Below are 72,089 nucleotides of genomic sequence, written 5' to 3'. Positions count from 1 at the left end.
GGCCCATGTGGTATGGCTCTGGGGATTATTTCTGCAGCATTAAAAAAAATAGGAGAGCCTTTCTCTCCATCCTGCACAGACTCATAGGCAAAGTTATCATTGTTGCCAAAGATTTGATATAATTTTTGCAAATTATTGCTCTGGTTTTGCACTCATTACTCTAATTGCTACTCAGGGTAATGAAGGATTGTATTTCCCTTGCTATAGTATGTGCATTGTATTACATTGAACTGGAGAATTCAGTCCCCTTTTGCCTCCTCTACCAAAACAGAATAATGGTGGACTCAGGGCCAAATCCATCACTGATATTATCTGCAACTAATAAATAATAGATACATGATAAGAGTAATCAGGTCTGTGTGGTAGACACCTGGTTCTGTAATGTGGCTTAGAATTCATGTTTGTTTTTACTTGGCTATACCTTCACTTCTAAGAAAATACTGTTGTTTAAATACTATTGTTTTTGTACCCCTAGTATGGGAATGGGAGCTCAGAGACCTATGTATATGTATACCTATGTATACCAGAGACCAATATATACCTCTCTCAAGGTAAGTCACTAACAGTTTTTCCATTCCTCAGTTTTTCCATCTGTAATACGATGACTAATTCAATCCTGGTAAATGTGAAAACCTCCCTAGTTCTATTTTAGCAGAGGATACCTTATGTTCTAAGGCTCTCTGTTTTCCCCTGAATGTTTGTGTGTGTGTGTGTGTGTGTGTGTGTGTGTGTGTGTGTTTATAAAATGTAGTAATAACTTCACTTACAGAAAGAAGCACAAACAGTTAAAAAGAAGGGAAGAAACCCTAAGTGGATCATAAGTCAGCTAGTATTTCAATTTCTTTGGTGTTTTATATTACAAGCCAATATTCTAGCTGTTCACTATTGTGAGTGAACATGTTTTGCCAGTGGTCACCAGGGCTGATTCAAATTTCATTTAAACCAGTGCAACACAGGAGTAATTCCACTGAAATCAGTAGCGTTACATTGGTGTCAAACTGGTGTAAGCGAGGTAGGAAGTCAACACGGTGAGAGAGGACCAACAGTGTCTGAGCAGTTGCTCTGGTCATTGACTTAAGTTCTGACTTTTCCTGTTTGATTTCTGCCAACTTTACCACATATATCACTGCAAGAGTGTCTAGTAAAGAATGCAGTTCAGTTTCTATGGATGCACTCTCCTTCTTCACAAGCCAAGAATACATCTACAATTTCAGTCGGAGTGTAACTTCCAGCTTGAGGAGATACATCTGTGTTATCTCTGTCTGAGATAGTGTGCTAAAACTAGAAACATATCTATGGTGGGCCGAGCAGCTGGCCACCCCAAGTAAAATCCCCTCCAAGGTGCTAAGTATGCGTGGGGGTGGCTAGCTGTTTATGCTGTGTGCACCACCACAGCTACACTTCTATTTTTAGTGCCTTAGCTCGATCAGAGTTAGTGCGGGTGTGTCTCTTTATGCTGGAAATTACACTCCCAGCTAGAAGTACAGATGTACCCAGAAAGGCCTGTCTATAACCTTGCATTTAAGAGGAGAGAGGCAAACTCTGGGTCAAATTCTGCTCTCTGCTACAATGGTATAAATCAAAGGTAACATAACTTAAGTTATCCATATTTACCATCCGGTAAGAGCAGAATCTGGCCCTTGACTTCACCCTGAACATTTTCAAAACTGTTCTTGACTTGCAAAGTGAAGGGCATACTAAAATTCTATTATAAAAGGAACCAACTGCAAACTGTCACTTAATACAAAAAATCCCTACAGAAATGTGATTCAGGTAACAACCAATACATAATAATGCTATTAATGAAAGTTTTCAAATGCACAGTTAATTTAGATTTAACAAGATAATTATCTATGATACACTGAATATCAACCAAACTCCAAGTTATGTAAGAGGGACTAATAGACAAGATAAATAGCCTGTTAAAGTAATTTTTTTAGCTTTAGTATGGGAGTTGTTCTATGTGAAGTAAATACTAACCTATCATCCTGAGCAGATAACGTTTTAATAAATAACTATCCACAGTAATAATGGTTTTACTATTTGTCACATTGTAGGTTTTACATAGTCAAGCTTATTACACTACCAAAGGCCCATATTCGTTATCTGCTGGGATCATGCAGACAAAATTTTTCCAGCATGGGAATTACATGGTTTTAATATTGTATGCAAATAATTCAGAGAGAGTGGGTGTGCACAGCAGCTACATTGAAGCCCTGGTCCTATTTTGAGTGTGTCGATTGCTCCTCCTTTCCACCTCTGTTCTTGCACACTTCATCTGCATCAGTCCTGGGTGCCTGAACTTCACCATTAGAATGTATTTGTACACTTAATTATCTTGCTAATTTTAAATCCACTGGGTACCTAAATTTAAAAGAGAGCCTCTATAATCATGCAAAAATTCCATCGATTACAGTGGGGGGTATGCCTGAGTGATGACTGAAGGAAAACATCGTCTCCAGTCCCTCTGCCCCTACCAAGCACTGAGCGGACTAATATTTACAGTATTGTAAATGCCTCTGTGGTAGACCAGGGATTATACTGAACTGCTAAAGGAAAGACAGCTCAGTTTACTAGTTCACTTGTAGCTCAGTTTTGTGGAAGCAAACCCTCTGTGTTTCCTGTCAAATTATTTTAATGAGATTAATATAATTCCTTCACTTCATATATCCATGATTTAAACAATTAAATACATGTATTCCCTCTATATTAGCCAAGCCAGAGGAAAAAAGAAAATGATGTGTTCCCTGAATATTACCAGGAAAAATTACTTGCCAGCTTCTCAGGGATGTATTTATATTAATACCAGCACCAGCCTATTGGTTTTCAGCTGCTGGATTATTGTGCTGTAGAACTGTTAGGTGGTTTAGGAATTCAGGGTTGATTCTCGTACCACTTGCACCACAGGGATAATTCCTTAGGGCTTTACTCAAAGACTTCAGGGCAGTGTAACTTCACTAATGTCAGAGTCCCCACTTACATGTAACCCCTGATGTTTTGGAATCTCCAGGAAGAAGGGTCCCAAAGCCCTGCCTGTGTCTGACACATGAAGGCGCTTTGTGGACCAGACAAAGAGCCTGACTGACATGGCAGGACAGCCAACTGCAGGCCCCACATAGCCTTTATGTGGCTAGGACAGCTCATCCATGGGACTGAGCTGGAACGTGGCACAGCATTCAGGGAAAGGGAGTGCATGCTGGAGAACCTGCTTTCAGTAACAGCCCCACCATTGCTCTTGCAAGAAAGGAAGGTGCAAAGTGAACCCAGGGGCTATTGGTCCTAAGGTGGGCTCGAGAGCCACTGAGGAGGAGGTATAAGGGGAGCAGGAATGCTAAGGGCCCTTGCATCTTTGTGCTAGTCACACATTCGACAACCCTCCTCAACCGAGGAGTCACGCATCCAAATGAACTACAGGTAGGCTGCAGACATCACTGCATGACTGGTGACTGATGAGCAAGTCACCCGATGCCTCCTCTCCCTACTTCCTCTGCCGGATCAGGGCCAGCAACAATCAGTTGGGCTGTGGCAGAAGCAGCAGCACAAAGTGAGGGGTCCAATATCTGCACCAGGCTTCTCCAGCAGCAAGACCTCAAACCCCTAGCATCCTCGACCCCCCCACGGCTCCCTGTCCTGCAGCAGCCCAGCCACTCGCTGTCCCACAGCACCCTCCTACCTCCAAAACTCCTAAGAGCGCCCAGCTTCCAGGAGCCCACTGCTTCCTAGCCCCTGCTGCACTCAGTGCCCTCCCACCACTGCCACACTACAGAAGGAATCTAACCTTCAGCAGTACCAACAGCTCCGGTAGTCACTCACCCAACCCCACCCCTTCCCATGCAGATTTCCACTGGACAGTCATAATCACCTGCCACAGCTGACAAGTTTTGTTCAGCTCCACCCCGCCATCACTATGCTTGGGGCAGTTTGTGTTGGCCGTAGCTTAATTTTATAGATATGTGCAAATTAGCTCATTAAATAGTTTGCATAAAATATCACACATGGAGCAGAAAAAAGTTGATGGCTATTGGAGATGGGAGAGCAGGGCTGCATACAAGAATACTTTTTATGTAGGCCAAGGGGCCAGCTCTGGTGGTGTAAAGTAACACCAGAAAACTGGTGTTACTAGTATGGAAGGATAACCAAGTGGTTACGGTGCTAACTTGGGAGACCCAGACGCCACACCTTGCTGCACCACAGACTTCCGTGTGACACTGGGCAAGTCACATCTCTTCTCTTTGCTTCACTTCTAATCTGTAAAATGGGGATAACATAGTTCCCTATCTCACAGGGGTGTTGTGAAGCTAAACATATGCGAAAGAGCCTGAGGTGCTCAAATACGATGGTAATTGGGTGTATTGGGGGGCATATTAGTCCCTAAAATCAGATAAATTTCTGAGCCCTATATAGTTCTGTCTGATTTTAGTAAGGTTGTGAAACACAAACAGATTTAATTGCTGCTGTGCTAAACTCAGAACCTTTTATCCATCCCTCCTCTACCCCCAACCCTGCACTTCTAGGGTGGGGGGTTAGGATGGATCAAATGGGTCCCAGCTCTGAACCACCCATCATTTTGCTTTCAAAGAACCACAGCTGCCTCTTTCCTATCACAGTCTTGGCTGGTGAAATTGAACGTATCTCTGTAGATGTCAGTGGAGCCAGGGCACTTACGCCAGCTGAGGATCTGACTGATCTTTAAGTACTTATTTACAATAACCTGCCACTCTATTGGGCAGCTTTCTACTCTTGACACACAAGCTGTGGAAATGCTGGAATGGGAAAATATTCAGATATGTGCATTGCATATGTTAAGGGCCTGATTCTCCTCTCACACTGATATTACACCGATGTAACTTCATTGATGTCAATAGGCTTCATCCTGATTTACACCAGTGGAAAAGAAGACTCAGGCCCTTACATACACACACACATTTCTATTGCTTCTCTGTTCAGATGTATAGTTTGGATGATAGATCTCAATGTATCGATTTAGCTATCATATAAGACATGGACTACATAATGGTGTATTGTGATACATAGGGTTTTTTTGTTTTGTTTTCTTTTTTTATTCATGAATTTAGGATGGCCTAGAATAAATGTGCCTATCCTATGGGAGACTGTACATTTAAGAGCATCTATCTTAAGCTCTCGCCACCACAACCTTAATACCACGCAACACCATCGTTAGCTGTAGTATAAGGTATATTAGTATAAGGGGGCCCTTTAAGGGAGGCTGTGGGTCAAGCTTGGCCTGAGCTTGGGTCAGCATGTAACAGAGGCATTCTGGGAGATGTAGTCTGGAAAGACAGATGGGAGGGGCAATTAAGGATCATGTGACATGAGGCAGCAGGACTATTTAAATCAAATGCATTGGCCAGGGTTGGGAGATCAGGTATAAGACATGCCTTGAAGAGGTCTGCTTATTAAGAGAGCTGGGAAAGGTAGCCTAAATGCAATAAAAAGGGCTTGTGAAGGAGCCTGGAGGTGGATTATAAGGAAGCAACTATAGGGAGAAGCAAAGAGTGGTTTGGGTATAAGACGGTTTGGTGATTACTGCAGAAAGGTAAAAATTCAGAGAAATAAGTTAGGTAGTAATGAGTAGCCCAGGGCATTGTGAAACAGAGTAATCTTGGGTGTAGGACAGACTGCTGCCACATTTTAGGGTTTCTGGGCCAGAGCCCAAAGAAGGAGAATTCTATAGGGTCATGAAGTGGTGGGGCGAGACCCTCCCCTCCCCCCCCCCCTCAAACAGACTCCTCAATGAGGAGGGAATGGTTTCACTCTGCAGCAAGTGTGAATGAAAGAAGACCATAAAGGATAAATTACTATTTCTGTGATCTGTGAAAGAACAGGGACACATTTTGTTTTGGACCCTTTGCTTCCCTAGAAGGGGGGCAATTTATAATTTTGGCTGGAGGGCCGACTTGCCCAGGTCTCAAATCACTCTATTGCTCAGCAGTTGGCCGTGTATCTGTGAGGGGAAGCTGAGGCCTAGGTTACCTGACACTAGACTGGGTAAGTGATCCTATTATTAGTATGTTTTGGGGAAATGTTAAGCAAATAAGTTTCTTTTCTGAATGGAAAACATAATTGTGTGAACTTTCACTCCCTTTCTAGTCCTAACATTTTCTTATAATAACTGCGCAGTCCTTATTTTTCTGCATATGATTCCTGTGGGGGCTGAGCTATAGAGAGCCATGGAGGCGCTGCCTGTCCCTGTTTGTTTGACATCTGCAGACTGTAATTGCCAAGTCAATTTTCTCCTCTTCTAATTTAGAATTTCCTCCATTAAAAGTATATGACAGGCAACAATTCTGCTGTTTATGTCACAAATGGTCTTTCCTTCTCAGTATCAATACCATGAGACAACAGGGTCACTGATTGAAAACAGGGCAGCCCATCTGACGTGTACTTGCAATAGAAGAATGACATCCTCCTGTTTTTGGATGAAATGTAATAATTGCTTTGGTTACAATGGGACCTTTGAGTCTGCTTTCTTTGTACAGGGATAATTAATTAAAATTCACTGGTTGTTACAAAACCTGCCATGCTTTAGTGAGTTTCCTGTGAACAAAATACCTGGAAACAAGCAGAGAACACCTGAGGGGAAAGATGGATAATGATGGGTTTCTGGGCACTGAATGATGCCCCTAACATCCAGAAACACAGGCTCAGAGCCAAAAGGCCTTGTAATCAATGTCAGTGGATTTGGGGACAAAGCAGGGAAAATGAATGGTTCACTGGACTGGCTACTTCTCATTACTTTGTGTGCATTATCTCACTCAGGTAATGGAATCTGTCTAATCCTTTAGAACGTGGGCACCTGATGCACTAGACAAATAGAGTCTATGTGGGGCAGAGGAAAGAGACAAATTTCATTGGGACCTTCCTGAATTAAATTTAATAGAATGGCACACTGCCATCGGAATGATCTTTTCTGGAATGCAAATAGGTCTATCCACTGCAGAAAAGATGTACATCATTCATTGTAGACTCTAATTAGGTTTTAATTTAATCAAACATTGGTACCAAAGCAGGCCTTGGAGAGAGATTCTGATATTAAAGCTTTTTTGGAAAATTCTAAATGGCTTTCTGAGGTAGTAAATCAACTCAATAAGCATTGCCTATCCAACATGCGTCTTAGTTCCGTCACAGTTGCAATAGAGCTTATTATAAAATTCAAACTTGGAATAAAGGACCCAATATAATGCAGCCCTTCTAAAAAAGGAAAAACATAAATGAGTCATTCAGTAAATCACGCTCTTAATCTCTGGGAAATATAGTAATTTCTTTTGAACTTTAAAATTAAAGGCCAACAGTGAAAATGGGCAGGTACTGTCAGGGATTGTGTGGAAGGAAAGGTATCTTTATTCATATTTGGGCCTGTCTGGAGGCAGAGGGTTATCAGTAAATGACTTTACAGCTCACAGGGGATATAATTTCATATTTGTTAACAATGGTTCTATCTAGTAGTGCTTTTGGGACTCTCAGCTAAAGAACTATCCACTCTAATACAAACTTCTCTTGCTGTCTGAGCTTCAGGTTGCACTCTGGATGAATTGGGAAGAGGAGAAAGCCCTGATGATATCTTTTTGGTTCAGGAGCATATGGACTAGTATTATAGGGTGACATTCATCCCTGTACAGGCACTCCTTAAGCTCTATTTTGCAGAACTAAGTGGTGGGCCTCTGCGCAGAGAGATTAATTTCATTCTTTTAATGGGAGTTAACAGATTTCCCTCTCCTGCCCACCCCCAAGACAGAGTGGTACTCATTGTTGAAGCATTTGACTGTCATTTCTAGAATATGAAAAAGATAAGACAAAAGAAACAGATTTGAGAGAGAGAAAATATTGTTTACTATAAAATATGTATGTTCTATAGCCTAAATTCCAGTAATAACAATGGATAGATGTTAAGCTTCTGCTTACACGTGAGTTCTTAGTCCAAAAATGGTTATAGTATTAATGTAATTTGAAACTTAACAGGTTTTTCCTTGTATCTGCTTGAAGTCTGTAATATTTTTTAAAATGGACATAATGATTGGATGAGGGGTATTATTTCAGGATGGAACGTGGCTGGTGTAGGTTTTTCTGGGAGTGTTGTTAGAACATTTGGTTCCTAGGGCTCTGATTGCTCAAGTGGGTGGGACATTGTTGTTTGTAATATTGTCCCTTGCCCTTGAGAAGGAATGCACATGGAAATAGAGGGAAAGCTCTTGTGAGCTTTGGAATTTCAGAATCTTGTTCCAAAAGTCCTTGGGGAAACTCCATGAATTACATTAAGTTGAACATTCTACAATAGGGACCTATGCAGAGGCTACAGGGTCTTTTTCCCTTACCTGGAGAGGCAGGGGTGGGAAGACTGCTCAGCTATCCTCCCACCTACTTCAAAAGTACCTGCTTCTGGGAAGAATGAGGATCAGGCTGCCTTCTCCTCTTTTTCTCCCCCAGAGTGTCAGCTCCCAGAGGCCAGGGTACTATTGGTACATCGGTGAGGGCAGAGGTTGGGAAGAAAAATGTAAAGAACCTTAATTAAAGCTGAGAAATCCACATTAGAAATGTGGAGTCATTCTAATTTTACATTTTCATCTAAGTTTGTTCGTCTATACTTAATGTGCACTCCAGAGCCCTGGAACTGTTAATAAATTGGGAACTTGTGAAGATAAATGACAAATTAGAGTAGGTGCGAATCCTGACTGAGCACTAAATAGAAACATCCAAAGCCGTTTGGCTTGTGAGGGGCCAAGAGAGCTTGGTAAAGAGAAAATGTTTTGCTCCACAGGAAGCTAGACTAAGAATAGACCTTGTCAATAATTAGAATTTTCATCCTGCATGAAATTTCAATATTTAAAAACGTATTTGACCTTCCAAATTGGGCCAAAAACTTGACACATCGAAACTGCTCACAGAGCAAAGTTCTGAAATGAAACCTTTTAGAAACGTTTCTTTAAACAGACTCAAAACATTTAATTTGAGCTTGGTTTGACACTAATCCATGCCTCCACGTGCTGCTGCATTGTCTGGTAGAAGTTGTACTTCTTGTGCCCCAATCTCTCCTATGCTCCCTATAGAGATTCTATCTCTCAGAAACTACATATGGTCAAACTTTGATACTGTCATAAGGCAATTGGCTTAGGGCTTGATCCAAAGCCCAATGAAGTCAATGGGAAGACTTGCATTAACTTCAGTGGGGCTTGGATTGGATACAGGTTCCTGTATGATTAAAGTCTGATCACCTATGATGGAGCCATGTTTTCTCCAATGTAGCTTGCTTCCAGCTTTACATTCCTTGACAACTGTTCCTTTAGGCTTGCTCTATTCTAGAGTCACGGTCATTGGCACAGGTCTAAACCAAGTTTACAATTCACTCAATTTAAACACATTAGCCTTCTGAAATAGATGGGAGCAAACGGTATTTAAAAAAATTTTAAAAAAAAAAAAAAAAAAAAAGGCTTTTTAGCCAAATTAGGAATACCACATTGGCTGATAAACCATAGTTAAACAACGCTATGTGGTTTGAAACCTCCCCGCCCACCTCCCCTCCCCTCTTCTCCCTGATAGAGAGAGACTGGTGGTGTTGGGGTATAGTGTTGCTTTTGGGTTTTTTGTGTTCTATAGAGAACTAATATGGGAAGTTAGGAGCATTCTCACCTCTTGTTGTAATGGCGGTAGAGAGAGAGAGCTCTAAAAATGGAAGTAAGTAAAACTTTAAAAGCAGGATTCTTGTGTGTGTACTTCATTCACATTCTGCCTTCTCTTGTTAAATTGTGGACTTTAAAAAATGACACATCTGACTATAGAACTCTCTCTCATTTCTTACATAGGAAGTATGTCTCAAACTTGCCTGGGCATATTTGTAACATCTATCATAACAGTGAAAAATAAACAAACAGCATTAACATTCCACAAAGACATTAGCATACCCTGTAGAAGATGTTCCTTTCAGAAACACTTTCTTTTTGTAACATTTTAGGGCATGTTTAATCCTTTCTAAAAGATCCAGAATATTGCATACAATCTCTTCTTGCTGGCAGCTATTCAGTTTTGTACTCTAATCCTTAAAAAACCCTGATCTATAAAAGGAGGCCATATTTACAAAGATACATTCCTTTATGTTAAGTGAATAAACCCCACTACAAATGAAGTCTACTGTAAAACTGCATCACTTTTTGTCTGACACTCATTTCGGGGCTTGGTCCTGAATTATTTTTCAATTTGAAATGTCCATTGACGTCCAAGAGTTTTGAGTTTGCAAGGAATGCAGGATTGGGCCTCAATCTATAGCAGTATGCGGTTTTGGACAAAAAGGTAGAGCTTTGCAAAACTCAGTGCATTCATTTTGCATACTGGGGGGAAAGGCATACTGGGTGGGCAGTGTTCAGAAGATGCCCAGTTGCTGTTTGTGCTGAATTATGCCTAGAGAAAGGAATTCACCCACAGGAGGTGTTAATTGAGCAACATATAAGGTATTGTGTTCATGTAAATACCATAAATGTAATTATATTAAACATTAGGAGACTACTCTTTTAGGATATTACTTCACCACTGCCCCAAGAGAAATGTTACAAGCTCAGTTTGATGGACTGTGTTACCACGTGTTTTCCTGCCCACCATTGTTTCCTGCAAATTGCCTGTTGCCAGGACCTTGGCTCTTATTCCAATTGCAGCAAAAGTAAACACTTCAAATATGAATAAACAAAAGTTCAATTGTTAGTGAGAACCAGTCAGGCAGGAAATGCCAAACAAAACAACTTTCTTTAGGGTGACTGATGTAAATATAGTTCTCTCAGCAGCCTGTTGCAGTCTTCTGGTTGGGTACTCCCTGAACCGAATCATTAACACCCAGTGTAAAAGTGCACAAATGCATGTCAATGATCATAGCTGTACTGCATAGATTCTGTCTGATCCAGTGTGGAGTAAACTCTGAACGTCCTGAACCATCATGCACTGGATTCCATGTAAAACATGCGATGGGTCCTTCGTGGTTGGAAGCTCTCTGCTTCACCTGGATCAATATCCCCGTCCAAAAATTTATGTGGGATACTTCTTGGATATCAGGGTAGATGAAAATAATTATTTAAATAGAAAAAGACTTTAAAGATACATTTATTTTCTTCCTGTTTTGTAAACATTAGCAGTTCAAATGGATGTTTTATGCTTGTTTTTAGTTTTCTAATTAGTGGAATTTCTGGGGTGTTTTTTTTTTTTTTTTTTTACATATTGTTTTCTACTTAATTCTTACACTTAATACGCTCCTGTGCTGGCAAGACAAGTCCAGAGCTTCACTAATATCCTTACTGTCAGAACAGCATCAACTCAAAACTGATAAACAAAGTGCCCATACTATATTTGCAACCAACGCTGCTTTCTGATGTATGGAACAGCCATAAAGTGAAGAAATAAAGCTCAGTTAGGGCTTGCAGTCAATGGGACATCTGCTCCAAAGTCACATAGATGCCTTTGAAAATCTAACTTTTCAGTGGCTAAGTATGGGTTTAGGAAACTACTTTTCGGCTCCGATTTTGGAAAAGTTTGTGGGGTGTAGTTTTAACATTAGATATATTACCAAAAATAATTTAAGTTTAATCTTGTTAACACTGAAGCAATTTTGTTTAGAACAGACAAAGAATGTGCCACTATTTAATAAAAATACAACTTATACACATGCTTAACTTTAAGTATCTGAATAGTGCTATTGAAGTCAATGGGGACTATTCATGTGTATGAAGTTATATACCTGCTCAAACATTTGCAGCATCAGAGCCTTAATTTTTTGGTATTTTGTTTGAATTTTATGAAACTGCTAGTGACCAAAAAACCTTACCTGTAGTAGTTTTACCCCCCCCCCCCTGCCCTCCACACACACATAATTTAGCTCATTATCTTCTTAGATTCAAGCTGCAATAGCTCAAACTTTCAAATTGCTTTCCAAAGCCTCAATATGACTTTAAAGCAATTCTTTAAAAAGAATCAGGTGATTTAAATGTTTCCACCATGCTGGACACTATATTATAGACGTAAGTGCCTCTTCAATTTAAATTATAAATTATAGACCAAATAAACAGGACGTGTGTGTACACAGTGGCTATTCAGTTGGAGAAGGATCTGGCCCAGAATCACACATCATTAGCATTAAGTCTCCATGTCCATGTAGGCTTTAGCATTTATCTTCATTTCCATTTATCTTTCATTTCCTAGGCTGCAGGAGGCATGGGATGGCTGCAAAGCTATTGAACATTCACTAAATTGAGACGTAAGCCATCCCAGTAAGGTTCTGGAGTATGGGATTTGAATGTACACCTTTGGAAGAGTCAGTTCTGACTAAACACTGAGGCTGATGTATGCTCTTGTATGAAGCTATATCCACTGCTGGATGACTCACATGTTGGCACTGATGATGACTGACTTCAGAGATCCCATGCTAACATCTTCAGAGGATGGTTAAATAATACTTGCAAAACTAGGAGAATAGGAGGCTTGTAATGAGAAGGTGGGTGAAGGAATTACAGTCTAGGCTAGAACAGGGGTAATGTGGATAGCAGTGGTGGAAAGCTTTCTACCTTGTTTTGCAATTTAGGAACTCCAAGAGGAATGAAGTTGACATGAATCTATGTTGTGGGGGGTGAAATTCAGTGAACTCCTAGTCTTCACTAGGGTGATCTTCTGCCAGGTTTTCTTCCTCCTCCCCACAGATGTTGCATTGAGATGTTGCAAGTTCAGCCTCAGGTGGGAGCTGAGGTACAAGCTGCTTTGCTCCTTCTTCATAGTGGTCTAGCAATAAAACCTCTCTTACAACCCATCTCTAGTTTTGCCCTGTGCCTATTGGCTTTCCTACTGGACTGGATTGAATGGGGAAGTGAGTGGTAAGGGAAATAGATGAAACAACTGCTGGCCACTGCTCTTTCTCCATGAGAGTGACCTGTAATGGTTGGATGGTAAAGTTGCAGCTATTTCTCTCCTAATCTTCCTGGGCAGAAGGTGGAGAAAACCAGTGACTCGCTTTTCTTCTCCCATCTTCCCCCTTCTGTGGAGTGGCCAAGGAAGCTAAGCAATGACTTTCTCTTCTTCCTGTAGACCTCTTCTGGGGAGTGAGTGGGAAGCACGGTTATATTTGTGCTGCAGTAGCATCCAGCAGTCCCAAATGAGATAACTGCTCTGTTGGGCTAGGTTCCGTCAACATGTTGTCAGACAGTTTAGGCCCCAAAGAATTTACACTTTAAATAGACAAAATAAAGGGTGGGAAAGGACACAGGAGCACAGAGATTAGATGACTTGCTGGAGGTAGCGTTTTGGCAGAACTGGGAATAGAACCCAGCACAACTGACCACCAGTCAAATGCCCCATCTACTAGACCATGTGTTTGGTCATTTTAAAACTGACTGACATCAGAGTTCCGGACCCCTGCCTGTTCAGGTAGTAAAGGAGAGCATTCAGCCCCCTCTCCATGTACTACTAAACGACACTTGGCCAGGCATGGTAACTTCAGTCTGTAGCAGAAGGCCTCAGAAGTTAGAAACTATCTACAGTAATACACAACTAATTTTTAGTAGCTGGACACAATTAATATTAGGGTTAACTAGAAATCTAAACTAATTTGTTCTCCTTTTTAATAAATTTCTCCTTTAATTTTAATTCATGAAGTCTCAGATCAGCATATCTCTTCCTGAATAATCTACATTTATACCCTTTAATCATTTTTATTTAAAAACACAAAGAAATCCACAACGTCTTATGAATTCAAATTAAAAATGAAGTGCAATGGCAATGATTTATTGATGGTAGAACTTAGCAGGGAAAATATGCATCTTTCTTGCAGTACATCATCATATTCTGTTCCTTTAATTTACAAGCAGACTGTAATGTAACATTCATCATACTAAATATTTTTTAACTACAAGTTGAAATATTTGTTCTGGTTGAACTTCATATACCTGCTGCCCAGCCCTAAGAGGATATATTTGGAAAGGCTCACAAGGAGTCTGACTTTTTTTTAATTTTTTTTTTCTTTCAGACAGCCATGCATCCCTTTCTCTCAATCTGTTCCATCCCATGTGAAAGATGTAAGATGTCTTGAGATTCGCTGGTAATGTACAGAGGAGAATACTGAAATGAAAACCTTTTTATGTCACTGTTTCATTCAAAGTATATAAAGCTACCTGCTGCCCTAGTGAGAGAGGAATATGGTCTGAAATATTTTAATATCATTTTGAATTTGATATCGAGGGACAGTACAGCTCTGCAAATCACAAATACACATTTCATGATATTTTGGGTGTACATATTCACAAACTATTTCCCCCCAACATTGTAATGTAGGCATAGAGAAAAAAGTACTTGTTGAATAATTTATTCAACAAATACAGCAAACTCCATCAAATTATGTAATATTTGACTAGTGTTAATGAATGGGTTCTTTTAGTGTAACAATCTTGTTTGCAGACATGCTGCACTGTGTACAGAGCTTACAGTTGAAGTACAAAAACATTTTGGACGGCATCCTTTTTCTTCCTTAGGGGTTCAGTCTAAACACAAAACATTCAGAGTCTCATCTGGTCAAACTGCAGACGGACACCAGGGAAAGAGAAGAACAGGAACTGCAAGTTGCAGGCAATGTTCAAGATTCTTTCAGGGGTTTGAAGGTGCTGCAAACTCTTCTATTTGCCGTCTCTATGCTGTTAGACTGACCTGTATTTGTCTCTCACTAATGCTCTTTAATCTCTCCACTTTCAAAATGTCTCTTCTCTGGGATTTAGACACCTGAGATATGCTTGCCTAGGTAGTGGTATTTAGTTTATATGAACAAAAAAGATTTTGCCAGTAGATGATGCCGAGGTGGGGAGGTAAAGTAAACGGAAGAATCCAAAGTGGGAGGTGAAGTTGGAAGACAATAGACACAGAAGGGAGTAAAATGTAAGTGAGAGGGCAGAGGTAAAACCTGTAGTAGGAATGAAGAATCCTGTCCTCACAAGTCACAAAGGCTACAATAGTGAACAGCTAGAGGTGAAGAAAAGGATAAAATACAAGGTACATGAAAACTTGTGTATGCGTGCATGTGTGCATATCACTGGGCTTTGATTTTTAGGCTGTTCTGTTATGTTGGAAGGATAGTTTAATGGTCTATGCATCAGGGGCTTCATGCATTCATGCAAAGCCCAGAGAAATCAATGGGAAGTCAACCATTTTCTGAAATCTGCTCAAATACCTTTCTGGAAGGCAAATGGAATGCTTCTGAGGATGTAAATTTGTGTAGGATTTGAATAAGAAAAGTTAATGTTTTTTGTAATGACTACTCCCCTCACAGCTGTTAGAGTATTGAAAAGGGCATCTTCTGTGCTCCTCCACATAGCTAGTATCCTGACTTATGACATGTCCATGTCCCAGTGGAACACTGATAGCCTTCTATTGCGAATTACAGACCACCTTGCCGCGGACACAGCAGGAGCTAGAGGCAGAGGGCTTAGAATTTGAGCTGGGCTTATGAAATTTCTCACAATTTTGGGAGAATTGAAAAGTTGAAAAACTCATGTGGATTGAATGAAACATTTCTTTTAGAGTTCAACTATTTTAAAAATATTTTTTGACTTTTTAAAAAAAAATGAAATGGAAGGAAATTTTGGAACAGTTGTTATGAACCGAAAAATCAGCCCTCTTGGTTTTGACTAGAGCTGAGCGAATAGTGTTTTTTTTTTTTTTTTTTTTTTTTTTGCAGCTGAACCAGGGGGAAAAAATTAGTTTCAAACCCAGACTGAATTCCCCCCTTCCCGCCCCTCCATCAACCAAATGAAAAATTCAGTTTTGAACGTTGACATTTTTTTTGAAATCTTTGTTTTCATTTTTTTGTTTTTTGGCCAAAACTATTTGAATATGACCCAAATTTGTAAGTTGTTTTAGTGGCTCTGAAAAATGCTTTTTCCAGCAAACTTGCTACTTGTTGAAAAAGCTTCATCTAGTTTTAGTAGACATTCTCAAATCAAAACACTTCATTTTTTTTTTTTAAACCAAAACAAGTCAGCAAAATTGACATACATTTGCAAAATGTTTCAGTGTCACCATACTTGACTTACAGCACAAATTTTTTTGGTGAAATTTTTGCCCAGCTCCACTTGGAATATTTGCCTATGGCAGCGCTCAGATTTCCTGCAGCCCTGGATGTTGTCACTTCACATTAGGGTGATTAAGAGCACCACTCTTTGTGCTATGACTAAAAACACACATGCTGTAATTTTATGGAAGAATAAAGTAATTGATAATGAGCAATTTTATCACTTCTGCATGAATAAGCTTGATGCATGGCTGCTAAGTGGGCCCATGAATTTCCAAAGTGAGTATTTCTAAGAACAATGGAAATCTTTGTTCTTTCAATGTATGCAAGCATGGTGCTCTTGAAACAAATGTATTTTTAACAGTAAATAGCTTACAATGATAAGATTCCTAAAGGAAGTTGGCAAATTTGGGCCTTCCTCCCAGAATCTTAGGACCAGATCCTGTTCCACTGAAGTAAAAAACAGTAGGATCAGGCTCAGCAAGGTGAAGGTGTGAACTGGGAAAAATAAGGGCCTGCTGTGAGTCTCAACCCAAATTGTTGTATAAAACATAAAAAGTCAACACAAGATTTGTTCAGGTGGGTGCTTTACCTGATCTAAGGTGTTTCTGCCATAAACCTCTTGTTTCATGCTGTACTGAAAAATCCATGGTTGTGTCTCTGCAGGTCTGGCAGTCTTGCCCTGCAGGGCTTCTTTTCCATTGTATGCATTCTAGGCCTCTGAGTTCAGGGTTAGCATATTTTGGGGTGTCTGACCCATGGGATCTTGGACAAGATTGTGCTTGGGGGATCTTTCTGAAGTGGTGCTGTAGTTCAGAACCGGTCACAATGTGGCTTGGAAGTGTTGGTCACTGTGCTGAGAGCTTGATCCGATGCCCATTGAAGCTGATGAAGGCTCCTATTGATCTCAATGGGCACTGGAAGGAGAAAAAAAGCAGGGGTAATATTTCTGCTTTCCCATCTGCAGCAGCACCTGCGGGGTGGGCGCCCCTGGTGTCGACAGAGGAATTTTGGCAGACTCCTGCTTTAATGTGGGAGTTGACCACACCTTCTCCCATAGGGTTATGCCTTAAAAACACAATCTCAGTGTAAAGTAGCAGTTGGCCTGAGCCCAGCAGTGCTTGCCAAATTTGAGAGACTGTAGCATGAGGAGGGGGAAGAGGGAGTAAAACAACATGAGGGAAGGCGGCAACCTCAGAAGCATTTGATATGTTTGCATAAGCCTTGGCTAAGCACCCAGACTTTGAGGTGTTGGTCTGATCCTCTCAACCTTTCAAGATTTTCTTTGAAAAAGAATGAGCCATGGGATAACAGTGCAGGTGCCTTCCGTATAATCTATATGGATATGAACATCTGAGAGGGTCTCTTCATAATTGTGGTGTTGCATGAGCAGCTTGGATGAGGATAAAAGAAGTGAGGTGGAGGCAAGTGGTCCTGTCTCACTAGAACACCAAAAACTACTTTGTAGGCCCTGGTCAAAATACCACCATACCCTGGTATGAACTAGACTAATTACACTGAAGTGAGTTGATTTATACCAGTGGCACGCTCCCCCACCTAAATGAAGCACAGGTGTATGTAAAGACTGAATGCAGCAATATTGGCAGTAGGGGGATGTTTGAGGTGACATGTTTCTTCACTGGCTACTTTGGGATACATCAGGTTAGATTGTCCACAATCTATCTTCTGAGTTTAGGCTCTTAGGTTTGTGTAATCTGATAAACAGGATGGTTATTAAATTCATTAAGATGTTTGCTTAATAAACTCTATAAAATAGGCAATCTTGCTTGCTGAATTCATCCTGTCTTCCAGCCTTCCTTTTAGAGATATTAATTGATGCACAGAGAACCACAGATTAGTATGTTGCAATTTTTGTTTTAAGCCCCTTTCCACACTGAAATTTAATGAGCTCTCCTGAAGATCTCCCCTGAATAACAACAGAACAGCTCACTAGTAGACTGGTGCTAACAGCAAATCTGTTGGGTCTTTGTCTCCATTGTGAGGTTGATTTGGGTATAACTTCTGTCTCTCACTTTATTTGTGATCAGACAAGCAGGAAAATAATATTTCAATTAGGAGTGAAGCTATCTGAGGCCTGGGTCTTGTAAGACCAAAGAAAATTATTTGGAGGTCATGCCACTACCTTCTGTTTCAAGTTACAGAGCTGGACATATAACAGATTTTTTGCTTAAAAATTATTTGAGTTCATAAGTGAATTTGCATTCTACTGTTTGTGTACTCTTTCGTTAGTCTTCTACAAACGCCTGAGGGATTGAGCTTCATGAGCATGAATATTCATGAGAAGACCACTCAAACTTCAGATTGAATATGCAGTTACAGGACCTGAAGTTCTGAAATTGGTGCTTTCGGCTGGTTAAGCAACTTGTGGTGATATTGCTACTCCTTGATTGTGCTGAGTTTGGTTTCATACACCATCCAAGTGTCAAATAATGCACAACATAAACTATGAATTGAGGGCTGGGTTCTGTCTTCTTTTCTCATGCTGAGTAGCATTCGCAGATTTCAGTGGGACTTCTTGCATGAATAAATATTCATTGTGATTATGGGCCCAATTTTCCCACCCTATGTTATGTAATATATATATATAAAAAAATTCTCTATCCAAGATGGTGCAACTTGTGAAATTTCCAAATTTTATAACCTGAATGATCTGTAGACCAGGTCACTTATTTTCTGAAAATATTAGTGAATAACATGAAATAGTGAATTCAATATTTCACTGAGTCACCTGAGACTTTCATCTATTTATGAACAAGAGCAGACAAAATGTGTTGACCTAAATTTCTTGCCCTGTTCTAGAACACTTCTTCATTCCTTTGAGGTAGGGATGTTCCATCTTTCTAGCCTGTAGTCCGTTGCATGTAGATATTTTCCCAGCATACCATTGCAGAGCCATTCCCACTTATATCATGTTAAAACCAACAATTGGACATACATAAGTTCCTTGCTCTTTAGCTGGTGCACATCATGGACAGAAGACTCAAGCCTCCTTAATTCCCAGCAAGGAAATGTTGGTCAAAGGCCTTTCTACAGCTTCTTGCAACATCTATGAAAACTGTTTGTTTGCATAATTCCAAGGTTCTTTTTCAATTACTGACCTTTAGCTGTAAACACATTACTCTGATCTCAGGAGGACTGAATCTACTAACGGTTGCTATATGCAGTGTGGTTGTAGCTCTGTCAGTTCCAAGATATTAGAGACAATAGAGGTAATATCGTATGCTACACAAGCTGTTCCACCTGGCATTTTGCTGCGACACTGGGAGTTCCTTTTCCAGACCTGAAGAGTTCTGTGTGGCTCAAAAGCTTCTCTCTCTCACCAACCCAACTTGGTCCAAATAAAGATATTACCTCATCAGCCTTGTCTACTCACAAGTCAGGACTCTTACTTTCTGGATATTTTATAGGACTTGAAAAAGCAACAGTGGACTCAGTAAAATGGAATGTTGGCTACCAGCAACTGAATAACTATTTTGAGTAAATTATACAATACTTGCTAGGTACCCTAGTCATTTGCTTATGTGATTAGGAGTTTGTGTGTAATATGGTTCCAGTATTCCATTTCATACTATGTGGCCTGCTTTGGATCGAGAGAAGTCGTATAGTAAATGCACAGTAGGTCTGATTCAGAGCCCATTGATGTTCATAGACAGATTTACAACTGGCTTTGTAGCAGACCCTACGATCCTAATCAACAACTTTTGAGACTTCAGCACCAGTGGGAGCATAATGCTACAACTATAAGTCTTCTGCAGATGACTAAACTTCCCTCCTGGTCAGTCATGGCCAGTGTAGAGGGGAGCTCTCACTAAGACAACCAGTGAGTGATGCAAGGAAACATATGCTGGTCTCCCTGAAGGATTGTAGCAGTTCTCAATGTATATGAAGAGCTTCTAAGCTCTAAGAAGTATTGTTGCTACAGTGATTCTTCTGTGACAGGGTCATTCCACCTCTATTGCAGTGCTTTCCCTAAAAGACGCAGTAAAGATCTTGGTGGTGATTGACTTGGGGTTGGATCCAAAAGCCTGCTGACTTTAGTGGGTTTTGATTCAGGCTGTCAGAATTGAAATGACTGTTATCCCCCTCATTTCTGTGCTGAATGCTGTTGAGGTTTTTTTTCTTTTCATTGAAATGTTACCTTTCCTGGTCCAACATTGTACATTTCTGGAGGGTGGAATTATCAAGGGATAATGGCAAAACTCCAGTTGACTCCAACAGTGAAGGACCTGACATGGAATCAACATTGTCCTCCCTCCCCATGAGCAGGCTGTTTCTACAATAAAATCATGAATTAATTCTCCTAACAGTGTATGTCACCTGCCATTTCAGCTTGATTTATTAAAATGTTGGCTCATTAGCAGTTCTTTTATGCAGTATAGAATTTGCACATTAAAGGCAAGTGTATGTCATTAGCTTATAGTAAGAAAAGGATACACTTCCAGTTCCCTTTGTAAATGGTGTGTAGGTGGGTTAGGGCTGGAGGGAGGTACTATTGATTTCTAGGGTTTTGTTTTATTTTTCTGGTTAAATATTTCTAATGTAAAGAACACGCTCTTGAAATTTTATTCAAGTTTCAGTCTGGCTCTTAACGAAGTGCTATTCTAGTTCAGGCACTGAGACATTGAGTGACATGGCACACTGAAGCATTACGAAGTTATTTATGAGACCTGTGTTGGACACCTACCTTCTTTTATGTGGTTGATATGTTGTAACTTTCTTTCCATTCTCTTTATGCTTGCCATCAAAAATTTCCTGTCTCATGTAAGTAGTTATTTAAAATCTTGGGGGGTGGGGGAACAATTCTTCCCTCTGCTAAACAAGCAGATCTAAATGGGATTTGCAGTCAGCCAGGGGCCAATACCTGCTGAGAAAGGTATGGAGCAATGTGACACCTATTACATGTTCTATGCCTTGTCTCTGATGGCCAGATCCTGTACTCTTTATTCAGTCCTTACTCGGATAGAAATATATTTGAAGTCAAATGAAACGTGTCAATCCTGAACCACCTTTACCTGTCTAGGGCCTCATTCAATGGCCACTAAAGTCAATGGAAAGACCTTCACCTCCATCTCCCTGTCTTCCATGGCCATTGGAGCAGGTTCTTGAATGTCACTAAATTTAACCTAAAAGATAAATTCAGTACTCTGAAAAACCTGAACAAGGAAAATAGGGCAAGTAATGTGAAAATACTAAATGGGTTTTTTTAAACCCAAGCTATGAATTTTATGATTGGAAAAGAAACTTGATCTTTCTCTGTAACATCTAAGCTCATTCCAAGCCCAGACTCAGGAATTGCTTCAGTCTTAGAACTTGAGAGCAGAACTGTTGTTCATTTTAGCCGTAAATGCTAGGGTAGGATGAAAGGAATGTCCTCTCCAACTGACATTGAAGTTTAATCCTCTGGTTTCACTGGCTACTTAGATTCCAATAACATAATACTGAGAGCCTTCTTTTTTTCTTATTACATTACTAACAACTAGTAAAATAAGTGTAACAAAATGCTGATCCTGTTAAAATGTGGTTAAATGAATGCACATTTCACCTCCTGTCTCTTTCATGATTTCGCCATATGCCACAAGTTAAACCACTTTATACTTAGCATCTAGATCCAAGTTCCAAAACATGGCTTGTGCAATAGAGACATTTGTAGTCTAAGACTAGGCTGGGGTTTTTTGGTCTTGGATAGGGAAAGATTTCCCTCCCTCCCCCATCCCCATGCAATAAAGTTCCTTACATAAAACTGTAAAGTCAATAAAGCTAAAAAGATGTCAGCAAAGACCCAAACACTTAATTTATTAATGTTAAACATCCTGCCCAGGCACTTTATTTACAATCAAATCTTGTTATGTAAAGCTATTCCTCTTCCGTTGTTTTTTTAATCTTGCTGTTTACAAATCCCTGTTACTTTGTATCTTATAAAATATTGAATTCATATGTGTCCTATGAAAACAATCTTGATTTTGTTTCTTTCAAAGTATTTTTGGATAAGTTAAAAGTATACACAACACATTTCTGATCTCAGCCCTGCCAACAAAATTAAATTGTGTCACAATAAATCTAAATTACTTTAGCAGTTACTGAATAGTGGCTCTTCTTACCAAAATCCCCCAAATGATTTAGAAAAGTGTTTACAGAAACTTATCTAGCAAGGGAAATATATTACAAGTAACATGTTACTGTACCCATTTTGCCTTATAAATATACACGAGAGAAAATGTGCCTGACTATGTGGTGCTTTGTATACATTGCAGAATGTGGTTTCTACGGGACTAAAAGTACGGGCATTGCCAAAAAAATCCATCTAATCTGTCAAAGATTTAGATTTGCTTGCTGAGGTCTAATACAAATAAAAAGGTTGCTTTTTGATTCAAACAAATCCAAGCCTCTTTAAGGCTGTGAGCAATCAATAGTATGACATCCCAGCTGCGTGGTCTGCAGCTCTTAAACTGGCCCTCAGACAATGTCTTTGCAATGCTTGAAAGACAGTTCTGTGTTTAACTGTGGTGGTCAGTCATTCTTGTACATCCGCTTGTGTTTATCAGGAAAAACCCAGGACCAATGGGCAGCTTTTATTAGACTAGTTCATTCATGAGTGGGGTCCAAAGCACTCTACGTGACATGGAAGAACAGTAAAAATCTACTCTACTGGTGTCAGACTAACTCCAAAGATACCAGATTGTTCCAGGATCGTGAGGGGTGCAGAACAGTGACAGAGAACCAACATGTACTCTTCGTTAGCTATGCTGATGTAGATCTAAAGTATCCCTATTGACATCACTAAAATTGCTACAAATTCACACTGGGATAATGGAGCAGAGCATGGCCCAGAGTAAATGGTATAACCTTATCTGGGGCCAGATCTCATGGGGGGCAAATGAGTGGTCTATGATAACTAACTGTCCAGGACAGATGTGACAGGAATAGAGAGGGAGGACCATATATCAAATAAAAGAACTATTTCCCTAGCTAGTTGCCATAAGGCTCTCTGTTCCCACTACTGTTTTCAGTTTTTCTCCTTTCTGCATTAAAGCCCAGGAAAACAACAAAATAGTCATAGTTCCTGAACTTAAATCAAGTTACACTTGAAAAATAGATATATAATTGCATGTCTTACTTGTATACACAATTACCATGTTTTCTGCATACAGGTACCATAACTGCATGTATAAAATGGGTAATGAATACAAATAACATGCACTTACTCAACTTGTCCATGTAATATGTGCACAGTGCTGCATGCAAAGTTGTTCGTAATCAGACTCTAAAGGTGAAACTCTACATCTAAAGCTACTACACAGGCTAAGAGCTAAACATTGATTTTCAGTGTTACACCAGTTCCTCTGACATGTTCTATAAATTTTCCGAAGAATTTTTTAAGGAAAAACCCTCTGTAGAGATTGTAGCTCTGCTATACAAAGGTGTGAGGCAGTGGAACACTCCCTTACACCTGTCCAAAGTAGTGTAAAATGCTACCAAATGGTGACGCTTAGCAAGCTGTATGCCCGGGGTAGGGGAAGAAGTTCTCCAGCCAGTTCTGAGGGCTTTCACAGGGTGTCCTGTATTACTAGCAGAGAAGTTGGTAGCATGGAACTTCCAAGATGGGTTACTTCAAAGCTGGTGGAGAACAACTTTGCTCTTGTCTTTGTCCAACAAGTTATTACTGGGTGGTGGTGGGGTTTGGACTCAGGGAAACCCCCTTCACTGTGCCCTTTCCCAGTTGTGCAGATGTTCTCTCCAGAGTCTTCATTTCTCTCACCTCCAGCTTATGTGCACTAAGCAAATATATCACAGCAGTCTCAGAAAAGGTCATGCATATACCTTCTTGTGACATGTTTTCCTAATCTGTCTTAATGCTGTGGGCTGTGTGCAACCTCTTGTGCTGACAGAAGCTCATGGGGTTAGGGTTGTGATTAATGGGGTTTCATTAACTCTTCTGTAAATTACAATCTCTGAGGCCCCTTAGGCAAGCTATAATCTCCCCCTTCAGCTAAATGCTTTATAGTGACACTAAACTTGCCTAGATTTTTGTTGGGGAAATTCTACCCAAAACTCATTCCAGGAAGGATATGGGTAAAGGTTGATGGCCTTTGTTGGAGAAGGGTTATAAGGACAGAAATCATGGGCTACTCTTTCAGTTCATGCTTCCCTATGTAGGGGAATAAAGGGCAGTAACCGCTCCCCTTTTTCATCTGAGTAAGGGCAGCATGGTGCAGCACAAGTGCTACTTGGGGCCACACCTCACAGTAATAAAGGGAGTAGGGAAGTCTGTGTAGTGCACTAACTCAGACCCTGCCCAATCGGCATGCTGGTTGAATGCACAAGGGTGGGGGCTTTGAGCTGCTCTGTGAAAGAAGTGAAGTCACTGACTTCCTCCCCAAAGTGAGGGAGAGGTGAGGAATTAATTGCATCTTTGCCTCAGTTTTGTTCTCTGGTTTACTCCTGTGGTGATGTGCTTGCACTCCACCCATCACACAAGGCAGACTGGCCCTGAGGATAACTCAAGACTAGATTGTAAATGGACAAAATGTCACTCCCATATGTCTAGCAGGAGCAAATTTCTACGCCCCTACAATACAAATGCTGGAAGTGTCAAAAGTAGCCCCCTTGATGTGGCAACACTGCTGTCACAGCGGCACCTCTATATAGTGACTCTGAACACCTATAGCTTTGCCCCCACCATGTGGAGACCAGAGAAGGAAGAGGGTCACGGGGTCTCTAGAGCAAGAGATCTGCTTAAACTGTGAGGTGGCTTCCTCCAATAGAGCTGAGCAAATAATTACCTTTTTCCACTTGGTGGCTGAACTGAAATTTAAAAAAACATCTTTTTCTTGCTGAAACAAAATTTCATTCAATTTGGAATGAAGCATTCTGAATGTTGATTTGAATTGAGATTTTGACAGACATTTTTGGGGGGGGGGAAATCAGTTTTTTCTGAACTTGATCCAACTCTTTTCTGAAGTTGATCCAAATTTACAAATAGCTTCAGTGCCCTGAAAAATTTATTTTTCAATGGATTTATTTGCTAAAAAAAAAAAAGCATGCAGCTCTACCCTCTAACCCCCCCATTTCTGTACTCAGTGGGAAGAACTGGTGGAAAATTAATTGATCTAAAAGAGAAACCAGTCTTGGTGCTAAAGTTGACTCAAACTGGGAACTTTTGAGGTTTAAAAAAATATTGGATGGAAACCAAAAGCCAAGTCCCACGTTATCAGAACAGTTTGTTCCCAAACAACTAGAGCTTCATCTGATATAAATGGTATAGGTAATTGAGGATCTGTTCCATTTGAAACTAGGGGGTCCCTTCCATGAGAATTTGAGGCTAAAGAGATATGGCCCTCTTCAGAGAAGGAGTTGAACTTTTAAAGTAGATGAGAAAACCAAAGCTTTTCATGTTCATTATTCTAAATAAAAAAAGGAAAATGCATCCAAAGAGAGCTCCTGAAATACACATCTTTTGTATGTGTCCATTTGTGTCATATGTTGTGTAACAACTTAACAATGTTTGTGAAGCACAAGGTGATTTTTGGTTGGAAGATGCTATAGAGATGTGTTCCTAGTATCAAAACACATCTCCGTGCAGTTTCATCACCCTCCTGAGCACAACACTTAGAAGAGCTCTCACATTCTTACAACACAGGTACAAGCTCATGCTGCAACAAAACTCATTGATATCAAATATCGATTGAAGAGAAAGAGACTTCTGAAATATTTCAAAGTAACCATTTTCACATGTTTCTCCAAGCAATCCATCTGGCATTTTTAACTTTCTCTTCACCATTAGAACAGCAGTTCCTCTCTCGGACCTATGCTTTAAGTTGTCTTAGGCCCTGCCTACACTGCTGGATGCTGTCAATGGGAGATACGCAAGAGCTTGCATATCTCCAGTCAACTTACTTCTGCTCCCTTACCACGGCGTCTCCACTGTGCTGCATCGATGAGAGACTCTCCAGTTGACATAGCCTTATTTGGGGGGCGAGAGCACTTCCAGGATCGATTGAACGGGTCTTCACTGCCTGCTCAATCGATCCCACTGCATCGATCTGTGCAGCCCCGGCACTGTAGACATATACCATTAGCTGATCTGTCAAAGGTTAAAGCTTCTTTAATTTACCAATTTGGTGAAAGATTGCTAGCAGCTCCTTTGCATGTTCCCACCCTCGGTTCTACCTTATGTCACTACATGTAACTTCAATGCTTATCCTCTTTCCAACTGAGGCTGTTGTTTTTACCAAAGAATGGAAGATGAAGAAATCTTCAAGAAGAGATAACCATTTATTTGCTCTGTGGCAGCTTCTGAGAGCCTCTGTCATGGACCAGGGCCCCATCGTGCTAGTCACTGTTCACATTCAGAACAAAAAGATGTTCCCTGTCCCAAAGAGCTCAGACTCAGACAAGAAACAAGGGTCTAGAAAGATAAGGGGTACAAGGAAAGAGACAATATTGAGCAATATGATAGGCAATGGTTTCAAGAGTAGAGTGCCAGCACTATTCCTGATGTGACCTACTACATGAATTTGAAACCAAATCAGTAGTAGAGTTGTTTAAAACTAGTTAGAGATGAAATTAGAAACCATACAAAATGCATCTAGTTTGGGGTTTCATTAAAACTCCAAGAAAAGATTTGCTACGGTTGACAGCCCTCCCCCCCGTCCTTCCCCTCCAAAAAAAAAAAAAAAGAGAGACTGGTCCCAGTTTTGAGTAAATATGGGTTGATTTATTTCACACTCAAGTTGGTCTGAGCTAGAAAACTTTAGAACTAGAATCAAACTGTCTCAAAGCTCAGGTGTGTTTAGGTCTGATTTTGTGGCTCTGTGCATTGCTGACTCAGAACCCCATGTAACTGACTGTTCATGATTTGAACAGAAAACCAGGTGAAACTGGATGGCTTTTAACTTTTTTTGTTTGAACAAAACAAAGTTGGTTTGTTTGGGTTTTTTTTTTTTATCAAATTCTATTGCTATGAACCCAACTCAAAATCAATTTGAAGAAATATCTCTAGTGATACAAATTCACTTCATTAACCTATGATACTATTTAGTCCATGCAAATATTTCACAACATGAATACACTGTATAACCGAAGCAAAACAAGTGAATTGCTGGACAAGGACTCTTGCGTGTCGGTGGGTGTTAATCAATAGAGCCACTGAAATCAAATCAGCTGTATTGACTTAAGCTAGCTAAGGGTCTGGCCCTGAGTATGCGTTCATGTGTCCTACTTGATGGAAACGGATTAAAATAATTATACCAAAAGGCAAGGTGAGAAATATTGTTGCGTCTTGCCCATGTGAAACACCCAATAATTTGGCAGGTAATTAAAATGCCTGTAAATTAGCAGTGTTCTTCATAGGCAATATTAGCCTAAAATTTGCAGATGTTTAAGAACCATTTCCAAAATATGAATTCCTTGTTACAGAAAAAGAGGGGTATGGAATAGCTTCCCCATTTGTATCATAAGGAGTCTTTTATAGTATAACTCATCTTAATTTTTCCCCACTAATCTGCATTCAAGTTCAAGTAAACTGAGCCACTGGAGTTTACTACTTGAATATTTCTAATCTGCATATTTCCACTGTTGAGTCAGGTATTGCTTTCTATGTTTTATAAGGACATTTCAAAGACACGTTTGAGTTCCCTCCTGCCAAAAGTTTTGTCTGGGGGTGGGAGGGGAACATGCTATCGAGTATATATGTCATCTTAAGCTAAGTCTCCAGGCTTGAAATTTGAACATGCTCTTTCCATTAAAATTATACAAACTTGTGAAAATCCTGACTAGGCCAATATTGTTGCGGTTAAATGTGGGTTACTTTAGTTCATAGCTGCTGTGATTCAATATCCAGTGAACAGATTGCTTCTTTCATTGCATCAAGATTTTCCTGAACTTAAAACAAAGATCTCAAATTTTCAAACCATAAGACAAACAGTAATGGATATTGGGCCAGATTCACTTCCCCATTTGAACTCGGGCAGCAGTCTCTCAGTGAAAAGAAGTCTGCCAGGAGTGAGATAACAAGTTGCTTGCTGCCCTTCTAAGCCTTCATGAAATGTCTGCATTAATTTTTTTTTCGAAATCTACAGCTTCACTCTACTGAATATTTTTCCTTTCAGTCAATTGTTTTTTGTCAAAAAAATAGAAACTGACAAAAAAAAATAACCAAAGTATTTTTGATCTTGGAAAGTCTTTCTTTAAATTTTAAATCTTTCAGGAAAAGAGAAATATGGAAAAACTCAGTTTCCCATGTTAAGCAGTTGTTTTGCACAAAAGCTGCCTAATACTTGTGATACATAAGAAGACCGGAACTGGTCAAAACTTTTCAAATTGACTCTTATTTGAAATTGTTAGCATAATTTTTCCAAATAATTCTCAAGAGCTTTGAGGTTGTTCAGATAACAGGTTGAGGTTGTTCACAATCGGCTCCTGGCAATATTCAAATTTTCAATTCAAGCTAATTTGATTGGACACATGGGTCGCCTGGCTTCTCGTCCATGGTTGGATGAATGCAATTCTTAAGGATCATGTTTCTGATTAGGAAAGAGAATAAGATGAAAAAATATCATGCCACTATATAAATCCATGGTATGCCCATACCATTAATTCTGCTTGCAGTTCTGGTCACACCATCTCAAAAAGAGAGATGAGAATTGGAAAAGGTACAGAGAAGAGCAACAAAAATGATTAAGGGTATGGAACAGATTCCGTAGGGGAGAGATTAAAAAGACTGGGACTTTTCAGCTTGGAAAAGAGATAACTAAGGGGGATATGATAGAGGTCTAAAATCATGAATAGTGTAGAGAAAGTGAATAAGGAAGTATTGTTTACTCCTTCACATAACACAAGAACCAGGGTTCACACAATGAAATCAATAGGCATTGCCAGGGGCTGTTGTGAAGGCAAAAACCATAACTGGGTTCAAAAAAGAATTAGGTTCATGGAGGCTAGGTCAATCAATGGCTGTTAGCCAAGATGGTCAGGGATGCAACCCCATGCTCTGATTGCCAGAAGCTTAGAGTGAATGACACATGATGAATCGCTCAATGATTGCCTGTTCTGTTCATTACCTCTGAAGCATCTGGCATTAGCCACTGTTGGAAGACAGTCTACTGGGCTAGATGGACCATTGGTCTAACCAAGTATAGCCGTTATGTTCTTAATGTGACTGTTCATTGGCTTTAACCAAATAATCTCTTAACTTGTTTTTCTGTGTTTCTGCCAGTTAAGTGAGTTTACTAAGCTACTAATGAAAAATGACCCATCCACTCGAATTTGGAAAAAAAAATCAAATACTTGTGGAAACAGTTTCTCAGTCTTTTGCAAAATGTTCTTGAATGCTTTGGGAAGAAAAGTAATTTAAAATGCAAATTTTTTTGGTTTTATATTTACACAATCTGCAAGGAAAATAGTTATGTTCCAGGCAGTTAACTTTGCAGTGGTTTTGTTAATCAGTCTTGCTAGCTCTTGTTTATTCTTCTTGGTTTCTTGACTTTGGAGTTTCTAAGTAATAGGAATATAATGGCATCTTTACTATTACCCACTAAACAGGAAAATATTATGGAGAAAAAATTGTAGTAAGATGTAGCTCCTCTTATTGATAGGAAATAACATAGATTTGAGTGCAGTAATAAGCACAATAACTTTGGGTCAGACTTTTGCCAACCTTACTCACACTGAGTAGTACCTTACTGAGTTCAAACCCATGGAAATGAATGAGGCCGCTTGAGGAGTATGATAATACTTAGTGTGAGTAACATGAACAAATCTGGCCTACAAAATACTATGTTAGCATCTCTTTGAAAGGTTATTTTAGCAAAGGTTTTGTATTAAAGGCTGTTTTTTGGATTAAGGCTCCACAGAACCAATATAGGGAATTCTCAGTTGTGTAGCTGTTGGGCCTTTCTTCTTTGGACTGGAATGTGGGTCAGCCCTAGGCCATGAGTTAGTCCCCACAGTTTAGGGAGCCATTGAATACTCTCTCCATCCTTTAAAAGACTTCAAGATCTATTTAAAAGCACCTTTCCAAATAACAGGAACTATTGGTCTTATTAGAATTTTGTCATAGAATCATAGAATCATAGAATATTAGAGTTGGAAGGGACCTCAGGAGGTCATCTAGTCCAACCCTGCTCAAAGCAGGACTAACCTCAGCTATATCATCCCAACCAGGGCTTTGTCAAGCCTCAGCTTAAAAACCTGTAAGGATGGAGATTCCACTACCTCCCTAGGTAACCCATTCCAGTGCTTCACCACCCTCCTAGTAAAAAACTTTTTCCTAATGTCCAACCTAGACCTCCCCCCCTGCAACTTGAGACCGTTGCTCCTTGTTCTGTCATCTGCCACCACCGAGAACAGCCTAGCCCCATCCTCCCTAGAACCCCCTTTCAGGTAGTTAAAAGCCGCTATCAAATCCCCCTCACTCTTCTCTTTTGCAGACTAAACAAGCCCAGTTCCCTCAGCCTCTCCTTGTCAGTTTACTGTAGCACAAAACTAGGGTCCACAGTATGTCAAAGCTCCATTGGAGTGTAGGGAGTGTGGAGCATCTCCACTGGAGTGGTGGAGGAAGATGCAGTTCCTGTGTAGATGCAGTTCCAGTGTTCCAGCTTTCTTGTTGCATTGGTGCAAATTCAGAATAAAATACACTCAAATTCAGATTGCAATGGAACTGAGCACAGGTTTATAGCAAGTGCACCCCCAGGTGCTTGGAGAACCACTTGCCATGTACATCTGTAGAGAAGATGTAGCATTAGAAGCTTCTCCCTCTGTGCTCCCCTTCCAGTGCTACCCCGTTCACAGGGGAAACCCTAGTCCATGCAGACATAGCCCCTTAGGCAGAGCTACCATTCCCTGCTTGCTGCTTCAGGGACTAAAACTAGCAACATGAATGGCCTCTTGCAAGGACTTCTATTGAATAGGGTATTGGATGAATTTAGCCCTTTCTCCTGCTTGTGTTTCTTCTAGTCTATCAATGTGATATCTGAATACCTCCAAGTTTTTCTTCTTAAAAATCTCTTCCCCAACAAGTGGGAGTAGACTCTTCAACAGAGTTAAGACTTTTTGAAGTGGTTATTATGGGAGACCTAGGTTACAAAATTCTTCCATTTAATTTAAAAAAGGTGATGCTAATAGTCATTACTCTTCCTGCCATAGTTTCATAGTCTCATATGCCTGTAACGTCCTGTGCTCTGTTAAAATCAACTCCAGTTGGTTGAGTTTCATGGCCTCTGAGATGCAACTTGAGAGCAGGAATCGGGAGAACAGAGCTCTGTGCTGGTTCTGCTACTGACTTGCAGTGTGACTTCTGGTAAGTCACCCCACTACTCTGCCTCTTTCCTCTCTCACCGTTCATATTGTCTATAACAGACTAAGTTTTTCAGGGTCTTTATGGTCTTACTGGGTCGAACATATTTGGGCCATGGTGCTACTGAAGTAGAAATAATTATCAAGAAACATAGCTGTGAGAGGTCATAGTTAAAAAAGGAGAGATGGTCTCAAAAGTAGCAAGGATCAAAACCAGGGACAGGTGTATAGAGCTAGCTATGTCAACTTTATGACACTTTCAGCTTTCCCCACTCAAAGGGAGCCAACAGCTGGCTAAATCCATTTTCCATCCCTCTTCTGCTGTCATAGACTTGCAAAGAGGACAGAGTGGGGCATAGAATCAGACTCCATATCTATACATCAATCAGTTTAATCAAAGATGCCAAATTTGTAGTACCATTTGGATATAAAGGAATATGCACAACAGCTGAGGCATTCTTTCACATCTGCTCTCAGTTAAGCAATGAACCCACGAGACACAGGGCAACTTGCATACACTGAGCTAGTCCCTCTTGGTTGCAATGCATGTCCCTCCAGGGCTTTGGAGGCCTAGTGGACCTAAATGGAGAGGTCATACCCATTTCATATGGCAGCAACATCTGATCAGCAATCATTTCCATAAGGAAAAGTGGGGCATCTGCTTAGCATATAAGGTTGTTAATGACACCACCTTCCCCTTCTGACAGGTCAGTGGCCTGGTATTTGTCTCTGGTGCAAAGTAAAAGAGCTGTCATATTCTGCTGATCTCTAAAACAGAGGGGAGAGTGAGGCTGCATAAGTCAACTTTTTCACCTGTCACTTCATCTGCCTTTCACACTCTGCCCCACAGATTCCATACATCTTGCATACGTCACACCTTGCACTCTGTTGACTTCCAGAAGGGTCAGTAGGGACTGAGGCCTTTGATAGAGGCTGATTTGCGATTGAGCTTCCTCTCTTATCAGAGATTCTCAAGGACCGCTCTGGTGACCCGTAGAACAACAATTATTGCTTGCTTGTGTCTGCTTGCTTACATCTCTTCTTAATCAATCACTTAGTTCTTTTGAACCCAGAGCTGAAGACAGAAACCCATGCCACAGAAGTTAGCAACTCCGGATTTCATTGTTGCACAGTGCACTCAGCTTTAGTGTTTTCCTGTGCATTCACTAATTTTGATTTGGGAGAAATTGCTGCGATATATCCAGGCACAAATAAGAGCCTGTAGCAACTCTGTTCACAAAACAATCAGAAGCAGCAAGAGAGAAAATGAGACTGATCTCTCTTACAGAAGTACAGGAAGCTTAGCCAGACTGCCTGAAGTTGGATTCGTCTGTTTGGCTGTATGTTTGTTGCTATCACAGCCTACAAATCTGAATTTGGGCCTTCTTCCATATGCCGAAATATCATAAATGTCTATCTTCCCTATTTTGATCTATGATGTAACTAACACAGGGTGTGCAAAAATTGTTCCTTAGTCAGCTCTCACCCACACAATGAGAATATTTGGTCCTATGAGATCAGCAGATAAGTCCAATTTATGTTACCTGATTTCACACCCCATTAAAAAGGGGCATATTTAACTTGTTTATATGTCACCTGGCCTGATTGAGGAAAACTGAGTTAATGATTCACTCAATGAATGAGAATCCATGGGTTGAGATCCATGAATGATAGAGTTCATTAGCCAAGGAGGAGCCCAGGAAGAACCAGTCAGTCAAGTTCGTGGTTAGACAGTCTGCATCAAAAAGATTTCTGGGGATGACTTTACTGAGAGTAGTATCCGAATGTCTCTTGCTGCCCCTAAAATTAGCTTTCTGTTGATTGTTTGTATAGCACCAGCACTGAACTAAGCATCTTACAGAGAGGTATAAAAAAGAGGGCCTTCCCCTGAAGACCATACAATCTAAGCCCCTGTGTGTGCTCATTTGTACTCCCAGGGGTAAAGCAAAGCCCATACATAGGCCCCATTCCCAGATACACTTATGTAGGCAACCTACAAATGGAGGATGGGATGATGTAGATACATTTTTTTTCCTAACTAAATCTATAATATATTAATTTAATCTGTCAGATCCATACCTTACTATTTAGGATTTGTGAATTCTTAAACATTACGAGGTGATATAAAGTATGCATGGAAGAGGAGGATGCCTGAAATTTACTCTTTTGGGTTTCCATGGCTCACCCACTTGCAGTCAGAAGGATCAGCTGAATATAACACATGCCTCTTTAAGTGTGAAAACTGATAGCGGAATTTATCTCATTCAAATGATGTAACTCCACCTTGCACTTATCATTCCATAAGCCATTATTTTAATTTAAGCTTTCAAGGAATTCTGGAAAACTCAATCTGTTTTTCTGTTTTGTTTTTTTTTAAAGGGACACTGTCTCCTGGGTTATCATTGTCAATGCTGGAAACTGATTCTGCACTGACTTGCAGAGTCTTGTATAGGTGTGGGAAGAAGACATGCCTGATATAAATAAAGAACAGAACAGATTTATGCTATACGTGTGAAATAGTAAGAGTTCAGCAAACAAAGGTGGTAGTATGAGATGAACAGCCAATCCCAATATTTCGAAATTGCAAACAATTATGCAACATCTTAAGGGAAGATTCTGTTTTCATATTTTATCTAGCTAGGTATTTATATTTCACTCAGGACAGAGATCTTAACATTTCACATCCTAAATCTCTCCTTCTGCAATCTGCTTTTTTTTGCTGGCAACTCTCTGGAGCTTTCCACATAAGGAAAGTAGAAGAGCTGTTTGAAAAAATTGATGAAACTGTTTTTCCACTAGAAAATGCAGCTTTGCTGAGGCTGAAACATTTCATGTGGTCATGTCAAATTTAGTCAAAATAGATGAAGGAAATGTCAAAATGAAGTTTTTGACTTTTTCATTCTCAAAGTTGAATAATTTCATGTAGATCTTTAATAGATCATTGAAATAAAGTTCTTTGGACTTTTTGTTCTGTAGGAAATTTTGAACTTTGTTTTTCTTTCTGAATTAGAACAAAACATTTGAAATATTAGAATTATCTGCAGTCTGGAAATTGGAAATCTAGTTTTCCGACCAGCACTAAAGAGCAGACTAAATGAAAGATGTTTAAAACTGTGTGTCCACTTTGCACATGCAGTCACAACAGTTGTGTGGCTAACTGGGTAACCGCAACACAACTGACCATAATTAGCACTTAACTGATTCGCGTATGAATTTGTGGTAAGTGCATGCATAAACCAGGTACGCAGTTGTGTGTTTAACTTGTTTTAAGTGCAGGCTCATTCATGTAGCCCTTCATAGGTGTCTGCTTCAGAGAAGTATTCCCATTGACTTCACTTACGACTAGCACCCAGTTGCACTTGGAAAATACTTCATTCTAATGGATGAAATTCTGCCACCACTTACATGAATATAAATGCAAAGTGACTTCAGTGGATTTACTCCAGATTGATGCTGCAGTGTAATTGGAGTTAGTGTCAAATTCTGCTCTGTTTTCCCCTGTAAGCTCCCTAACTGTTTAGAGAGGGGTGATTTCATTTGGTTTTCAGTTTCTGGTTTTGCTGTTTATCCCCTCACCCTCCCAAATATCCCAATCCACCATCCAAATAAAACTAGAAAACTCACCTGAATTTCTTTGGTTTGAATGTTTTCATAATTTATCTATTATGGCACTGCAATTTGTGTGTTCAGTGACCATATGAGTTATCATAACCTTCTATTAGTGGGGTTAACATGCTAAGTTGTTATAATGGTACCCAGAAAGGACAAGGAGAGCCAGATCTCCAATGCTACAGCTCTAACTCTACAGAGTGTTTGTGAGTAGGTAGTTTCCTCCCCCAGACCAGTTGCCAAGTTCTTCTTTAGTTCATCCATCTGCAATCTGTTCCCTCTGCTTCACATTGGTGATGAATTATACTCTACTTCCTTAGTCTAATCCTTTTCATTTATTTATATTTTATGGAGGAAACATAAAAGACTCCTCATAAAAATCCAACTGTTTTTGATAAACCTTGTCATGTGCAAATAATGGAGCCTTGTCAAGCATAAGCCCCACTGGAAATTTATGCCTTCTAATAATAATAATAAAAAAGAAGAAAATCAGAAACAAATAAGGAATATATTGAATTAGATTCAAAGCATGTTTATCACTTTGACTTGGTTGCAATAAAGTATTTTTATCTTGCACAAACTTTTTTTTTTTTGATGTTAGTGTGACTAAAATACCATGTTGTGCTTGAACTTTGGAATCTCTAGTATAATAGAACTGTACAGTTCTTTATTCTCTATCCAGAACTGACTCTCTTGTTTCTAAAACCATAGCGGGGTGGGGTTGCGAAGAAACATTTGACTCTGAAGTATTCTGTTAATATGGGATCAGGCTCATGAAAGGTCTGGGCAATAAGAAGAGCTGCTGTTCATTCAAGGACCTGTTTGGGCTTAGTTAGGAATTCTGGAGAAACTGTTTTAAGATGACTTGATCAGGCTCAATTTTTACTTGAATACCAGAGTTTCTATAGCAGCAAATATCCCTGATAAGAGACAACAAGTTGAAGTGTTGCCCACAGCTGACACTGACATTTGTTGTTCTTTGCAGATTAGTAAGCACATTGATAACTGGGTATAGAGAACTGATATGTGGATAAGGATAAAATCCAAGGAAGTCCAATCTAACTAGCCTCTAATTAAAATCTCTTAACTTTTGTTCCATTTTATTTCCTATTACAATGTTTGTTTTGAGAATAAGGCAACACGGAGTTAATGGCTCACTTATAATACCATGTAACCTTTACATAGCACTTTGTCAATGAATCAATGAGACCATTTGAGGCGAGAGGTTCTAGGCAAAATGAGGAAAGATGGCAGAATCTGACCCCAACAAATTAATCCATCTCTGTAAAGAAGGCCAAAGGAGGCTTCTTACAAGAAGCTAGAGGTCTGAGGAGATTTCTGGTGTCGATTCACACAAGCAGCTATTAATTTGCATTCCCAAGAGTGAGGCTCTTCACAGGAGCGGTATCTTCCTCATTTTACAGATGAGGAAACTCTGACACACAGGGATGAAGTAACTTGCCAAACCTGCCCTGTTGAGTCGTTGGGAGAGGTGGGATTGGTGGAACAGAAAGGAACACAGTGATGATGCTTTTAAATGTAGAGTATCCACTCATCATCCTCAACCTGGCTATGGGAGCGTATATCGCGGGGGGGATGGGGAAAGAGGAAAGAATTCCCCACCGAGAACACCATCCTGGAGAGCATCCCTGTACTGTGTATGTGGGAGGGGAGAGTGGTCCCCTCTCTGAGCAGGTTCATTTTAGGTCCTATTTAAGACACTTGGGGTTTGAGTGCCTCAGCTCTTTACGTGCCCATGTTAGGGGCTTGTACAGAGAAAGAGAATTCCATTTCAAAGACTGTACTGGAATCAGACCCTGGAAGCCCTGTGGTTCCCAGCTCTGGGGCTGTTCACCTGGTAGGCTGTCACAGACCCTGAAAGCACAGGCTGCTTGGCAGCTGAGAGCCTAGAGGCCTGGCTGTTCCAGAAGCCTTGCAGCTCTGTTCTGCTGCAACTTGAGAAAAGTATCTTGAGAGTGGCGGGGCTTCCAAGGTTCTGTGCTCCACATTGGCCAACTAGGCAGGCTGTCATGGACCTGGGTGGGCAAGATGGCAGGAAACCAGGGAGATTTCCAACAGCACCGTACTTGCCTGCCTTCTACTGCAACTTCATCAAAATTGAATGATCTCTGTGAAGCATTTATATGTTGACACTCCAGTGTATTATGTGATCTATTCAGTTTGTCCAGATCAGAACTTATGCAGCTTTGTTATGAAACAGCTCTACTTTCTTTAATATTTTATATAGACCCAAATAGAGAAAATTGCAAGAGATCAGCCTCAAGGTTATGAATTCATGTACTACTTTGGGCCAGTTTTAGCTGGGAAGGATGGATGACGTTATCTTGATAGAAAATGTTTGGGGGGTGGGGGGGACAGTGGGAGGGGAGGCTGCGACTATAAATACTACATCCTGTGTGATCCCAAAACTTGAAACTAATTAACTTTTGGAGGGCTAATTCTCAAAAGCACTGTCTTTTCCCAACTAACATCACTTTAGCCTTTCCTAGATTTAGTTTGAGGCAATTCTTGTACTAAGTTCATGTACTAAGAAATCTTGCTCATCCACTACAGATAGTGTGGTCTCCCAGATACATCACTGCCATACTGGTAGCAACGCAATAAGGCAGTAAGTGCCCCCTCAGGTTTGTGTGGAATCAGAGAAGTGTGACTCTTGTGGGACTTCAGATGTCCAAGCTTCAGAGCAAAACTGTAATTGCCTACTATGATTATTTGGTCTCTGTTGGGAAGGGATTAATGAACAGATTAGTGTAATTCTGCCTATTTCCTCCAGTACATGCAGGTGGTTCAGGAATATTTATTGGTGGTGTCAAAAGCAGGTGATGGAGTAGACTTAGCACTGTTTAACTTCCATTGTCATGAGACTATCCACTAGTGCCAGCAATATTGGGGGTTTTTTTTGGTACCATGACCTGGCCAGAAGAATAGAAGGGGTTTAGTATATCAGCAGACTTCCAACATTGTTGGAGCTGCCTGACTATCACTGAATTTTGAAGCATTTGTTCAATTTGAGATGGACCGTATTTAACATTGGAGTAATGAGTTCTCTTAGGATGGGTTTGACTAGGGTACAATTCAGGATGGTTGGTAGAGTAAAAATACTGCATTCATAACATGCAATGAAATATCACTGTGGTTGACTTGCCCCTCTGCAATTCATTGTAGTATGATCCAAAGGAAAGAGAACCTAATGAATGTGGCACCAGAATATGTATAAATTACTGATGTAACTCCTTTGAATTCAGTAGGTATAAATCTGACCTCTGGTGTCTTTAAATTATGTAGTCATGAATCAGAGCACCATATGGACAAATACTTGTTTCCTCCCAGTTAATCTGGTCTCAAGTTTGGTTGGGAACATGACAGTTTGTAGGCTGTTTATGTCATAGATTGTGCATGTCTTCTGTTGTTGAAAAACTAGCACATTTGGAGGACTACTTAAGTTTAATAAGCAAGCTGTAGTCTAAGTTCTGTATACAATCCTTAAATTACAATGACTTGAACATTAATCAAAATAGGAAACTTCAACAAAGTACAGTGTCTTCACTTCCATTAATGTGAGAGTGATCATAACTGACATGTATAATGTCTCTCTCAAGAATGCATGTAACATCATAGACTTGGTGGCTACCTGTGACCATTTAAGACACAGACGAATTTATCACCATTTGGGTTACTCACCTGTTGCATTTGGTCATAAACCTAGATGATCTTGCTGAGACGAGGACTGTTTGTGTTCATTTGTGCAGCATTTAGGACAATGAGATCTGATTGGGACCTTGAGGTGCTACAGTAATACAAAATTATTTATGACATTTTTAAGGTACTTCAGTGATCCCTGCATCTAAGAAAAGCTTCCGAAGAAGACAATACAGCATTTTAAGTATTTACACTCAGAAGTGGAATGAAAAAGCAATTACTTATTACTAAGGCTGTGTATGGCTGTGATGAGAGGTATATCTTTGAAGACTTGTAATCAAAAGTTACAGATTTTTAGGTACCATCATATGGATCAGTTGGCTTGGTTTTGAGGTGGCTGTGCCTTCTTTGGGGTCAGTTATTTCAGTCCCAGCACATCACTGACTTTTCTTCCCTCCAAGGTTTGACTCTGATGTACAAGATAGATGTGAGCTGCTCCATGTGCCCTTTGGTTATCTAGCTGGCTGCATGTGCATCTGACACTGACAAAGATCTGAAGTTTAGATACTGTGGTATATGTAATAGGAGCACCATGAACACATTATAGATTCCTCTGCTGATTCTTGAGACATATTTTGATTGAAATGGACAGCATGAAATCTCCATTCCAAACATATATAAATATTCCAAAAGGTGGATAGAAGGCGATTGTAAGAATCAGCTTTTTTTTTTTTTTTTTTTACACACAGATGGTAAACATTACAAAATCCTGCTATTGATGGAATTTATACATGGAGATTAGGATCCAAATTAGATGAGCTCATATTTCAGCAGTAAGTGTGTTTTGACCAGTCACTAGCTATTTTCCTGCTATTTTGCCATTACGCTCAGTAGTACTTTTGCGGCCTATACCATACAACTTATTGATACAAGATATCAACTGTTTGGTAGATATTGACCTGATCCAAACTTTGGAAAACTTCCTGGTGTTTCCCAAGCTGAACCAAAACCCCTGATCTGTACCTCTTTAAACTTGGATCAGGATCTGAAGTTTGTAGTTCAGAGCCATGTTTTCATTGTCAGCAGACTTCCTGATGAGTTGCACCATCCCTTCATGCTGCCACTATCTCAGACAGGGCGAGAACACTGCTGAGTTCCATCCAGTCATTCTGGTTGGATGAAGCACATGGGATCAGAGGAATACTTCTAGTTATCTTATTTAAACAATGAGCATAGAATACAAACACTGGAGTCTGTCGTGGAAGTCCAATATGGAACTAGATGAACCCCTTTGCTTTCGATTTTTGATGAATGTTAGTTTAGATGAGCAACCAGTATCTGTGACCTTATGTCTCAGACCACTGCAGATCATGCCAGACAAACATCCCATTTTGAGAATTGTAAGCCTCAGTGTAGTCAGCCCAAAGGGCTACCATTTGGGCACAGTCCATCTAGGTTTGTTTTTGTTTGTTTTTCACAGTCCAAACTGATGATACCTTAAATTGGTTTTAATGTCTCTTATTTGGCTTCAGGAATGTTTTGTCCTCCTACTTTCTCTGGGTCAGGTTGTCATATTAAATCAGGCTGACTAGTACCTTAATTCTATGAATAGTCTCTTATGTCAGTGGGACTAGCTGTGGAGTGAGGTACTACTTGACTATGCCACTCTTAGTTAATTTCTCTGTAACTGTGTGGGAAGTTGTCAATTCTTTCCCACTCAATTTTTAATGATCTCCTGTGCAAACCTTTCCAGACAAGTTTTCCAGACATGAGACCAGTTTACTTCCTAGCGTTTCTTTGATGGGGAAACTTGTACACTCTTCCCAAAGAACTTAGTATATAGGTGCTTCTTATTACAAAGCAGAATCTTATTGGGAACTGTCTGCAAATGGAAATCTGAAGATGAGACAATGGAGAATTTGATGCAAGAGGACATTACAGAAATCTCTTTAGACTGTCTCACAGCTGAAAAGAAGATATATTCCAAGACTGCCTACGATAGCTGACAGCATTTAGGTATTTTATATTACCACATAAACTTGGTGTTAAGTCATTTAAAAAAGCTCTCAAAGAGGAAGGAAGAAAGCTAGCTCAAAGGAGTTGTTGGAAGAGAACTGAGGAGAAAAGTAGACAGAAATAGCTGATAGTGTCTCAGTCAACCTACCTCTTGTTCTGTTTGGGAGACTGAACAATTTTTTCCTTCCTGTGAAATTTTGGAGTTCAAGCCAGGCCAGGAAGGGTTTTGGTTACTGTCTGCTTTATAACCCTGGGTGTCTCTTGGCTGTACAGTTTGGTTCAGAGCACTGATCTCAACAGCCTGCCAGTAGCCCACAAGCCTCACCCTTGCTTTGCCCAACACATTTACTCCTTGCAGTGTGAAATTCGTACCTTGCCAACCCAGAGTTTGCCCAAAAATTGTCCCACTGCAGGGACCAGTCCCTCTCACTGGACCCTCACAGAGAATGTAAAATACTCCTAGCTGTTAGCTTTCTAGAAGCACGCACTTTACTGAACGTATACAGCACTCATTTATGCAGCATTCATCTATAATAAAAGCACAATGTTTTGTAACAAAAGTATATGTATTAAGTGATATGACATAAGAGAAAAGTAGAAATGGTTATAAGCAATAAAAATAAAAACATGTATCTAAAAATCTAAAACTTAATCTAGCAAGATGGTCCCTGAAAACCAAAGCCTCCTTTCCGGCTTCTTACTGGGCTGGCCTGGCCAGGAACTATCACAGATCAAATCGCTTGGTTTCTTTGTCATCTTAAGGTGAAGGATCAAGATGGAGTCCCCCTCTGTTCCTTATGTCCCCAAAAGGATGTCTATGTCTTGCAAGTCAGGAAAGCTTCCTAGGATTTAGTCTCCTGTGTCTCTCTGGGGTGCAAGGTCCATGTTAATTCCCTCTGTCTTGATATCAGGATAACAGTAATCCCTATCGGTTTAGCTGGCTGTCTTTATTTACTAATATCTGTAAATTGAGATAAAACCATGGGTTCCTTTGTTTGTGACAGAGTCCTGTTTTGTCATCTTTACTTTGGCTAGGCTGTCTGGTTTTAAAGATCTTCTAGTAACATCATACAGAGGGGATTCACATATAACGTTAACATTAATTTCTCTATAATACTAATAACCAGTGTGGTGTTAGCTTTCATATGATATGTCACAAAGGATATTTTGTACAAATATTATTGCAATAGGATGTGAATAAAAGGTCACACTTCCCTGATGGGGATGGACTAATTTGGAGCACTCTAGAGGCAACTTCTCTTGAGGTGAGGAAGGCCACTCCTACTTTGAAATCTTTCTTTTCCACTTGTTGTTCTTAATCAGATTGGTGTGTGTAAGCGCGTTGGCTCCGTGGGAGGCCACAGTGGCTTCCTACAGACAGGGAAATAGCTCACGCTTGGCGAGTGAGTAGTCTTAGCAATCCAGGGTGAGCACCCAGTCTACCGCTCAGGCCCCCGATCTGGGCGAGCGAACAAGGAGTCAGTTGCTCCAACCCTTAGACAGCGTGAGCAGCGGTTGATCGCTCAGGCCCTCAGTCAGGGCGAGTGAGCAAGGAGTCAGTTGCTCCAACTCTTAGGCAGGGTGAGCAGCGGTTGATCGCTCAGGCCCTCAGTCAGGGCGAGCGAGTAAGGCAACGGCTTCAGGAGCAGTCAGGAGAGAGATTCTCCTGAGGGTGGCTAGGGAAAAGGGGAGGGGGATGCAGCCCCACCCGTCTCCACTGCGTCCCAGCCCAGGGCCCTAGTAGTGGAAGAAGCGGCTGCCACTGTGTCGGCCGGGCTCCCACCGCAACACACCGACTATATTGCGGCTTCAGCCACAGGCCGTGGCTGTCCCTGGGCTACTTCCTCCCCACTGACCCCAGTACCTGCCTCCTCTGTGCTGCGGGGATAGTCCGACTGGGGTAGCGCCGTCAGTCCCTCTTCATCGACCGGGGATAAGGCGAGGAGTTCCTCTTCAGGGGGCAGCTCCTCAAGCTTGTTGTAGGTTGGGAGAGGCTCGGCTTCTGGCAGCTCCTCCAAGTCCTGCCCCGCCTCAGGGAGGGGCTCGGCAGCCGGCAGTTCCTCCAGATCCGGCCCGGCTTCCGGGGGTGCCCGCCACTCGGGCTGCTCCGGGGTCTTGGCCCAGTCCGGTGGTTCCGGAGCACGGGCCCAGGCTTGGGGTCGGGGTAGCTTGGCCCAGTCGTCCTGGCCGGGTTGCCTGGTCCAGCTCCGCGAAGGCCCTATCCAGTCCCCAGGCCCAGGTGGGGCCGGGGTTCGTCGGCGGCTTGGCTCTGGCCTAGGCCTCTGCTGGCAGGGCCGCACGTCTGTCTCTGGCAGCAGTCTGGGGCCTACTGAGCTCAGGGGCCTGGCTTTTATACTTCCCCTTCCTGTCGGGGCTCCGCCCTGTTGCCACCGATTGCACTGGCTGGGTGGTCCTATCACGGCCCGGGTCCTTTGTTGCCGGGCAGACTCCGTGGCAGGACGTGAGGTGGTCCAATCAGGGCGCTCGTGCCCTTCCTCGGGCTCTGGCGCCGTGGGAGGCCACGGCGGCTTCCTACAGTGTGACTAATTCTGCTGGGTAAAGATTTCCTGTAAATGCTTAGCAATTTTTAAAAAAAGCCTAATTGAAAAAGTTTAAACACATTGGGCCAGTTCTTCTGCTGGGGGAAAGAAGAACATTGGTCGCTTTCTGCCTCCTTGAATTTGGGGGAGCAACCAGAGCCAGTTCCACCACTGTTCAAATTTAAACTACCTGAATTGCCCTTTCCTGGGTGCTGGAGGGCAGCATATTCCAGTCATGCACCCTTTCCCCCTCCACCAGCTCCCACTATGTGGGCTCTGCGCCACCTAGAGTGTGCCTTACCCACCAGCAGTCCTCAAATGCTGTGTTTGGACAACTCACCATCCTGAGGATCTGGCCCATTATCTTGAAATTAACTATGCGCATAGCCCTCAAATGCAGAATACATTGGTGAGTACAATACAACCTACAGGATTGCTTATATAAGCTTACATCTCAGTTGCACAGAATACCATGTGACACAATCAGTTACTGTCCTAGAGAAAGAAAATGAATGTTACACTTAAATTGAACTATGATCCTTTCCCTCTTTCTTTTTTCTCACTGCAGGATACAAATCAGTCTCCAATGAAAGGATTGGGACTTGCTTGTATCCTGTGATTGTAGAATTGGGACTTCACTTTGGAATTCAGCAAAGTGCATCAACGACTTAAGAAAGTGGAACAAGATGAACCAACTATCATCAACAAGCAGATGGGGAATCGAAACAGGATAATCTCTTACAGTTGGAGAGAATTGGTTATAATGACTTTGTTAAAACCACACACTGGTGAAATGTGAATATATTGTATCCTACCACTGCTAGTAATACAGATGTCAGTTTATATTTTACTGGATTCTAGCTTGGTCTATACTTACGGTGAAATTTGGCGGCAGTTGACCGGAGTTACACAAGCTACGTGAAGAAGGTTATGTAACTTACGTCGACTTCCTAAATCCTCTTCTGCATGCCGTCTCCACTATGCTGCGCCGATGGGAAATGTGTACCCATCGACACAGCGCTATGCTTTTTGGGGATGTGGTTTTACTAAATCGACTTCCAGATTGATTGAGCGGGTCTTCACTTCTGCTCAATTGATCTGGATAAATTGACCTGACAGTGGTGAATTTGATGCAGTTAGTGTGTACATACCCTCTGTCCTTCATAGGAATATCTCTCTTTGTCAGTTACCTATTTACTCAAATTCTGTTCTGATAGAGCAGTTATAAGAATTTGGATGGTTCACCTATTGAATGCGTCTTTGAAAAATTGTATGCAACTGTTGTAGTCACAAAATCCCCTCTTTCAAGGTCTCCTATCAGCCAACTGCATACAAAAGCTATCAATCCCTCCTTCCACATGCAATTGTGGGTAGAATCAATGCACACACATTTTGCACAATTCCTCTTTTGCTTGGGCCTTGAAAAATATACCCATGATAATTCCAGAGTTCGTGATTTTAGTTTAGAAGCCAGGATGCATCAGTAAACTGTAATTTTCTCTTTGAAACCAACTTTGGAGGAACTTGCAGAGAGTAAATTAAGCAATTGCTTAAAGTTCTACTAAAGACCAGATTAAAAATCTAGGAACACCAAACTAACATTTGACGTTTCCAATATAAGTGTGTAAAATTTAAAGAATGTGCAACAAGAGACCATTATGAGGCTGAAGCAGGACATAAAAATATACAAGTCTTTCTGAGCTGTGTTGATAACTGAGCTTATGGAATGTGTATTATGTCATAGACACTGACAGCTTTAACTAGACAGGAAAACAAGCACCTTTTTTTGTGATAGCAATGGATGCCTGGATTATCTTTACTGACGTTATCCAAAGAATAATAAATGCTTCAGTTCCTCATTTTGTTCTTTCTACTTTATTTTCTTTTATTTTGACTAACACTCCAAGACAATTAAGAAAAAGGCTACTGTGCAAACTATGCCAAGGTGTCAACTCATGCAAGCTGCATATTGGCTTTCTGATGTGATTTATCTTTAAAACGTATTAAGAAGCAGATGTAATTTGCAGGGCTTTGACTGCATTAGAAAGTTGTGCTGCTTTAACTACACTAGTTAAATGTGGAAGCATTGCTATAAAGTTGGGTTATACAATGCATAGTTATGCCCATATCAGAAAGGGAATAATTGTACTGGTGTCAGATGCTTTTATTACTAGTAGTGCTGCATCCATACTATGGCTTTTACCAGTATAACTATTTCACTAAAAATCACAGTCCTAACTGACATAGCTATACCAGTAACACTTTCAAGTGCAGTCCAGAGATTAGGCCATGTATGTATTCTATGCTGTGCTGCTTTGCATGCCACTTCATGCCTTTTTGTTCTCAGATTAAAAATCAACAAGAAATCTGAGTTACGACAACATCATTTTAACAGAAAGACAGCACTTTGGACCTGCCAAAAGCTTTTCCCACTGTGCCCCAAACTGGATCAGCATGATAACTTAGTCTTGATTGTGGCACTAGATGCTTCAGTGTTGTCTGAGAGCTCTGAAGAATCTAGCACACTTGTGGACATTGTGCTTATCAAAAATGCTAACTTTCATTTTCAAGGGCACTAAATCCATTTAAATCCATGCACCCTCTCCTCACTCACACATAGGGCTTAAACCAGTGATTGGATCAGGACCCTCATTGAGCCAAATCCTTGCAGGATTGGAGTTTCTGGAGGCACCTCATGATTTGACCTAATAGCTTTAATTTTAAAACCAAGAAGAGTAATTTGCACTAAGTATTAACTTTCTGCAATAATCCCATGGTAAAGGCCACATTTGAAAGGTGCTGAGTATCCTCTGGTGCCGGGTGAGCTGAGCACCACAGAGCTACAGGCCCAAAGTTTGCAGCAAGACCCAGATACTGATTTTTTTTTTAATGCCCTCTAAGAGGCTAGGTTTTAAATGTTTTTGTTCATTTAACAGACTCCAAAATAATTCCTGTTTGTATAAGATTCCCTATTTCCTCCCACTCACAAACCCACCACCAGTGTTTGTAATGTAGCCTATGAATATGGTTGTGTGCATTTAGAAATTGTCTTGTTACTCTGAAGATCAGTTCTGGAATTGTAATAGAATTCACTAAAGCATAATTCTGGGAGTAGATTACGCAATTGAAAACAATGCTTGCAAGTGGATTGCTCAAGCTTCCCTGTAAAGCTTTCTGGCAGAGACTGTGGTCTTGCAGATTTCCCTAAGTGGCAGAACTTGCATGCTCTTTAACCTGAAATCTGATCTGTGAGTCCTCTGTAGGAGACTAAGGTTCCATTAGACTAGTGTGTCTTGCATAAAGCCTGAGGGCTACTGGCTGGAAGATGGAACCCTATCTAGAGACAAGTGAAGTCCATTTGAGGGAAGTGTTAGAGCTATACCACTATAATTTAATTTAGTCCAGGAAATGCCCCCTATTTGAAATATAGTTTGAACTATAATATAATGTAGATACTGTCATGAACTGGCCAGCGTGCATTACTGTCTTCAATTGATCACTTATTAATGATGGATCAGGACTGCTCACTATGTGTCAGAGCCCCTATATTGCTAATGGCAAATCTTCTTAATTCAAATCCAACCTTGGAGCAGAGTATCAGAGCCCTTTTCCATGAAGTCACTATGGTGCAGTTCCAAAGGCCTGGTGACCATCATAATGTCTCCAAGGAAGCCATGGATTTGTTTGGTGTATTTGTTACCTCTGCTGCATATAAAACCAAAGGAATGGATATTTTCTCTAGTATGTACTTAAAAGTACTGGCACAGGTATTTTTATTTCAAAATGTATCTCCTCCAGCAAACAAATATTTAGATGCACAGATGCTATGCATTATTGAACACGTTCCCTTGAATCAATAATAAAAGCCCATTGCAAAAAAATAAACTCTAATATTAAAACTGGTCATAAACTTAACATGTTATCCTAATTTGGTTTCTTTATTTACAGAATACACATCAATATCAATATTTAATAAAATAACTACAGCGAGAAAGGGACATGATGATTATTCTGAGAATGCTGAGCACAATGAAAACTTGCCTTTCCGTTTTTAGTTTGAGATAGGGCCTTTTTTCATAATGGGACAAAACTGTAGTGAGTTAATGGCACATCTGTATTCGGAAAGAGGTCAGATTTTTTTATATAACGTAAGCCCAGGAAGTATATTGCAACCTAGATATACAGCTTTTCATGTGCACCATATTATAATAAGCTCAATACTAAACTGGAAAAGAATAGTTTAATAGTTTAAGGTTAAATGTTTAACCCGGAGTGTTTCAAGTGATTTCCTCAATATTTAATCCAATGTAATTTTAGAATACTTCAAATATTAATCTAAACATGGACTAAATGTAAAACCCATGAAATGAATGGTATCATGACTCTGGTTCTGTAAACTGCTCCATAAAAGCGTGGCCTTCCGCCCTCGTGTAACCACCTGCAAACTCAGGCTCTCAATGTGCATATTTGATCTTCTTACTCTTCTTCTGCCTGCAACTCTCTCTGCCAGGACTACCATCTTTCTCATCTAGCCTCTCACACACATTCACCTAGTAACACCTGTTTTTATCAAAATGCTAAATTCAAAGCCATAACCACAAGAAACATTCCTTTACCTACCCACGCAGTAAGAAGATGGCTTCAAAAAAAAAAAAAAAAAAAATCTAGGGCTTGGCTCAGATGGCCCAAATAAGAGGGAGTTCCCTCATCATTGCATTAGCTTCAGCAGATATCATCTTGTACTATTTTTCAGTACTAAAAGTTTTATGCCTCCCTGTCAAAAGTTGAGCTAGATGTGAGAGAACATGAACATCCGTGGCAGAGCTGTACATGGGCCAGGCATAATCTGCCTCCCAACACTGGAAAGAGTAAGAGATTGGAAAGCTTCCAGTGAGAGCTTCTGGAAATGCCAGTGGCCTCACGAAGGAAGTTTTTCGGGTGGGGTGAGGGCTCCCCTATGTATTTGCATTGCTGCACTAGCTTTACCTTTTGAAAAGGGGTAACAAGAAGTTCTTCTCCTCGACTTCAACCACAACAATATCTAGAGGCATTGAATGAAAGACAAATCCCCAGGCGTTGCCTCTCAGTGGCTGGAGCCACCTTTTCTCCCTCCCTCACCAGCCTGATTTAAGTTTTAAGAGCCATAGCAAGCCCTGGGTCTATTCATTTTATCTGAAATGTCCCATTCCTACCCATGCAAGAGATTGCATGCCTTCTGCTGCAAACGGCGTAAGAAAGCTGCCTTTTAAAAAACTTGATCCCTTTATTACCTTATACATTTTCTTAAACACATAGGAATGGCAAACCTCTTTTCCATTACCACAACTATTCAGAGTTTATATTTAGACACTCATATTCAATTCTTTTTCTCTCCCATCAAGAAGATTACAAATTTGTAACTTCCAGCTGATTTTATTTCCCCACTTGTGACTGACTGAAAACTGCAGAGAGGGTTGTTTTTGTTTTGTTTTTTGTTTTGGTTGTCACTGGACTGGGACTCTGGGTTCAGTTCAGAGCACTGCCATGTACAACCTGTATTACTTTGTGCAAATGACTTGCTCTCTCTCATACCTCTTCTGTGCTGATGCAACTTTATCCCCATCCTTCCACAGGCTTGTTTGTTTTGATTATAAAGTCTTGGGGGCAGGGGCTGTCTCTTGCTAGGTGGTTTTATAATCTAGCAAATGGGTTCAGATCAACTTCTGCTGCTTCTGTAACACAAAACCTATGACTAGAATATATGTCCTATTTATTGTGTTGGAATCAAAGCTTTTAGCATGAGATCTTTGGTCCCTCAACTGGTGCCATTTGCAAGAACAAGTGCTAAATGCTTTCTACATTTGGGTTTAATCATTATTCCCCGAGGTAAATATTTTTTCTTAAACTCAAAATGGTCACCTCTCTGGACAAGGCAGCATACTGTCTACACCATTATGTCCCTCCTCCTAGAATGAGAGTTCTGCAGTTCACCACTTCTATTCACGTTATCCAGGATAGCTTTTTTTTTAAAAAGAATCCATTTGTTCTCTAGCTGGGTCATATTGTACCTGAACATCAGGGCTAGGGGAGAACTGACTTTTTCCTGTTATTTTAATTAGAGTTATTACAGAAATGCATGTTCTGTTTCTGTGAGTATCACATTAGCAAGGCCTACTCTGAAGCTGCTGTTTCCCCTTGCATGTCACTAATTATGCAGTAATCTGCTACCCTAATTTACCTCTTTTCTTTGTCCTGGTTTGGAATCATCTTCAATGTAAAAACAGTTGTTCAGAGGAAGGGGGTGGGGGGAGAAAGAAATCTGTTGTTAGTCCTGCAGTTTCATTCTCTTTTCTTTTTTCTCTAGGGGGATCTGTAACTTCTTTTTCTGCTTCTATTTTTGTAGAACTGGATATGAAAAAATGCACAAGAGGTAAATGTAATTCACAATGGATTAAAACAGAGTCCATTTTCTTTAGGACTCCTCCTCTATTCGATTAGCATGACATCAGCAACAACCTGATGATTCCTTTCTGCTCTTTCTTTTGATTTGTGCCACTGATCCTTGCTGAGGAAGAAAGGAACTGAGCTTCCATTATGGATAAATTAGAAAAGTAAGACCTAATTCTCCTCCCTTTACATGTATTTTGCAGTAGTCAAATTGCATGGACTTCTGACACTGATTTTAATGAGACCAGATCAGGCCTATTAGGTTTAAATTTCAAAACTCTTAACTGAAATTTGAATTTGCAAAATTATTTTTAAAAATGAGCTATTATTTTATGCCCATAACATGATTGTGGGAATAAAAATACAGGCTGAAATGATAATTTAGTAGAGCTGATCAAAGATAACAATAAAATATTTACTGAACAGAATTCATTATTTTACCAGTATCTACTGAATAATATATTTGCCAAATGCTATTAAACCAGATGTGGGGATGGTTGAATACTCAATCAAGTATTTAATATATTTGAATATAAATGAAAATCTGGCAAATGTTGTTAGACTATACAGTTCAGTTAGCGCTAGTCCTCACCCTGCCCTAGAATTCAGCCATCTGGCGCTTTTCTTGTATATCACAGAAACATCTAGGTGCTCCCAATCATGTCAGAGACCCTTTATGCTTACAAAGACCCAAATTCTGCACCCACTTAATCACTTGAGTAACTTCCTGCACGTGCACAATCCTAGTGAGTTCAATGGAACTACTCATATATGTAGATTTACTCTCACATGGAAGTATTTGTGGAACTGTGGCCACATAGTTTAATCAAACCAGTATTTTCATTTAATTCGGTGGGCGTAGGATCTTATTCAAACAGACCAGAATATATCAAGGGAAACAACCTGCGGATGTGGAGGGAGGAAGGAAGGATCGATGACAAAAAATGGACTGCTGTAGAGTATAGCAGCTGTGTTCACAACTCCTAGGCAATCAGTGATGCTTGCTACCTATGGAGCAGTTATTAAGCAGTCAAGCAGCCAATCTGGTACTGCAGTTGTGTGTACAATTTGCATTTCACCTGTTATTGATTGTGTCTGCACTTATGTACAGCTACACATTCAAGGATAGTTTGAAATATTTAAAAAAATGGACTAGCTCTTCTCTCAAAGTCCAGTGGGAGTTCTGTCACTGACTTTTCAGTACAACAAGGAGCAATTAAATAGTGTGGGAGCTAGCATTGCAAATGGAAAAGGGGAAATCTCCACCACAAGCATTTTTTTTGGCATGAATAAACCAATGATTCCTACTCCTGCTACTCCTTTCTCTGTGTAGTTGGCACTGACATACCTACAACAACAAAGATACCTTCACTCCAGTGGCAGTTGTCAGCTCCTCTCCCTACCCCTTTGCCCCCTGGACCATCCACGGTAATTAACTCTTCAATCTGCACCTACTGATTAACTGTCTGTCTGAAAATCTTCAGTAGGTGCACACTGCAACTTGTGTGGACAAGTTGCTTCTGGTATTAAAAGGGAAAAATCTTAAATAAACACAAACACTCACTAGATGGTTGTGTGATGTGTTTAGTAAAGAAGCAAATATATATCAGTATAATTTATGCATTAGAAAAGGTTTGCATCACAGTTGGTTGAACCTGACTGCTGTTCATATTGAAAGAATTAAAATAAATATACTGTAGTTTAGGACTTTATCCATCCCATGCTGGTTTCAGCACTACTTGTATGCATGGATTACTTTGATACAACCATCCTTCTATTTAGAACATGTATTATTTGACATAACAGCATGAGATGGCATTAAGCTTAAAATGGCAGTCAAACAACTTTTACTCTTTTTAAAATGGCTGTTACTCAGTGTGCATAAAATATTCTAAAATATAACCATTGGAAAAGTGGTGGTTGGTGGGGGGGATGTTTTTAAACGTCTCAGCTATGCCCACTGATTTGTTGTGATAGGGTTGCTTATGTATGTTGGTTTACTGCCCTGGACTATTTGGCCCTTCAGAGCTGCTCATCTTGGGGATGAAATAAAGTCTTCACCCATTCCTTGCCCTTCTTTCCCCACTCCACCTCAGTTCACAAGAGGGTTGGGGTGTAGCAACTCCAGAAGGCCAGTAATCTCCCTCCTCCATGTGCTTGGGCTAGTGATGTGGTTTGCCTGTTTTACAAGGGAGCAAGTGGGTACTTGATTGCCCCTTTACTTCTGTGTGTAAGTGTACAGGGCAAGTGACAATCTTGCCCGAGACATAGAAAAGGTGGAAATGAAAATACATTAGAAGAAGAATTAACTTTACACACACAAACTCTGAACAGTTTATACAGCCTGTATCCATTCCAACAGAGAACCAAAACTGTGGTATGACAATTTACTCCTCTTGAGCACATTTTTTAAAAGTCTGGGCAGCCTCAAATCTCCATCTATGCCTAACCTGTGTTGTAAACTGGAGTCAGACATGCATGGGACTTTCAAAGAAGGTGGTATGTGCACAGAAAGGGGCTATTTGATGAGCCTGGTCCCAGGGATATTACCCATTTCCCACAACTGCCCCATCTACCCTGTCTTAGAAAAAGCTAGATTAGATAGGGACACACCAGGAGGTGAAGGGGAAGGTAGTACCCATTCAACACATTTACAACTCTGCCTACTGCTCCACTTAAAACAGAGCATATTGGATCTCAGTGGAAACTGCATGGGGATGAGCATTTCTGAAAAATGGGCACTACTACAGGTAGGTACCTAAACAGGATCCAAACTCTTAGGAAAATAAGTCTTCAGGGAAGGGTGCTGAGCACATCTGGAAACAAGTCCCATAGAGTTGTTGTGGGTGCTGTCTTTTGAGAGGGGCAGAAGGGGTTTAGGGATGAGAGAAGGAAGCAGACTTGGTGCAGTGGTGGAGGGCTAAGGGTGGTTGACAGAGCTGAGGGAAAGGTAACATAAACCGGTGCAGCTGCAGACCTTACAGGGGTTTTCTGCTGTGTCAATTTTTCTCTGTCTAGGGTGCGGTTCTTGCACCTATGTCTTGTAGATTTACTGCAGGCTCAAGAAGGCAGTAGGCTGTGTTCTCATCATAGTCAAACTTTATTGTTTGACAGGCAGAGTTACTCATATTTGAAATAGTTCTAGCCATTGACTGATAAGGGACCAAAGGGTGGGTAGGAAAGAACAGCTAGGAAGAATGAACAGCCAGCACCTGATGATACAGGATTCTGAATAAAGATTATTCAACCAGAACCTTGAAGCTGGAAGCATGATTTCATTTATTATCACCAGTAAATCATCTATTATCCCCAGGCAAAATGCTTTGCTAACCTAGAGTTAAGGGTGAAAGAATATATTGCTTTCTTCATCCAAAAACCCCTTCAGCGATTTGCTGTGGTTTGTCTAAACAAAACAAATACCGCGGATGCTGTAAATGCACAGCCATGATCACCCAAACACCCTTAACTCTGACCACAAAGTGCTGTGAAAATAACCAGAAGCATTAAGACAGCATCTACCAGTCACCCAGGATCATCTTCATTCGTGACCGGAAAAATGTGAATGCCTTACTCATAATTAAACTTAATGAATACATTTTTAGATCCATTTATATATTTTCACTTTAAAATGTGGTTAATGGAACATTGCAGAGCACACACACAATATTGGAAATAACCCATGACATCTTAAGTACAAAAATGAAAACCAAGACACTCCCCATCCCTTTCATGAGTATAGTACTCATTAAGCCACCTGAGTCTGCCTCACTAAGGAGCAACTAAAAACGAAAACATATCCTGACTTTGGGCCAGTTTGTGAAGTGTAGTCGGAATCAATAGCTCACAAGTGGGAATGTTTTCAGAGGGACAGCTAAGGCAGTAATTTAGAGACCTGAGATGACCTCAGCTGCAAGAGCAATCTATGAGACGTGAGCCCTATATGGCTCTAGATATTTATACTGTAGAGTATAAAGATCACTGTCAATGCCCTGTCTTGCTCCAGAAGTCGAGAGAGCCTGTAAAAGTTGTTGAACAGGTATAATTCACTTCTGGTGACTATTGCTATTGATTTTGAATACTTTGGGGGAGCTAACGTGTGTGGTATCTCACAGTGAACACACAATAAAGATAAGGCAATTTAACTTTAGCATGAGGGAAAGTCACTGAGGTCAGCGCTCAACCTCTGTGTGGGGTTGACCTTTGGTGAGTTTTACCTCACAATGAAACCCAAGTGACTTGTCTTCATTGTGTGTTTTTGGTTTTTCTTCATTTTAGGTTATCTCATGTACATGAGTTACCCCAAAGTGTTTTTAAAAAACAGGGGGTGCAAACCAACACCCCTCTCTCTCTTTAGCAGTGAAGACAAGGCCCCTGATATGAGAAGTTATGATGCTCAGAGGGTCACTAATGGTTATTGCTCATGCTTCTGGAAACTGCTTTGCAACCTTCTATTGTCTTACCCTTCAACTGAGGTTAATCATTACTGCATCAGTGTTGTTTATAAGGCAACAAGTCCAGAAGCCTTGTTATTGATTGCAGCGCTAATGACTATGGGTGCATCTTGTGATTTTAAATCTTATAATGATTATGGTCATTTAAAAGCCACGGTCTCTGGAAGCAAAGTCAAGTTGGAGTGAATGGGAAAATGCCAGTTATGTTACACACAGATTTGTGCACATTGGTGGCTTATTATGTGTCTTTATCCAAAATGGGCCCAAGCCAATGCCCTTGATTTGAATACCCCTAAAATTTTGGACAGATTTGGACAGATGTCGGATTTCTGTAGCCAAGGCCTGTCTCCAATTTCAACAACCAATTTGGAGGGACTACTTTCCTTCAGACTGCACAAACATGCAGCACTTACATTTTTACAAACCCACAGTTTATGCAGAGATTATTTTATGTTTAGTTATCACTCTCTAGCAACTGGGGCCCAGCCAGTCACAGATCTATATAAACAACAGATTTTACACATTAGATAGTTCTTATGGAGCTCATTTAGTGCACAGTGCAGTGTAAATCTACCAGTTGAGATCTAACCCCACCCTGATGGCAATTTTTTTTGCCAATAAAAGCAATGGGGTAACATTTAAACTAAAAAATACTGAAATCAAATCAGACATGTGTTCTTGTAAATGAATCCGTGATAACTGTAAATAACTACCAGATGTCAAACAGCAAAATGCTTATTCTTCCACAAATAATAATTTGATTAATAATGATTTTTTTTTTAAATTTATGAAGTCCAGCTCTCTGTCACAAGGTACATACTTCAACTGTAATACTTAACAGAGGGAAAAATATGCAAATTTGGAAGTAGTATAGTTTGTTGTACATCAAAGGGTGGGGGAAAAGTCTTTGCTTCTTAGGATGTTGGGCCTCCTTTTAATAAGCTTTAGGAACAACTGCCAACTGCAGCTTGCCTTTATTCTGGCAGAAAATAAACAGTAGTTTATGATATTGGTTAAAAATTTGGGCCAAATCATGACCAGTCTGTCAGTGTATCTTTGCCTTGAATCATTTCCTTTATTCCAAGAGGAATCCTGGCAGAATATATATACATAAAAGACAATTATAACTTGTTTTAAGCATATTTATAATTACTTCATCCAGCTTTAAATTTTTAATGAAAATTTTATAATTAAGAACAATCAAAAATAGAAATCATCCAGGGAGCCTGTCTACTAATATATAGGCTGGCACTTCCATGCTCGTGAACTGAAAGCTTATCCAGAATTACAATAACTTAAATGGATATAAAACCTTATGTGTCAAGGCTTAAGACTGAGCCTAACTATGAAGGGCTAGAAGGAGATTTTCTTAGGGGATGGATTATTCTAGATCTGTCTACTGTGGGGTTTCTTGCACCTTTCTCTGAAATGCCTGGGCTGGTCTCTCTCAGGCTATTGGACTAGATCAGTGATTCTCAAACTTTGTATTGGCGACTCCTTTCATGCCTCTGAGTGCAACACCCCTTTGTAAATTAAAAATACATTTTTAATATTTAACTATATTTAAATGCTAAATTTATAACCCTGTTGTTTTGAAATGAATTTACCTCTTTTCACCACTTTTAAATTGAGTAAACCACATTTTTATTGAATTAGTGTTATAAGCAGAAAAGTTATTTTTTAAATAGTTACTGTTTAATACTGTGGTGTACGAAGAAACTGGTTAATATCACTTTTCACAGCAGACTTAGTGCCCCATTGCCACTCTTAATTTTGTGCTGCTGCTGGCAGTGGTGCTGCCTTGAGAGCTAGGTGGCTCATGATAATAACTTTGTGACCCCCTGTGGGGTTTCGACCCCCAGTTTGAGAACCCATGGACTAGCTAGACCATGAGTCTGATCCAGTCTGGCAATTCCTATGTACATTTTCCTATGCTGTTATACCAACCTACCACATAAAAATGAGTGAATGCAGAACGGAAGGAGCCAACTCCAATCCTAAATACTTAACCTGTGCTGGAAAAACAAAGGTATAACAAACAGAAGATGGAGAGGATAATGTTGCTCCATAACTTGCTGTTGGTACATGCAATATGCATAAGTATTTCAATGGTTGTTGAAGCCTACAGGGGCCATGCAATTCTCCATATGTTTCCAGACATAGTGGATTAATCCTGAAGGCCTTAAAATGTCTACTCTATCCATTTTCTGAGTATCTTTCACTGGGGTGTACAATTCCTAATGGATCTGAGTCTATATTATGTGTTTTAGTCTCTCATGTCAAGTTTTGGACTTACTGTGATACGACCCGTGCCCAGGGTTGCCAACTGATAATGCGAAGGTCAGGGCCGGCTGCAAAAGGAGAGCAGATTCTCCCCAGGCTGGTGGGTGACACTGAAGCCCGGCTTCCCAGCCAGCCACGAACTGCTTCTGATTACCCCACACTGGATATCAAGAAGCCAGCCCACAGCCCCCTTTACTGCATGTCAGCTCCAGGCTCCCAAATCAGCACTAGGTCCAGCAAAGAGACCAGTTACTTAAACTCTCTGCTCTTTGCTAAAAAGGTTCCCTCTGACCCCAAAGGGTCAACCACAGCACTAGATCAATATAAGTTTGGATCTTACCTAAAATACCACGCTGTCAGCCAATCCTTTAGTGTCTAAACTAAAGGTTTATTGTAAAAAGAAAGGAATAAACCACGAGAGAAATGTTAAAGGGTTAAAGTAAATCACAGATATACAAATGATTAAAAGTCCATATACTTCAGGTTTCTGGAAGAAATGTGGATTTGCAGGCTTGTGTAGTTCTCTCTGGTTCACATCCAGTACCTGGATGGGTCTAAGTCCTTCAGTTCAGTTGCAAGATGAATTGGTCCAGAGATAGATGTATGTCTGCAGACTGGACAGGAACAAAGACAAAATGGTTTCTCTGGCTTGATCTTATATACCCTCTGTCTTTTGGCCATGTGGCCTGTGAAATTTACAGGAGCTAAAATGGAGTCCGGAGTCACATGGGCCAATCCTGGTGACTCTTCAGGTGTGCCTGGGGTCCAGTCACGTAAGCAGGTTCTGGTGACTCATTGGTAATGCTGGCTTCTCTCTCTGGGCCCCTTGCACCTGGGAAGGCCTTAATGGGCCATTACGCTGGCCATTGTTCTGCAGCCATCCTATCTGGGGTGTTGTCCAGGCAGCACAATTTGAAACACAGATATCTCAAATACATCTATAACTTCCATTTCACATATTACACATGAACATAAGTAATATTCTCTTACTTAGCATATCATAACCTTCCTAACCACACCTGACATGGCCTATCCCACATGGATTATTATGATTCTGCCATGCTGATGTCACACAATATACTAACTGCCCCCGCTCTCAAGCCAGCCTGCAAGACACTTACCTTCATTCCTGTAGATGATGGCAAATTCAGACTACCACAGTTCTACCATTGTTGGGATTCTGGATAACGTTAGCAGTTCAACTAGATTTAATGAATACGCAAAAAAAGAAGTTAACTAGTATGCTAAGAGCACTAGTTGAGGATTTGGGGATTCAAGAAAAGTTTCACTATTTTAGGCTTATCTTCTATATTTCTGTTACCCTATGAAGGGCAAATGATACAGGATGTGTTATGTTTCTTAATAGTCTCTTATGAAAAGAGCGGGCTGCTATCGTAAAAATCTTGCCCTGGGACTCAATAGAGAGAAAACGTGGACTGCATACAATCCATGCTACACTAGATGTGGTTAATATTGGCAACCTAGCAGTGCTAGAATTGGTCTTGAGAAGTCAGTTGCTAGCAGGTAGGCTGTATCCAGTGGCTGGAAAATATCTGTAACTATCTTCTGGAAGATCGAACTGGCAAAGCAGATAGATATAGTGCTCATTCAAACACAGATGTCACCTTTCTCAACTTACTGATTAATTGTTTGCTGAGTCAGAGCCACCAGACCGACTGTGGTTCTCATTGGGTAATGCTTTGGTGGTCCTGCCATTTATAAAGGACTTCATGCAGCAATGATTAATGGATACGTCCTCTAGACTCCTTCAGTCACAGATTTTTGTTGTGTGAGGAGTTCTGCTAAAATTGCCAAAAATAATATCATAGAGGTCTCAGGCTTTCCTTCTTCCAGCCAAGTGCTAAACTCAGGTGACAATGTGTTGCTCTCCTGTCCTCTTATAGTCCTGTGTTGCTGGGTGCATGTGTATGTGACAAAGGAAGATTCACTGAGGGTTTGGATGAGAATAAGTGGAGACACTTTTGTTAGTGTAACATTAAATTCATATGAAAAATCCTTCTAAAAGTGTATGTAGAAATTGTTTTCAAACTAAAACCCTGCTGTTGCTGGCCTGGACAGTGGCATTCTGCCACTAGTCTACGCGGGGGGCAATGTGGAGACTGCACGTATCTCTAGCTCTTTTGTGGGGAGCATGGGAGTAGGGAGAAGGGCATGGAAGACCCTGCTTCGTCTCTGACCCTGCTGTACAGAGGTTAATATGGTCCCTTAAAATGTTATTAGTTATATAGTGTCAGATGTGCACAACAGACAAGGAACCTATTATTTAAATTACACATAGCCTGGCTGGGAATGACAGTATATATGGGAGAAGTCTATTTCTTGTAGTAAGCCATGGATACAACTATTTCAGTTGTAAAGAGCCATAACCCATATGTGTGTTTGTTAAAATTCAGAACACTGAGTTTTCTTTTTTAATAGCATGTGATTATAGTATAGCTACAAAGTGAGGGTGAGAGAGTTGCGACTGCAGAGCATAATAGTATGGTGGCAAAAATCAAACCCCTACTCACATCTTCCGAGATCTGTGCATCTGTTTTCTATTCACCCTTCATCCCTACATCTTTGTTGTGGTGGTATTGTTTCTTTTTATAATCTACAGCACTGTATTAACAAACTAATGTAATGTACTCTTCCTGCACAGTAATGAAATGGAGTAATTTGAATATTTAATTACACCCAGTTATTTAATTTTCTCTGTGAGTGATTTTTTTGATTGATGATGATGATGATGATGATAAAACTTTGCTCTTAGATGATGCCTTTCATCCAAGGACCAGAACCCAGCCAAAATAGCAAGTTGTATGATATGTATCTCAGGAGGAAGCCATAAGGTAACAGTTCCCTTACCTCTAAATCATGTTGTGGCCGTGGATTCCTTCTGCAGAGACTACATCTGTCCCACCATATCTCACGTGGGGAGGGGAGAAGTGGGATCCATGCAGTGATGAATTCTGTAGCCCTGGCATTCCGTTGCTTTAGTCCCACCAAATCCCCAAACATTGTTGCACAGGGAGCTCCCGAGTGCTGGCTTTTACATTGTCTAGTGGGTGCACCCTCCTTGTCTGACCTTCCAAATCTTTGCTCTTCCTTGCACAGTAGAACCATCCTGGTTCTTCCCCTTCCTGCACACCCCAGGGGATTCTCTCTGCCTGTGAATTTTGACAAAAATCATATGAATAAGTTTATTCATAAGTTTATTATCCAAATCATTTTACAGATAGACTCTGTGCCTCAATTAACTAACTTGTCCAAGGTCATGTAAAGAATTAGTGGCAGAGTTGTGAAAAGATCCCAGGAACTTGACTTAAATTCAACGTTGTAATTATTAGACCACTACCCTTGACGCCTTTCTCCGTCTAACAAGTGAAAATGGGCAGCTGCTGGTTATAGTAGACCACTTTGGTATTTATTGCTCATCTCACTCTAGCAGTTATGCTGGTTTTCCATATTTTCTAATTATCCAAAGAAACCTCCTTATCCAGTGTAAATTAAGAAATTTCTCATGAAAGGGCTGGTGTTTTGGCAAATCATTTCAGTAATTAAAAAAAAAAAAAAAAATCCAGTGTACTTAATGCATTACAAACGTTATGCATGTTCCAACTTCTAAGAAACAGGAGAATTGTATTGTGACACTTTGAAAAAGGTTCTCATTTGTTTTGGTTTTTTAAAGGTTGCTCATCTTCTGTGCATAGAGTTTGTCTTCAAAATGTCTGCTTGTCAGTTCTTCAGTGAGACTCTGAATATGGGCAATACTGTACAATGCACATAAAAGATGCCTTTGTTTTGAATAGTATTTTGCAATACTTCAGGAAAGCAATTGAAATTGAATATACCACGGTGTGAATCAACTAGTGTTCTTATACCTGGGTTGCACTGTATTAATAAGTCAGTCACAAAATGCATCAATGACTTCTATATCTACTTAGACTGTGCTACAATGTATAGTTGCAGGTGGGAAACTTATGAGATCTATCTTCCAGAATTCATTTTAGGACCAATTTTGTTCATAAAAAAGTGCTATCTATGTGTGGGAAAAAATCTGGTTTTGTTTTTTCTAATATTCAATCTCTATTCTAAATATTTTTACATTAATTCAGAATTTCTCTCATACTTTTGTTCCATAAAATCCACTCAGTAATACTATATGAACATGACAAGTCTGGCAAAATTGTGTTATCTTCTCCTGTTCCAAGACCAGTGGAAGACAGTAGATTATATTTCAAAATGTGTGTGTTGGGTTTTTTTAAACAATCATTTAAACCCCACCATTGTTTTTTTTCCATTGGCCCATTCTCCCACTCTGAAAACACTATTCACTATGCACACCAGTTCAGTAGAAGACAGATAGAAGAATAATACTTGTGTGTGGGGGGGGGAAGGGTTGTGTGTGTCTTTCATTCTGATCTACACATCCTCATTTCCTACTACCTGTGTAATGGTTCATACTTCCCAATATCATGGTTAAGTTATTGGGTTAACTCAGGAAATATGGGTTTGATTCCCATCTCTGCCACAGACTTCTGTGATAATGGGCAAAATGCCTCTGTGCCTCAGTTCCCTAAACTGTAATCCGCTTTCTTTTTTCACCCTTTGTCTGTCTTGTATATTTACATTGTAAGCTCTTCAGAGCAGGGACTGTCTGTTAGTAATAATAGGTTTTTGTACCAACTGTAAAGGATTCCTAGTCTTGACTGACGCCTCTAAAAAAAAGAATGGCCAAAAAAAAAAAAGGGCCAAAAATTGTTTTGTGAAAATTTTCTCTAAAAATGTGTCCCATGTATTTTTTCAGAAAAAAAAAGTCCTAATTGCTTAATGAGCTCTATCTCTAAGTGTTATTGAAAGACAGATAATAAAGAGTTAAAAAAAAACTCAACTTACTAAACACCTGTATTAAGTCTGATCTTTTTTTAATTCACTTACTTGAACAGATATACATCATTTTATTTTTATGCCATGTTCCTGGTACTTCTAATAACTCTTGCATATTCGATTGTCTCATTTAAGCACTTGGAGATATAACTGTGGAGTTTGTGCTGGTCTGTCCTAGGAATCAGAAGTTTCTGTACATGAAAGATCATTCCTGACAAGCTTTAACCTGCCTTGATAATTTTAGTTTATTAAAAGTTAATTGAACCGTAAAATTTAGGGATAAAAGTTACTGTATCAGATGGAACTCTGTTAAAGTGACTGATTGCCATGCAGGAAAAAGGCAATGTTATTCTAAAAGCAGATCAGAGTCCCCTTTCATCACCTGCTTATTTTTAGTTGCTACATCAAAGATGATGATAATGTAGTCAATTCCTGGATTGTCAGTGTTTCTTTTATTAATTTAGCAATAAATTGCTATCAAATTGGTTTTGCTGTTGCCTCACACAAACACTGAAGAGCTGCCACCATAAGTTAAAACAGAATTACAATAATTAATCCCTTTTCTGTGGGGCAGAATCCTTCCTGGGTCATCAAACGGAAGAGAGACAGACTATTTTAGGATGGCTGCTGAGACTAATGTCATACTAGTAGGAACTTGTGGGGTCTACGTGAAACTGTTGTGTTCCTTTCTGCTTAAAGTCAATGCTTTCAAAGACATATTAACTATCCAAACATCTAACTATTCAAACTTTCTTCTCCTTCCCAGTCCCTAAAAAGTCTGATGTAAGATAGATAAGAAGAGCCTCCACATTTGTTGTTCAGTAGCCTCCCTTTTCTCTCTACCTATCAATGAAGGGCTTGGATCCTGTTTCCATGGAAGACAAAATAAAGTTCAAATTGACTTCCATGGGAGGAAGAATGGATCAAAAATATATAAGAAGGAGAAGGTAAAAATGCTAATTGTGATACATGGGAAATCTTGAAAAGAAAGAAGTTGCTTTTTTTCCCCAAAAAATTTCCTAAGATTTTTTTTTTCAGTTTTCAAAGAAAAATTGAGATTAAAACAAAACAAAATCCTTACTCCCCTTTCCTCTCCGCACATCCTTTTTTTCTATTTTGCCATTTGCAAAGGTGGGGTGGGGAAAAAGCATGGCACCTAAAACTTCCCCTGAAAGATTAAAGTTTCTGAAGGGGGAGGAGAAGGGAGTAGGATGGTTTTGGGGAAAGAAGTTGGTTTTTCACTGAATGTTTGAGAGAAACAATTTCGTGAAAATTTTCATTTTTGAGGAAAAAAATGTTTTTGATGGAAAACTTTCAGCCACTTCTAGTTTAGCCTGAGATTTTCAAAGCCACCCAAGGGACTTGGCTGCCTAGTTTCCAACAAGAACACAGCATGTGACCCTTTTTTGGGTGGCTTTGGAAATCTCAGCCTTATTGTTAACATTGGCTGGAAAAGTCATTCTACTATATGTATGTTCTTATCTGTACCATGTTCAGTACAGAATGACAAGAAGAAAACCATAATATAGCCATCTGGAGATCAGAAGACTAATCACTCATTTTGTCCCCTAGAAATTCATGGAATGAATTATGGCCATGTTTAGTATGAACATACATATTTGTTTGTTTTTTTGTTTATTTTTAAATTGAGAAAAGAAGTTGAGCTTGAGGGTCACAGAGCTCCTATAAAAGCCAGAGGGGCATGGTGTTTTAGATTTAATACTTGAGAGGAGTGCATATGTTCCAGAAATATATATATATAAAAATGTAACTTAATATCACAATCTAATGCATATGATCTCACCAACAGCACAAACCAGTGTCCTTTGTGCATTACAAAATTCAAATCATAACTACTGCTATTTATTGAAGTTTAATGTCTGGTAAACTACCAAAAAAGAGTGCCACTTATTTATTGGAACAATTTTTCTTAGCATTGTACCCAAGCTTTTCTTAGCTGGATGAGCAGTAGGCTTTCAAAAGAGAGCAAGACCAAGTGGTCCCTTATATAGAAATACTGAATAGTGCCTAGCAAAATTGGTAATGTTACCTCGCACTTGAGATAGCAGGAGAAAGTGGGCCCAGCTGTCATCCTCACCAGTGCTCCATGGCCACAGGAGGACATGGTCTGGTTCCTAGAAGGCACAACTAGGTCCTCAGCTGGCTTATACAAGTGGCACATGGCAGCATGGACTACTTAGTGGCACACACTGCCTCTATTTTAAACAGCAAAAATAGCCCTTCTACTCTACAAACATAGCCCTTCTGCCATACACCAAGAGGATGTCTCTAGTGATGTACATGTCGTCAGCGCTACTCTCATCTTTCCTGCATTTATAACTGCAAGGCACATGTCTTAAGTGCAGTATTTCAACCAAAATATGAAGGGAAAGCACTGTTTTCTCACTTCTCATTTCCAACTGTTTGACGCTTTTCCCACTCACTTGTTTCCTATAAATTCCATTGCTCTAATTGGTTTAACATGATCATTTTCCCCCCCTTCAACATGGTTCAGACTTTGTTTTTTTAATTTTGAGACCAGAGATGTAAGAGGGAACTACAGTTGATCATCTTGGAAAAAAAATAAGTAATAGGATATCAAAAGTAATCAGTAGTTGTTTAAAGTATACAAAGTCTTAAGTGTTCTAACTAGAAACTACAATGTTGGCCAGACTTGGAATGATGTAATTATTTGTTCTGGATACTAAAGAAGAAAAGTTAATAAGCTTACTATTATACACTTTCCATAGTATCCAACCTCCCGTTTCCCATCCCAACCTCCAAAACAGCATAAAACATGATTCAGAAAGAAGACATTTTTCAGCACAACTCTGTCATTCTGAATTACTACTATATTTTCTGTGGTTTGTTTCTATTTTCCCTCTTTTCTAAATGTATGTCTCTTCAGATATCATTGAGATGAGTGAAGGTGCTTCCAGTAAAAATGTGTAGAGATAGGAGTGTGTTTTTTTTCAAGTTAGCCAGATCTAAATGTTGAAAATAAAGTTCACTTTTGAAGACTTTATTCCCTCCCTCTCCTTTCCCCCCGCATAAATGGCCTCAAAGGAGCAGGGATGCCATGATCTTATTCTTAGTACAGAAAGGTACAGTATCTTCATAACTGAAAGCCTTAAGAAGTAGAAATCTTCACATTCCCTAGCTTTTTCAGCAGTTCTTCTATCCTTTTCAAGATGTATAACATTTGACCTTAGCCTCAAAGATGAGATCTGTCTAGAATCTTTAAAAAATAGGGTAAGGTCATGCAGAAATGTCTCAGTACTTGCTTTGCACAAAGCTCTTTTCATTTTCACCTAAAAGCCATAGACCATAGAAAATAAGCTGAGGACAGGACCCCTCAAGCCCAAACTGCCTAAAGGGCAGCATTTAACATGACCTTTTCTATTTCCTTATCAATGATCTCCATAGTTGAGTCAATTGTCTAAGACCATCCTTGTGTGGCTAATTGTGAATAGTGAAGATACACTGTTTCAATAGCATTTTAATTGTTTTCCTGTGCAGAAGTGATTGAGAGGGTCCCTTCAGAGGTTTTATTGATATTTCCCAAGGTTCTAGAATCTCTTTGCATTAAAACATTAAGTTTAATAATCTTTAAATGTTGTGAATTTAAGGAAGTTAATCTACTTAGTGGTGACTATCCAGAGCAATACCAGTATTGACTGAATATTTAAACTGTTGGTAATTTCAATTTATTTCTTCTAATTTCTGTGGCTCTAGGCATTTTTTTTCCTGATAGAATATCAAAATTTTCCCATGAAAAACTGTGATTTTACAAAATCTGTATTTTCTCTCAGAAAATCATTCCACTGGAATATTCCAAATCAGATCCATTTAAAACCTTTTTGAAGGGTAAAGTTGGGGCATACAGCAGTTTTCATTGATTTGTTGTTGTTTGTATTGTGGTACGGTGTGTTGGCCACCGGTGTTTATCAGTGTAGGCTGCATGCGTGTGTCCCTGTGCAGATGCTTTCCCAGCTCTGATCAGGAAACAGAGATGGCTCTCACGATTGAGTGAATCGACACAACCATGGATTAGCTGAGCAACAAAGGCACCCAGGCCAGTTTTATTGCGTGCGGCACAATAAGAAGTGACCTACAGAATATCTCTGGGTCAGTTTTGTATAGGCGGTATTACAATGGCCACGGCCCAACGACGGGAGTTTCCGTTATCCCCTAGACCGGACAACGTTGTTCCCTCTGACACCCTCTTTTATATATTGTTACATACAATTTTGTTCTGCCCCCTTTGACGTAGGTAGTTGCCACCCTCTTGACGTAGTCTAATACCACCCTTTTCCGTTAATTGGCTGATTTGGGCAAAACAACTCAATTTATCACCTTTTAGTCATTTCTATTCATCAAAGTGTCATTTTAGGGAGTTAGTTCTCTTTGATATCTCGGTGCCTCCTGTATCTGCCACATAATTTGCATTTTAGTAATATTTTGGCAATCTATATACTTGCAGTATCAGCACTTTCCTGTGCCAATTTCAGCTAGCTTGGTTTTTCCACTTATACTCCTGTTCTCTTGGCTTTTTCCACTTAGGCCTTAGCCTGTTTTACAGGCCTTATGACAGGTCTTATACTTACTACATGTATTATGGTGGAGCCTTGTGATCCCAAGTGGTACTGTACAAACAGACAATAAGAGAGAATTCCTACTCCAAAGAGTGTACAATTCAAATAGACAAGACAGACAAAGGATAGAATAAAGAGAATATTAATTGGGTATAATAAGAGATGGCGAGATGGGATAAAGAGATTTAGGGCCTGCGCCATAGTCCCTTACAGTATCTCCATTTACTTCAATAAGCTTTTGATTAGGTCCTAAGGGACTATCTAAAGTCATGCAGGAAGTCTGTGGTAAAGCTAGGAAGTGCATCCAGATCTCCTGAGTTCCAGCCCAGTGATTTAGCCACAGGGCATCCATCCTTTGTGGTTATTTAATAATGACATTACACTTTATTAAATAATCATGTAAAGTAATATATGGTGGTTTGATAGTAAAGGTCTGAGTGGCAGAAGGGCCAGACAGTTTTGATTTTTCGGATTTCAACTTATAGATGAGAAAAGATGAGGCTGATGCTAAACGTCTCTTGCACCTTATTGTGTCTTAAATCTCCTTGGTCTTGCTTATATTTCCCTGGAGCAGGATTGCTCAGACTGTGGTCCATGGACATCTAATCACATACTGGTGATCTGTGGAAAACTGCCTGATCACATGATGTTGGCTCTATTTGCTTTTAGTTCATAAAATGCATTAAAAAGTATTTAAATATTTCCTAATATTTTTGCGTGTAAGCTGCCACAGGAAAGTTGTGTGATCACACATGGTAGAGAAAGTGTTATGCACAATTGTGGAGGGGAAATTGGTCTAGAAGACATCTTTTTATTAAGAAGGTCTCCACACAAGGGGGTGGAGGTGGAGAAGAAAAAGAAAACCCATGTCCTAACTAGAGGAACCATCAGAGCTAAAAGTGCAGTACCTCCTCCCACTGGGAAATTAAAGTAAAAGATCCAATTCATATAGTAAACTATTCATACAATAAAATACAGTCAATCTGTGTACTCTCTTGTGTATTAGGGGGTGATGTATTCAGAGAGGCTGCTTAATAAAAGCAATCTAAGAAATAGTTATGCCTGAGATCAATAAAATTATTATCAACAAGACTCCAATTTAAATACATAAACAAGTTACACACATCCTTAATAAGCACCTCATCTTTGCCTTCAAAGATTCGGAGTTCAAGAACCTGAATGCAGTCAGAGTTCTTCATGGCTGTGCAACTAAATAAGAGTTAAGGGCTTTACTTATCCATTCTTTAAGAAAAATGTCAAACCAAAGTACAGTAAAGTATCTTAAACTTGTGGTTGGGGTAAATAGTAGAGCTGGTTCTCTCCTCCTTTATATCATAGAAGCTAAGGGTGGGATTTTTAAAGAAATACCCATTTTTTTTTAATACTGCACCCATTGAAGTTAATGACAAAACTCCATTGACATCAGTGGGAACAGAGTTGGTCTAACACTCAGCATTTTTAAACCCTATCCTAATTGTCCAGGTTAATCTCAATCATATCGCTATTTTACTGGCACTGCTATAATATGATGTGATGCTGCTGCTGAGTGCTGCATTGGATTATGTCATGTCATTTTCCTAACACATTCAGCATTTAAATTATTACATTGGACTTAATAGAAACAAAAACATTTCAGAACCGTAGACTAAAGAAGGCACTGATCTGCCAGCTAGGTGCATCATCATCATCATCCTCAGCCATATCATTCTCATCACATCTCTTTTTTTCCAATGCCATGGTTGGGTAGGGCCAAGGTTATAAGCAGATTCCATTCTCTTCTGTTTTGAGCCACCATTTGAGCTTGTTAGGTTGTCTGGATGGTTTTATATACTATGTTATACCACTGTTTCTATGGATGTCCATGGCCTCTGTCTCCATGTACTTGTCCATACAGAATAATTTTTAGGCAGTTGAAACAGGGTCTTTCTAGCAACAAGGCCAAATCAATATAGTTGGCACCTTTTGATGGTTATAATCATACACTGCACTTTCAGTCTTCTATAGATGTTGTCTTTTCTTAGTCTATCTAGCTTCATCATGCCTTGGATTTGGCCCAGGCACCATTTCAAATGTTTTCAGCAAAAGCTGCAAGCTAAGTGTATGTGCCAATTAAATGATCAAGACATCTGGTCATGAATCTTAAAAATGGTAACTATACTTCCTTTATTGGGGTGGGCTGCATGGAAACAGTTTGTTCTCAAAACAGATTTATTGTACTTCTCTAAATCCCAACTCAGTATGTTTCTGTGTTTCACCTTTCTACAATACTTTATAGCCCATTACAACTCTCTTTAAAAGTCTCATATTTGACACAGTATACATTAATATGCCGAAACTAATAGCAAATCCCACACACGTAGGACCTCATTATATTGCAATTCCAAGAAATAAAGCTACATTGCAAAGAAAGCATGTTCCTTTTACTGATGGCTATAAGTAAAACACAAGGTCAAATTCTGACCTCTGGTAGGTTTATTCAACTTAAGCATATACGAGAAGTTTATTTTATAATAAATTTCTTTAAAGGATTTATTTTAACTGCTTGTTAAAAGTATGAAGGCCATTTCACTTCTCAATATGAGTATGTAAGTCTTATTAGGATCACCAGGATTTACACAGGATCCTATTGATCAGAGCTCAGAGACAGAAGAAATATATTTATATATAAACTTCAACATTTTACACTGATCTGCTTCATCCAGTCTCCTGCCCTTTTTGTGTTCACTTTTTATGATGATCTGAATAACTGTTTCAAGGTCATAGGTGGTAGAATTTGCAGAAACTAAAATATTAAATACTCACATGGAAAAATCCATGGTAGAGGTGCTTTTGTATTTATTGAATTATGGAACAAACAATACCATGTAACTTATCTGACCAAACCAAACTTACTGAGATGACTTCCCTTTTTTGGAATATTTGTAATCAAAACAGTTAAAAAAATAATCTTGACATTTAATGAATAAATATGAATAATGAATCTTTTGAATAACTAATAACCTGCTTACAGGTATTCTATAAAGCTAAATTTCTAGAATAAATTATTTGTTAATGATTTGCTCATCTTTACTATTGACTTACTGTAGCTTTAGTCCTACCAACATTTAGACTTATTTCTCACTAAACTAATACAGTAAATTATATCTACTTCCCATCTGTGAAAAAGATCTGAAAGACTGTAATGAATCTAACAAGCGTTCATTATATTTATATAGGGTATTCTTCACTAACTGTAAACTCTTTCGGCAATCTTTCTGCATTGATTTCAGTAGCAGATAGATCAGATCCCAACTTAGAAAACTGTGGCAGATGGACTAAACAAGTTCAGCAATAGTCTGGAATCTCCAATTTATGGAGTGCTTAGTGTATGTAGTTCTGTGGGACCTGAACATTCATTGCTGGTAAATATTTTGGTGCTATCCTAAAACTATATATATATAAAACTTAAGGTCTATAGTAGTTGAGATGCTTTGACTATGGAACCCAATCTCCTTTATCTCTGAACATCCACTGACACTGAGGTGATCAAATGTTCCTATCTGAACTAGAGATCGGGCCCAATCAACCCTCCAAAACCAACAACTTGATTCTTTGAGATTGGAATTTTGCACCTGGCCTCTCCTGTTATAATAGATTGAATCAACTCTGGATCCTAACATAACTGAACTGTAGGGAAGTTCACATCTAATCTAAATTTTACATCTTGAATAGATCTCTAATTTGAACCAGAACCACTACAATTCCTAAGAAGCTTCTGAAAACTAATGAGTTGTTGAACACATACATTTGGTGGTTTGGATTCAATCCATTTATTTACTCTTCTATTTTTTACTAATACTCTGGCGCTCTGTTTTGAAACAATACTACATCAAAGCACGCTATGAAACTTTTAGTGTGAGTTAGCAGGACCCACATGGCCATCTAGTGTTCAGCAGGCTAGTGCCCTATAGATTTATACCCAGACATGCACTAAGTCTTTGTGTAGACAAACCTTTATGCAAGGAAAAAATTAAGGGGAATGTCATCCTATGGAATCTGCATTTGGAAAAAATGCTCTTCTTGGTGCAGTGTGGTGGTGATAGGTGTTTCAGATCAAACTTTCCTTTGGGACATAGCAAATCTCCAATTCTTAATCCATGGCACCAGAACAGAGAACTATTCTAGAATTAATAGTCATATTTATAATCTTTCAGGACCACTTTATGTAATTCATTTTAAGTTTTACAACATTGAACAATGTGTTACAGAAAGGAAACTTTAATAGTATGCTTCCCAAAGATGCTAGCCAGCTGCATTATGACTGGTTTTACAAGCAACAAAAAGTTATACAATTATGATATACCACTACTTTATTTTGACTTTTATATTAGGCTTTAATATTCTTGGAAAGCATCCACAAGAGTAGGATTGTAAACGCTGGTTGTAGTTAGAACAAAAGCCAAACTGGATATATCATCAAAACAGCACTTTTAGGTTCATCCACCTTTAATCCAAATACCAGTTATCCAGTCTATGCCCCCAAAACTATGCCTTCTGGTAACTATCTTTTAAAATCCCAAGGGCATAGAATAGAAGTTGCCACATGGGTAACTCACAGAAACCTTAAAGATGAGCCATTTAAGATCAGAGTTCATGTCAGTAGTGTCAATGACCTGATTCAATTTGTTCTTTGTCCATAGCTCCTTTAGGCAAGGAAACTACCATTTTAAGCTCTTCAGGGGACTAAAGACACTGCATTAATTAGTCTAGCTGAAGAAGTAATATAATAATGGCTGGATTGGTGACAGACACCCAGGGGTGAAGCTAGAATAATTAGTTTGGGGGAGCGAAGAGGTGGTGAGGACCATTATTAGAGAAGCAAGGACTTTGCCGCACATACTTTATAGAATGGAGACAAATAATGCTGGTAACAATCTATTTACCTTATTGAAGCTGGAAGCACCTATTGTGATCAGCGCAAATCTGTTGATAACTCCCTTCCGATCAAGAGATTTGGACAAGTTTTTTTTAGCCAAGTCTCTTAACCCATCATTCATCATGCAGTTCCTCAGGTATTCTTTCACCTGTCAAATCATGAAAGGGACTATATAAAAGAAACCAAGTACAGCCATGTTTGCAATTTCTGAGGGTAAAACCAACAAAACTGCCGCTGAAGTATAGGGAGTCAAACATGAAGAGTTAAGAATATAGAGTATTGAAGAAACCTGAGGGCAGGAAGCCAGTGATCTGGAAAAAAAATACAGTTCTTGTGGCACGTTATTGATGCTCCACCTTCGAAACACGAACCATCCCTGATTTGAATAGCTATCTTTTTTTAATAGGCAAAACTATTATTTTTGGGCACTAAATTACTCATGCATATAAGGCTGAACTTCAGTTGAGCTTTGACTTTGGAAGACTCAACATCTCAGAATTTCAGGAGGGCTCATTACTATTATTTGTCTAGCTCATGAGAAATAAACCTTTTTTGACCAGCCATTCAGAAAATATTTTCTTTGTCAGCACTTCGTCTGAGTGTCAGTGTATTCTCATCATGATGATGATGGTTAGATGTAGAAACTGACATGTGATTTCAATAAGAGATTCTTCAAGGGTGTATTATTAGAGAAATGTTTTCACAGATAGTCGTGGGTCAAGATCTTTTTATTTGAGGAAGCTGTCGTGGGTCTCTGTGAATGGGGGGGGGGAGGGGTGGTCATGGAAATGAGCTGATGATAAGCCTTCCCTTGGCATCTGAGTGTGAAGTCTGCTTCACGAAGATCTTCATTGTGATGGTCCTTGTGTAGGTTCACAAGGGAATGAAAAGATGCAAGGAACCTTCAATTCACCTTGTGTGCATGGGCCATTTATGGACAGCAGCATCCTTAGTGTTGGTTGCATTGTTCCATTAAAAGTGGTTTGATTTTGCAGGCACAGTCCTTTTAATTAAAATAAGTTTTCTGGCATCCTGACATTTTAGGAAGGCCTTAAAAAAATAAAAATCATGTGGTCCTTTCATTCCATCTTTTTCCCTATAAAGCTTCCTTTTGCCTTTCTTAAGGAAATTTTTGGCAAATTATTCCCCACCTCGGCATGTGAAATGCAATTCAGAGGCAAGGGAAGTAAGGACAATGTCTGCATTCCATGGTAACGAAGAGGGAAGGAGCTGATATGTTTTTGCAAGGATTGTTAGACTATTACAACTGCCAAGGGATAGCTGTAATTTGTTTCAGAGAAACTCCAAAAATCCAATCAGGGAATTAAGTGTTGCTATCATGTCTTGTTATGTGTC

This window comes from Emydura macquarii, unplaced genomic scaffold (assembly GCF_026122565.2).
Source record: "Emydura macquarii macquarii isolate MOO-44397 ecotype Brisbane River unplaced genomic scaffold, CSIRO-AGI_Emac_v2 contig_499, whole genome shotgun sequence".
In the NCBI taxonomy this organism is placed as follows: domain Eukaryota; kingdom Metazoa; phylum Chordata; order Testudines; family Chelidae; genus Emydura; species Emydura macquarii.
The sequence above is the reverse complement of the archived record's forward strand: the minus strand, read 5'-3'. Positions refer to the sequence as shown.